Genomic DNA, 72,089 nt, shown 5'->3' with positions numbered 1-72,089 from the left:
TCCCACAGGCTAAATCAACATTTTGGGTATGTTTGGGTTCAGAGCAAATGACACTGCTAGATCCACATGCAAAATGGCAAACAGACCAGCTGAGGCTGGTATACGGATGATCACGGGGGCCAGGGACCAATCAAGGGCTGTGGTTCAGACTAACAGGCAAAATTAGGTTGATGCAGTCATTGGGACAGACCTACAGACTATGCTCGTTGAACTTGCTGGTTGGATAGTGGCACAGAGCCACTGTGCTGAGGGTGAAATGAGGCTGAAGGTGTACTGCATGCTTACTACAGTTGGAACAGATCTTCACACAAACCAATGAACATTTCTGACAGAGAAGAGTATTTTGGTTGACCTCAATGGACATCGGTGTTTCCCCTTAGTTTGTTTATACTTAACACAGGTATAAACTGAAAATCTTTAGGTAAAAATTGTGCGTAACCAAGTTGGGAATGTGCTAGGGTTGAGGTCTGCTTTCCCTATCGAGGCAGGAAATAAATCAGCCCAGGAATTTTTTTACCCCTTGATCCTTGTCCATAAACATTAAGTGAAGTTACTGTTAAAAGTTGACAACAGGAAGACTATTGATTCCACTGTGTTTGTTCCATGTTAAATATTTTCCCAGTAGAACTGGGAGGGATGGAAAGCAATTCAAGCCACTTAAAATAATGAGCTATTTCCTCTCCTTACAGCACTTAAAATAATTGTCTTGGGGGAGGGTGAGGAGTCATTCCTGGCAATAACTGAATGGGTTCTCTTCATTTTATTCCTTTCAAAGATATCAAAGTTTATATGTACTAAATGACTCTTCTACACCTGGCAGCTTTGATAACACTGTTCACTTCCTATAATAAATAGGATCAGCCTTCAGCACTACTTTCATTGACGTTTATCTTGTGACACTGTTTTCTATCAGTGCAAGGCTAGACACAGACCTTATCATGTTTGTGACAGGTCTTGAGCCTGTCTGCATAGCTGCTACTGTAATGAATAAATATCTGCTCCCTTTATTTAATAAGCAGACTAGCTGACATCAAGTAGTGTACAAAGAAAAAAAGGGAGAGGTTGCACAAGGACTGTCTTTAATAAAATGTCAAAAGTGAACCTTTCAATAACAAGTTAAAAAGTAGGACAGCAATCATGACCTCCTTTACATGCACCTACTGACCTCCTGTGCTCTTCCACTGTCTGCCTGGGGAGGATGAGAAACCTTGTGTTTTGAATAATGAATGTGCTATCATTGCTAGGAGAGCCCAGAAGATTTGTGCCAGGTCTGGCTTTGGATTGCTATCATTTCCCTGGGAGACTCTTTATTTGCAAAACTCAGAGCTGGTAGAAGAGATAGTAATATTGTCTCAACAAGAGTACTGTTGTCTTGGTTCAGAAGACAGAACCCATCTGCTATGGTCATGAAGTTTCTGAAGAATGAAGGTTTGTCTTAGTAGCAAGCCATACCAATTAATGCACATTATAAACATTCTGAGGGTGGAAGACCAATAACGAACATAGAGATCTACTGAACCACACTGCATGGAGGCACTATGGAGGAAGAGTTGAGTGGCAGAAGGAAGTAGTATTGCAAATGATCAGCAGTTTTCTGGGGTAGGAGGAGAAGTAATGAAAAGCAAATCAACAACACCTAAATTATGGAGTGCAGAAGATTTTACGTGGATCTTTGTATGATGGAAAACAATCCTAAAAGTATTTAAACAGTCGTAATAGTTGTCTCAGTGTCAAGTGACATTCCCATAGTTTCTCTGTGCTAGGAGTTTCACTGCTTGGAGCTGAATAGTCCATTCATATCAAATGAACTGAAGAGTACCTTCCCTAGAGACTGGTTGATGTAGGCTGGGAATAATATGCCTTAGCTCCTGTTGAGACTGTGTAAGCTCTGGTGATGTAGTTTTGTCCTTTATTACTGTGATTCTTTCTCTTTGAACTGTTTTTTACTTGAATACATGACCAGCTTCTACTGTTTGAAATGCAGTTAACCTGAATATTTTTATTTTTGAAGTCTAGAAATGAGAGTTATGCTGTTGATAAATATATCATTAAGAAGAACAATCTCATTTTCCACTTCTTAATATGACAAATGTGTGGAATACCTTGCATCTATGCTGCTGGAACAAAAAAAAATAGTTATGAGGAATTTGTTCCTTGTGCTTTTGCTGGAACTGAAACTATGCACCTTCACATTATTCAGTTTCATGTGATACAGAAGTTTCAGTATCCTGAATGTTTTCGCAGTGCCAGAGAGCAGTAAGACGTCACAACTGGCTTACAAAGCCACAAAGTCTTCTCTGTCCAGCCATGCTGAACAAAAAGAAATTTGAATGGCTTTGTAAGTCATGTGTTCTTTATGAATCAACCTAATAAAGAGACTCTTACACTACTTTTTGTTTATTGGTTAGATTGGCACAACTGCATGTGCTCTTATTGTGGCTCTTCTTTGCGTTAATGATCTTGTTTCCAACGCTTTCTCTTTTCATCTCTAGCTTCAGGCAGGATTTAACTGTTTTGCTACTATTTCCCAAGTAAACAGACTTTGTTTCAATAATATATGAAAAGATGCTTCCATTCAGGTCTCTAAGGTGGTAAGTAGGATGTGGTTTCCATAGTTTAACCAGTAAGTTGGGCATAACCGGCCTCTGCTTGAACCTAACTCTATTTAGCTGCTTTGGCATCTCTCAACAGTATTAGAACCATCATGGTCCCAGGAGTGGTTTAAAGAGCATATGAGCTCCTTTTAGGAACTCTTGAAGCCCTGAGTAGGTTTATATTGTCTGCAGTTCAGTTCTGTGCCTAGCAGTAGTGGTAGCCTTTTCTTAAAATACAGTCTTTCTTCACTTCTGTCCATCTTGGACAAATATCTGCAAATTAATATGCAAACACCTACCTTTGGTAAAAATGGCTAGTTCTTAAGAAAATTAGCTGGTTCAACTTCTCAGTGATCAACTGTAACTAAGAGGCATAACTTCAGCTGTTTATTCTTAATCCTTTCCAGGGTCAAACCAGAAATCCTAAAGCCACAAAAAGTTTTTTATTTCTATAAAATTATTACAAACTCTAAACTGTTTCATGGTATTAAAACAATGAGATCCCCAAATGTCTGGCTATTTCCAATGGCAAGGCTGAAACCTGGAAAAATATTGGCATCATTAAAGACAATGCAAGCTGCAAAGGGTAATATGATGGGTCTTCTGGGCTGGCTGAGGAGAGTTAGTTGTGGCTCTGACATGACATTTTGACCTGCTGGGCACAGTCCACCTGCAGCAATGTTGGGCCAGTTTATGTGCTTTGATGTCTAGTAAAATGGTAGATTTTCATGACAGCTACTGAAATAAGATAAGGGAAGCTTTGAGGTTTTTCTGTTCTTGTTTAACAGAGGAGAGGTAGAACACATGTGAATACTCAGACAAGAGGTATAAGAAACAACCCAACACTTTTCATCAGGGAGAAGAAAATGGGGTAATGACTACAGGAAAACAAACAAACAAAGAAACCTATCTGACAACTCCATTTTTTGTTTCGATATGTGCCTTAATTTTTCTTCTCAGTAAGTGTCGCTTCTCTTCTAGCACCTTTTTACATTCCAGCTACAGCATGTTTAGTATACCTACAAAGCTCATAGACCTGACTGTTGTTGAAAAGGGTACTTTACCTATGCTCAGCTGGCTTTCTCCACCCTGAACTCCCAAGTCCCTCAATGATATATGTTCCCTCATGCAACATGTTCCCTTGATGAGAAGCAGACCTTTGCTCTAACCCCTTACAACCAGGTGCAGTGAAAAGGCATGTACACCATTAAGCTGGTCACTGACTGCTGGGACTGACCCAGATGTTTGGTTTTGGCAAGTCCAAATGCAGAGTCAGATGCCAGATCTGAAAGCAGAAAACTACTCTCTCCTTCATTGTTACTGAGGCCACAATTCTGACCTTCAGGAAATGAAATTGTACCATGTGCCACAATAGAAAAAATAAAAGGAAAAACAAACAAACAAACAAACAAACAAAAAAGGGGGCAAAAAAAACAAACCAACCAACAACAACAAAAAACAAACAACAAAAAAAACCCACACCAAAACAAAAAAAAACCCAAACAAATAAAACAAACACCACAACACACAAAAAATCCCCACCACAAACAGACAGACAAAGAGACATGGTAGTCAGGTGTAGATTAATGACTGGGAGGCACTGAGTGGAAAGGAAGTGGGCAGACAGAAGACAAGAGTAGGAAAATGTTATTACAGGAAAAGTGAAGGAAATTCTGAAGAAAATGACTTCCGGAGACTGATCTAGAAAGGATCTGGGTTTAAGCAAAGAGAGCTGGAAAATGAAGGGCTTCGTCATCTTACATGATGGTTCTTAATGTTCAGGAGTAATACTGGGGAATACAACACCTGGTTGGGCTGTAAGTGGAAAACCATAAAGAAGGAAAAATGGGATACTGTTGGACTTGGACTGGGACTTGATTGGCAAAAGAAAAATTAGAATTCAGCAGTGAGCTCATGACTAACAGAGCAAGAAGAGTAAGTCTGAAATGGAAAAGCTGAGAAGAGGGAAGGAACTGAAAGATGTGGGTGAGAGACATTATAGTGACTCAGGAAGCAATCGAACAGGAAAAGGTAAGATGTGGGTGAAAACAAAGCCTGTGATCACATAATTAAAGGCAATGTTGAGAGTATACAGCAAGATAGCTTGAGTTAAGCTGCACAGAGTGATATATATTCTTGCAATACCTTCCAGACTTCTGAGTATTTAATTTCTGGGGCCACTACAGGAGTGGATACATACTTTTCACAGGAAGAGGTAATTTTTTTAGCAAGGAAAGAGGTAGAAGTGCTAACTCTTAACTGAAAACTCATGGTGCCTAGTGACTGTGCTTTAATTGCAGAGTTTATAGCAGAAAATATACATTTTCCCCAAAGACATGCAGCAAGATGTAAAGTCACTGAGTTCCAGTGGTTTGGATGTTTTCATCATATGCTACAAAGGTCTGCTACTTTGTCTGCCATGTTAGTCTTGAAGGTGGTAAGAGAAGCTTGAAGGATTCATTTGCAAGAGTATGTTTAATCCTATGATTTACCTTCCCAAGTCTTTACAGAGAAATATTTCTTATATACATAGCAGGAAGAGATGTAATTACACTGTCAACCATGATACTTTAGAAAGAGAAGTTAAATCAAAGCAGCTCTTCTTCACAATATTTTAAAGCACAGGACAGCACATGGCCAAGACTTCACTAGTAAGGCTGCATTTGAGTACATGATGTTGCTGACATACCTCTGACACGGAGGGAATTGTGAAAAAAACTGAGCAGGTAGAAGGGTAGCGTGATCGTACGTGCTCAGGTCAAGTTCTCCAATACCTATTCTGTTTTGTTTCTTTTGGGTTTTAGAGTAAGCAGCAAACAAAAATGTGCATGGTTTCTGAGACTACCCTACTGTACTGCCAGCCAACTCACATGTTCATCTTCTTTGCAAGTCGCTAAGGAAATGCCTGATAAATCTGGTGATTTCCTTGCTTCAATATAGCTTGCTGTAAAGACTGAAAGTAGTCATAAAAACTACACAAAAACTCTTGCTATATGGAAGAGTATTTTGTGCACTTGTGTGGGATACAGTCGATGCTTTCATGAGTATACATGAGGATTATGTGAGGAAAGACCTTGGTGCTCTGGGTCTCACAAAGGTAGCTGAGTTTCCCGTAGCATGGATACTTCTTCCCTTTGTGGACAGAGACGGACAAATCAGATTATGTTTTGGATCAAAGCACCAGAAACTGATATAGTCATGAGCTCTGACAATATTAAGATACTTTATTATTCTACATACAGATAAGCAAGAACTATCAGAATAAGGCTCCTCTGAAATTTTTCTTTCTTATAAGAGATTTATTATGTCCTAAGGTTTTACTATGCAATTTGAAAAGTTTATAACTGAGAGGACAATTTTAATTTACTCTACAGATAGGAATTTGATGCATACAGACATGAAATTATTTTTCTGAAGGCCTCAGAACACCTGAACAATGAACTAAGGTCTCCTGAATACTATTTCAGTATTATTTGACTGTGTGCTACACTCACACACCCAGCTTTTTCCCTGGGATTTTTTTCCCCTCTTCAGGACAAGTGATCCTCAGGTAACATTTTTACACCAGTATGTCACAGACTAAAAATTGTCCCCACAGCTCATGTGTGAGATATCTTTCATCTGATCCACTGTGGACACTGGGTGCTCTTTTCTCAAGTCAGCACACAGGCTGCAATTTTTAACAGAATATAACTACTGGTGCTTGTGTGTATGTCCAACTCTGCCCATGGTAAAAATGAAAATGGTTCCTGCAAAGTCATGGTGTTTGCAAATAGTGTTGCAATAAAATAATAACATTCAATTTCACAGCAAAAACAATCCCTGTACTCAAGGACAGAGGATCACGATGGATGGTTATAAGCTGCTTCAGGCAACAAAGAAGAGGAGGAGAAGTTGAACACATATAGGTTAACTACACTGATTGTGGAAGTCCTATCAAATGCTGCTGGGTCAAGATCAGAGGGGTTGTCTCCAAGGGGGATCTTATAGTGGGCATCTGCTATTGACCTCCAGACCAAGGTGATAAGGAAAACAAAGCAATATTTGGGTCACTTAAGCAAGATTCATGTCAACAGGTCATTCTTATGGGTGACCTCAACTACCCAGAGATTTGCTGGAAGAACAATACAGCAGCTCACGTGTCATACATTAAGTTTCTGGAATGCATAGAGGACTACTTCCTCATGCAAATGTTAGATGTGCCAACCAGGAATGAGGCACTGCTGGACTTTCTACTCACAAACCAAGAAAATCTGTTTTGTAATATCTTGGTTAGTGATAGTATTGACTGCAATGATCATGCTCAGAGCTCAGTAGGGAGGAATTCCATGGGAAGCTTCCATGGAGGATAAAGCAGCTAACAAGTGCTTGAAGTCTTTCAAGAATGCTCTCCTGTAAGCACAGAAACAGTCTATCCCCTTTAAAGGTAAGGTAAGCAGGTGGAGCAAGAGACCCCCTTGGCTTAACTGCAAACTTCTGAGTCTACTCAAAATGAAAAGTGTACCAGAGATGGCAAGGTGGATAAATACCCATCGAGAACTACAAGCACATTACCAGGGTGTGCAGAAATGCAGTTAGAAAACCAAAAGTTCAGCTCAAATTGAAATTGGCCAGATATGTCAAGAACTACAAGAAATAGTTCTTCAGATATGTAAACAACAAGCAGGAACAAAAGGAAAATATTGGCCCAGTGTTAAACAGGAGAGATGAAGTAGTCCCCCAAGTGTGCTGAAAAGGCACACACTCTGAACACTTTCTTCACCTCTGTTTTTATCAGCACTGTTGGGTCCTAGGCCTTGAGAGCAGGTTGATGCAAACACAGACCCACCATCAGTGAAGGAAGAGCTGTTATATTAACTACTATAGGAGCTTGACCCCTACAAATCCAAGGGCCCTGATATTATCCACTGAAAGGTGTTAAGAGAACTGGCTGATGTCATTGCAAGGCTGCTCTCTATAATATTTGAGAAATGTGGACATCACAGAGGACTGGAAGAAGTCCAGTGTCACTCCCACCTACAAGAAGGGTTTAAAGAAGGATCCAGTAAATTATAGGCCCATCAGTCTTACTTCAGTCCCTGGGAAGGTTATGGAATGAATGCCCCCCTCCTGGGGGCTGTCACAAGTCAGATGAAACCTGTGACTGGGAAAAGCCAGCACAGATTCACCAAAGGCAAGTTATGCTCAACAAACCTGATCACATTCTATGGCAAAGTAATCTGCTCGGTTGATGTGGGGTGAGCAGTGGACTTTATCTCCTCGGCTTTCTCCAAGGCTTTCGATACAGTTTCTCACAGCCTCTTCCTAGGGACGCTAACACATTACAGTCTAGACAAATGGTTTCTGCGGTGGGTGAGGAACTGGCTGACAGACCATACCCAGGGGGTGGTGGTAAATGGTTTCTTTTCAAACTGGCAACTTGTCACGAGTGGGGTTACCCAGAGATCAATATTAGGCCCAATGCTGTTTAACTTCTTCATAAGTGATCTGGATGATGGCATCAAGCCTACCCTGATGAAGTTTGCCGAAGACACCAAACTGAGTAGGGAAGCAGACATGTTAGAGAGGAGAGCCACCCTGCAGGATGGCCTGGATAGGCCATAGAACCTTATGAAGTCCAATAAGGACAAGTGTAAGGTCTTCCACCTGGGAAAACATAATCCAGGAGTGCAGCACAGGCTGGGATCTACCAAACTGGGGGGCAGGTTTTGTGGAAAGGGACCTGGAGGTCCTAGTGGACAATAAGCTCAATACAAGAGAACAGTGTGCTGCTGCAGTGAAGAAAGCCAACAAGATGCTGGGCTGCATCAACAAGGGCATCACCAGCAGAGATAAAGAAGTCACTACCACGCTCTACTCACTGCTTGTCAGGCCACACGTGGAATACTGCGTTCAGTTTTGGTCCATGATATGCAAAAAAGATGTGGACAGTCTGTAGATGGTCCAGTGAAGGAACACAAAGATGATCAAAGGACTTGGAAGCCTGTCATAGAAGGAAAGGCTGAGAGAACAGGGCTTGTTCAGCCTTGAGAAAAGAAGACTTAGAGGATACCTCATCACTATGTTCCAGTATTTAAAGGGTGGCTACGAAGAAGATGCAGATTCTGTTTTTACAAGTAGTCACATGGAAAAGAGGAGGGCTAATGGGTACAAGTTACCCCTGGGAAGATTCCAGTTAGATACAAGAGGGAAATTTTTCACAATGAGGACAATCAGCCATTGAAAGACTCTCCCCAGGAAAATGGTGGATTTCCCAGCAATGGACACTTTGAGGATTCAGCTGGACAAGATGCTGTGTCATCTTGTATAGACGGTGCTTTTGCCCAGAAAGGTTGGACCAGTTGATCCTTGAGGTCCCATCCAACCTGGTATTCTATGATTCTGTGATTCTATGATTCCACAATCTAGAAATTCTCCCAAGCAAGTCTTGTATTTCCTCCTGTAACATGTCAAAACAGCAAAAGATGAGCATGATTCATACTATATTGTTATTCTGCCGCTTCCTTATATGGCATATCAGACTGCTTCTAGAAGTTTAGTTTGCTTTCTGCTGTAGATGTGATGTAAGCTAATGCTTGGGCCTGATGTGAGGGGTTTGCACAACTCTAGAGGAAACTGGATGGTTGGAGGGTTTTTGTCTCAGAGAAAAAGGCTTCAATCTAGACTGTTGCATTAACTAGACTTGTTTTGTTTATTTTATTTCTAAAACTCATACACACTATGAAGTTCACAGCAGCTAAAGGACTCTTCTGTCGGTGTGATGGGAACACAGTTCGTTGAAGTAGTTTGTAAACCAGTGGCTCACAAACATCAGGGAATGTGTGGACTGTTTCTTTCTTAGGCTTATTTTGCTAAGGAGACTACTGTCAGTAGATTTAAAGCTATTGTACAGCAACGTATCTCTTTGTAGGAAAATATTATGCAGTATGCAATCATGAAAAAAGGTTAGAACAGTGGACTTGCAGGTTGCTCAGATAGCTGCATGCTCTTGGGTGTTGCCCAGAATTCTACAGTCTCCAATATTGTTTACAGCCTTATATAAATCAGTATAGTTACCACTGTAACTCTGAGAGAGATGCTTACTACAGCATTCAAGGCTTTCATATTAAGCTTAACCCCTAGGTGCAGTTCATTGTTCCATGTATTGTTAAAGTAAAGGCTGGGTTGTATAACTGGTATCTACAGTCTTTGCCAAGTGGTAGTAATAGCTAATGAAATAATGCACGTACATTGGCAAAGCAGTAGAGAAAAATAATAATTTAGATATGCTTATAAGTTTTCTACATGCAATGAATAATGCTTCTGAAGTCAGTACGGTGCATTCGTACAAGTTGCTGTGAACACACTGAAAAACTGTGCCTTCTCTGTATTCCTGCAGTTCTGATTTGCATTCTTGCACAAGCCTGTGAAACAGCAAGTGCAGCAGTCTCACCTCCTTGCTTTAAACAAAGCCAAGAAAATACTAATTTGTGTTCATAAATGTATTTTTCTGCTCTCTTTTCCCAGCTCATGGCAAGGAGCTCAGGAAAGAGGATTAATCACTTTCAGAAGGCATTGCTGAGACAATGTGTCAGAACTGGCAGAAATAAAATACCTTGCTCCCTTTTCCACCCCCATGTTCATCCTGTTGCAATAAGACAAGGAGTAATGGTTTTAAACTAAAAGAGGGTAGATTCAGGCTGGACATGAGGAAGAAAATGTTTATGATGAGGGTGGTTAAACACTGGAACAGGTTACCCAGAGAGGTAGCAGATACCCCATGCCTGGAAACATTCAAGGCAAGACTGGACAGTGCTCTGAGCCCAATTTTGGTTGGTATGACCCAAACTTCTCCTGCTCTGTAAGCACTCACCAGGCTTTATTTTTCAGTAATAGCCACTTTGATGACGATTATTAATGGTTTCTGTTAGTGTACCTGACCTTACTCATTTGCAGTAGTTCTTCAGTTCTAGAGTACCTTCATTCTTCCCAAGGGAACTCCTTAAGAAGTAAGGAGGGCATTATCCTGCCTGAGTAAGAGTCACACAATGTGACACCAAAGCATGACCAATGAATATCCAGCTCAAACCACCTCATCATCCCGTGGGTGTTGGTTTAAATAAAGAAATCATGATTGCTTCCTTGAAGCTTCTGACAAAGCATATGGCATTAGTGAGGTAACTCATTGAAAGCAGGAAAGGCAGGACTCCTGTCTACCACACCTTGTTGTTGTCATGTACCTGGAACTCTTTTAATGCTCCTGCAGCCTTTGAAAACAAGATGAAGGTCCCACTTCTGTAGCCTGTATTTCCAAGGGAAGGTCCACTTAGAGCAATTATTTATGTAAGGCTTATTTACTTCAATGAGAATGTGGGACTCCTTCAAGACCCAGATTACTAAAACCTCATTTCTTACTGTTTATTTGTCAGAGTCACCAGCTCCTTGGCATAAGCAATGCAAAGAATATTTTCTCCTCATTACATATGGTATTGCCTTTTTCCAGCACTTAAGAAGCATAATTTATTATTGGGGATATTTTCTTCATTAAAAAAAAAAAAAAATCTGTTTTATTACATCATGAAAAAGCACTCTTTACAAAACTAGCTGTACTGCAGGAAATTTTTTTGAGTGCTTATTCATCCACAGTCTGGTATAACTCCAGGTTAAATGCTAACCAAACTTTTTTCTTTACTGAAGGAATCTGTCTGACACTGTCAATAGAAAACTTGTATGGATCTAGGTACCTGCTGGCTACTTTCCAATAGATTAATACTATCCAGCATAATACTTTTTAAAGGGGAACTCGTGATGACAACATCTGAGCACTTGGCTCAGTATGGGTAAGCATTTTAGGTCGTCCAAAGGTCCAGATCCGTCTGACTGCCCATACACTTAAGAGGAAACCTTGAATAGTCTCTGGATTGGGATAATATTTTCATCATCATTGACTCAAATTCATCCTGGATAGCACTCTAGCTGAAGAGAGGGCCTGAATATATCTGCCCCTTTGGGTCTGGCTTCAGGGAAATTCCTACATTCCAGGATAATATTACAGCTACTTTTGACCTCTAAGATATGCTAAAGACTTTATTTAATAGAAATTAAAAAGAAATGTATTACAAAGAGATAAACTATTATTAAAATTGATGGTATAAACATCTGAGCCACTGTGTCTTGTCCCTTAACTATAACATCCTTATAAAAAACTTTGCTTCGGTTTTGCCATTCTGTTCAATTTTGAATTCTAGGACTCCTCAATAGGCACAATCTTTTATGGAAGGCAAAAGAAAGCATAAACTGAAAATAAGCTTTTTTCTTCTCAAGCTGCTTCTTGCTTTGTCTACTGATCTTCCTTAACAATCATTCAAGAGCTGAATCTGCAAAGAACTACCATTAAAATAAGGATCCTACCTTACAGGCTAGAAACCAGATACATGGTTAAACTGCATGCCCAGAGTTCATAAAGTCAAGTTGACAACGAGATCCTCAGAAAATGCAGGTGAGTTGCATGCTGGCACTATGGCTTTGTTTACAGTACTTTCACCCTTCTGGACAAAGACAGACAGTTCTTGACCTCATAGATTTAAGATGTCAGAAAAAACTACATAGTGGAATAATTTTGGGATCACCAGTTTACTTTCACAATCTTCAGCATAATATTCACTCTCCAATTTCTTACGTAAAGACAGGGTTTAACATAAGACAAGTCTAAGGCAGTTTTCAGTAGAAGCATCTTTTATTCCTTGACTTTGGTACTCAGCAGGAGATGCAGATGAGATGGTGTGATAACAAAGAGCCTATCCATCAAGAGGCTGAATGGCCTCGTTTCTTGTCTACACAAGCATCCACACTGTGGTGGACTGAACTACCAAAACTTTTGGCTACAGAAGGAGTTCTTACTATATAAATGGCATTACTTATAGATTCAAAGCAAGTAAGTTTCAAAAAGTCTGCATCTCACCCAAAGAGTGGACAGCACGGGGAAGAAGACAACAGGGTAACATGGGAGGACTACAAAGGTGCTGTTCACCACTGTAGAGAGAAAATTTGTGTGGCCAAAGCTCAATTAGAGTTCAAACTGGACAGCACTATACAGGAAAACAGAAAGGTCTTTTAAAAATGTGTTAACAGCAAAAGTAGGACCAGACTTTGGGCCAACACTTTATGAGGTCAGTCACCTCACAAACAAGGATGTAGACAAAGGAGAGACATTTAATGTCTTCTTTGCCTCTGTCTTCAACACCAAAGATGGGCCCTGGGACCCCTGAAACTCTGTGTTGGAAGACTGTGACTGGAGGAATTATAAACTCCCAGCTGCCTCTGGACTCGTTCAAGACTTAATGCTCCAGGTGGGTGTGCATAAATCTATGGGGCCCGATGGGAGTTATTCCAGAGTACTGAAAGACCTGGCCCATGTTATTGTGGTACCTCTCTTAATTATTTTTCAACAGTCTTGGGAGCCTGGAGAGGTCCCAGATGACTGGAGGCTGGCAAATGTTGTCCCAATTTTCAAGAAGCATAAGAGGGAAGACTCTGGTAATTACAGGCCTGTCAATCTCACTTCAGTGCCTTGTAAAATTATGGAGATGATTATTCTGGAAGTTATTGAAAAACACTGGCTAGCACAGGTTCATGAGTGGGAAGTCCTACTTAACTAACTTAATTTCCTTCTTTGACAAGGTCACCCATCTAGTTGCCTAAGGAAAGTGAGTGGAACTGTTTTTTTTTTTTTTATTTTAGCAAAGCTTTTGATACTGTCTCTCAGAGTATCCTTCTGGACAAAATGTCCAGCATACACCTAGACAAGTTCATAATACATTGGGGAGGAACTGGCTGTTGGGCTGGTCTCAAAGAGTTACCATAAATGGGGTGTCATGGTTTAACCTGAACTATCAATATAATCATAATAGTCACACACTCCCCTACCTCCCACTCCCGACTAGGGAGAGAATCGAAAGGGAAGGGAGAAACTCGTGTATTGAGATAAACACAGTTTAATAACATAACAAAATAACACTAACATACTACTACTAATATATATAAAACATAATATAAAATAAAAGGTACTCAGTGCAATTCCTCACAAACTCTGTCTGCACCAAGCAGCCAGTTCACACCTGGTCCTGAACAGGCGATTCTGGAGAGAGAAGAGAGAAAAAGGCAGAAAGGCCCAGAGGTCTCTGCAAATGGCAGGAAGAAACTCACAAACAGCACTCCACTGAAATAGAGCAGAACCAGAACAGGTTTCCACCCCTGGACTCCATCCCATCTACTAGCTGGAAGATCCCAACTCTCCTTAAATATGAAGTATGACGCTAATGGCATGGAATATTCTTATTGATCAGTCTGGACGGCAGTCAAGGTCTGCCCCACCTATGCCCCTCTTCTTAGCTGCCTCACACCTGTGGGCAGAGAGCACTGAAAGTCCTTGGCTCCCAGTCAACAACAATTAAAAACTTTAACTCTGTCCCGAGATGTTATCTTCTTGTTCTCAAACTAAATCCAAACAATGACTGTGCTAGCTACAAAAAGTTTCTATCTGCATGAAAAAAATTAACTCACTTTCAGACAAATCAACACATGGGGTTACATCAGGCTGGTGGTCAGTCACTAGTGGGGTTCCCCAGGACTCAGTTTTAGAGACAGTGCTCTTTAATATTTTTATCGATTATCTGAACACAGGAATCAAATGTACATTAAGCAAGTCTTCCAATGATAGTACACTACGAGGAAGTATGGTCTCGCTTTAGAATAGGGAGGCCTTACAGAGAGATCTGGGTAGACTGGACAGCTGGGCAACCACCAGCCGTATGAAATTTAACAAGAGAAGTGCTGAATTCTTCACCTGCAATGGGGTAATCCTGGTTATACATACAAACTGAGAGATGAGAGTCTGGAGTGCAGCCCCACAGAAAGACATCTGGGTGGCTGGGTTGACAGCAAGTTGAACATGAGCCAATGGTATGCCCTGGCAACCAAAGGAGCCAACAGTGTCCTGGGGTGCATCAAGCACAACATCACTGGTCAGTCAAGGGAGATCATTGTCTCACTCTACACTGCACTGGTGTGGCCTCACTTTGAGTACTGTGTGTGGTTCTAGGCAATTCAATATAAGAAGGATCTCAAACTCTTCCAGTGTGCCCAGAGAAGGGAGACCAAGGTGGTGAAAGGCCTTAAGAGCAAGACTTATGAGGAGCGGCTGAGGTCACTTGCTTTGTTCAGTTTGCACAAGAGAATGCTGAGGGGTGACCTCATCCCGATCAACAACTTCCTTAGAGGGGGCAGCAGATGGGAGGTGCTGATCTCATATCTCTGGTGACTAGTGGACAAGACACAAGGAAACGGAATGAAACCTCATCAGGGGAAGTTCAGACTGGACATTAGGAAAAGGTTCTTCACTGAGAAAGTGGTCAGTCACCAGGGAAGTGGACACAGCACCAAGCCTGTCAAAGCTCAAGAAGCATCTGGACAATGCACTAACAACTGTTTAGTTTTAGGTAGTCCTGTGAGGACCAGGAATTCAGACTCGATGGTCCTCATGGGCTCCTTCCAACTTGAGATACTCTATGAATCTAAAATAGAGGATCTGTACCACAGGACAAAAACATAACTTAGGGACTGTGGTGTACATGTTTCTGTTTATTTAAAGAGAAACCTATGTCCTTGAAATACAGATTAGTCTTCCAAGTCTGGTAACCCTGGAGATTTAACAGGGTGACTTTAGCATAGACATATATTTTCATCTTTGTAATTCAAGAATAAACCCACTGACTTGTATGCTGTTATACTGATGCAAAGCCTGTGGGACATGAGAATCAGGCCATCAGTAAAGCATAAATTCACTAATGCACAGAGTGCATTATTTAGTTTATTTTCTGCATGTTGCTCATTTGGAACAACAGGAATAACTTATTTTCATTATTTTTGGATTATTTACAGTAGGATTTGGAGAATTTATTTATTAATAGGAACACTTTTTTAAAGTAACATGAAACTTTGGATTATTTCTTCTTACCTTTTCATTTTAAAAAGCTTGATAATTCAGGTGACCTGAAATCTTAAAAAATCAATCTTTCAGATATGTTTTCATAAAAATCTCTTCAAAAGAAAGCTTGAATACAGTTGAATCACTAACTTTTTTATAAGCTGCTTATTGTATAAAAAAAGAACCTTCCATTTATAGTTCAATATTGTAGCAACAGTAATAACAATTCAAAATTATACTTAAAAAGATATTCATAATTCACTTAGGAAGAACTTCAACATGATCCTTGCTAATTTACAGAATGGCACAAATCAACATTAATTTGAAGCTATAAAGAAGCTGTTGTCCAAATATCCACAGATTAAAATAGAACCAGAAGACATATTTGGAGGTGGTGGCAGTAAGAAGAGGGATTCTGATTTTGTGTGTCTCACTGGTTTAGGCTTTCTTTTCTGACAAGAATATTGATTTTTTTTCTGTCATCTGAACTAAAGAGTTCAGGCAAATAGAAAAGACATGAATGTCTTTGCATATGTCTCAATAAACCAATTTCCAGATGGTCTGGTTATATTGACTCAATAACAGTCCTGGCCTAAAATCAATGCACCTATAAGCACCTGGGATCTTTGCTTGACTGTACTAAACCCTTCCAAAGTACTCTGATCAATAACTCTTAGGTTTTAAAGCACTGGTGACATTTTTTGACAGAGAACACCCAGTTTGCTGTAACAATATTTTGTTTTCCCAAGCTCACCACACCACTTTTTGTGATTCTAGTTGCTACAAGGACCTGGCACCCTAACAGGTTGGCCTCACTCTCTCTAGCCCCCTGACATGTGCCAGCTGCAGCTCCACACATGGGGCTATTCATACACCAGGTTTTGTGCCTAAAAGGTTTTTTAGTGCCGTGACAGGTGTATGAAGAAACACCCTGGGTAAGGAGCAACAGGATGCTTCCAGCACTGCTATCTTCATAGACAGCACGTGCCTGGCTATCAGAGTTACAGCAACTAGCTCAGCTTGCAAACTCTGCTTTTTAAAGGGGACAAAGGGGGTACAATAATAATGATAATAATAATGAGGCGTGGGCGGGAGGGGAAAGAATGAGGCTGCGTGCAATAAAATGTGTTTGACAAGTGGGAACAACATTCACAGTTAATCCCTGTTAAAAAGTGATCTAGGGTCACAAAGATCTGGAGATTAGTTTCTTTTATTTTCTTTTTTATTTTCCCTTTTTTTAAAAAAAATCGTTTTCCTCTCCTCTCCCTCTCCTCTCCCTCTCCTCTCCCTCTCCTCTCCCTCTCCTCTCCCTCTCCTCTCCCTCTCCTCTCCCTCTCCTCTCCCTCTCCTCTCCCTCTCCTCTCCTCTCTCTCCGTTCCCCGAAAAAAAACAACGCTGTTCCGGAGCCTTTCCCGGGCGGTCCCGGCAGGGTACGGCACGCCCCGCCGGGAGGGGGCGCCCCGCCGCCGTGCCGCGCCTGTTCTCCAGGCATTACGGTAGGAGGGCCGCGCCGCGCCTCTTCCACCTGCCAGCGGGCTTTAAAGTTGCAGCCGGGCGAGACGCGCGATGACTCGGATCCCGGTGCCCGGGGCCGGCCGGCCGCTGCCAGCAACTGCCGGGACACATCGCTGTCCCGCAGCCGGAGCAGGCCCGGTGCGCGCTCCCTCTTTGGCTTAGGGGGAGTTTTTTTTCCGTCGCCCTCGCCTTCCTTGTTTTGGCTTTCTACCCGGTGGCAAAGGAGGGCCGGGGAAGGGCGGGGGGGGCCTGTTTCGCCCAGGAAATCCCCATGCCTGCGGCGGGTCACCTGCGCGGCTCGGTCGCCGGCCCCGGCGCTGCCGTGGATTACCGCGCCTCCGCGCCCCTGCAGCGCCCGGGTGGCCGTGGGTAGTGCCGGCGCGATCGCCGAGGGCCTCTTCAGGGCAAACTATGGAGCCCAGTGCCCCGCCAGACCTGCGGGACGTCGAGCAAAAGCTGGGGCGCAAAGTGCCCGAGAGCCTTGCAGGGCCGTTGCGCGGGGAGGAGCTGCTGGGACGCCCCGTCGCCGCGCCCGCCCGCGGCCCCACCGCAGCCCTCGGTCCCCGCCGCCGCCGCGCCGCCGTACTGACCAGGCTGGAGACGAAACTTCACCTCCTGAAGCAGGAGATGGTGAGTAGGCGGGCGCCAGCCGAGCGGCCCTTTGGCAGCTGTTGGGGCGTTCGCAGTACGCCCCCGCACCACCGCCTCCTTCCCGGCGGCACCGGCTCTCCGCGGGGAGCGCTCCCCGCAAGGTGGGACGAGGGCGGCTTTCCCCCAGCCCCGCGACCCAGCCCCGCTGTAGGAAAGTGGTGCTGCCCGCTCCCGGGAGCAGTCGCCGCTTCGCATCCCTCCGGTCCGGCCACGCCGCCTCTGCCGGGGTGGCAGCAGCGCGGCCGCAGCCGCTGCCGCTGCTCAGGTGAGGAGGCGGTTGTTCAGCTGAACGCCGTGGGGGACGTGTAACTTGTCTCTTTTTCTCGGAGTTCTCCAATGGCTCGCTGTTGGCTTCTGTTGCTCTGTCAGCTGTCGTTAGAAGTACTGAAAGCTGGTGTATCAATAAACTAAATAATGCACAGATCTCTCTCGTAAATCCATTTTCTGCATCACACCTGTTTCCTGCTGATGACTGATACCTAAAGAGACACTGGGTGGTTTTGGGCTGAAAATTTGGCCTGGTATTCAGTGACTCAGTTTCTGGACATTGGTCTTCAGAGACTTACTTAGTTCCAAACAGACTGTGCAGAAGGTACACAGTAATTCTTGAACAAACAACTATTTATAATTTGACTGAGAGGTGGGGGTTTTGCCAGTGGTCTGTGTTGGGATGGTGCTGTATTTAGTTCAGAACTTCTAACTTGTTTACTGTCTTAATGCAGGTGCGTGTCCTACACTGTATGTCACCATCTCAAATTTTTTGATGATGCCATAAAACCGGCTTAATTCTTTTAAGGCAAACTAAAAACACACTTTGCAAGTAAGCAACTAGTGAAAACTCAGCAGATATGATCTGACAGTGCACAGCACCTCAGATGCACAAGCATACTTGGCTTCCATTTTTTTTAGAGTGTAATTGTTATGGAGGTCCCAAAAGACTCTATTTTGTAACAGTTCTTTCTATAGCTCTTGCCACTAAGCTTGTTTGGAAACAGTATGGAATCTGATCTTGTTGGCATAAGAATTGTGCTGGCAATTTGTTGAGATGACTTTATGCTACTATTTTGGAACTCAACCATTTATAGCAAACAATGCAATCTCATCCTATGCAAACAAGTATAATGCCATACCATCAGCCCCTGTGCAACCTTATGTATATGGAAGCAAAAGGTGAGTGTGTTCATAAGAGTTTTTACAGATTAAGCTTCCTAGGGGAAAAAAGGAAATCAAGAATGCATATTCTGAGAGTTAATATCCAATATTATGACCTTAATCTTAAGACAATTTATAAATCACAGTTGCTATCATATGGCTTCATGTGGTTTAAGAAATGCTCACTGTCAAGGTTTAACAAAACCAGGACACTCACAAAACAAACTATCAAAATATTTTAGCGCAATGATCGCTGTGAATTTCAGTTTTAACACTAAGTTCCACACTGTCAGCATATCTCGTGTTTATTTTTGAATTTTAAGCTTGCACAAGGATTGTAGAGTGACCTGCAGGTAGCTTATAATGTAAAACTGTTAGGGATGTCTGACTGCAAAGGAAACATGAGTTCTTGTTCTTCTTCAATCAGAGCTCTTGGCATGACTGTCTAGATGTATCATGGCAGGTAGGCCTGTTAAGAGGGGGAGGGGGGAAAGGAGTGACTTGCCCTCATCACCTTTTCCTGTCTAGTTGGTCTCTTCACTTACTTTACACTTGCAAGTTTCATGTCGCAATCTTCAGTTTGCATTTTCTTCTTCCTGCCACCCAGTTTCCTTATTTTTTCCTCCTTCACCTCAGCATGAATGTGTTTTAGTCCCAACATCCTTGACCTCTCCTATACTTTGTCACTTGAATGACTGACTGACTTTCACATCTGAACTCATTACTCATGCTAAGAGGAGTTCTGTTACACAGCTCTTCCCATTTGACTTCTAGTCTGTGTGTGGCTATTAAACCACCAATATAATGACTATTTGTAAAATGTGAAGTACTGGTACCCTGTCTCTATCTTTTTCATGCTGTCAGCTGTGTTCTGTAATCCAGAGCATGAAGCTGAACCATCTTCATGAGATTTTACTCCCTTTAGTGATTTAAGGATTTTCTTCTGTCCTTGAAGTTTCTTCAGGTTCTTAATCTGTCACTTTCCCCTCTACATCTTTCTTTGTGACGTTGTACAGATCTGATCAATTTAAGAACATTATCAGGTAAAGATCATGCTGTTTCTTTCTCCTGTTTGTCCATATCATTCCTAAAACAGAGACAAAACTTTATCTAGCTTCTTATTTCACACCTCTTTAGTGTAGTATTATTTGGCTTTGCTGCAAGGCCTAAAAGGCCTTGAACATATAGAAAAGTAGTTTATAGCTTCTGGAACAGTAAACAGATGCAAAAATGGAAAACATTAAAGGTGTAGAAGACCAAGTATCATCCATCAAGCTATCTTCTAGATGCGCTATGATGACAGCTTCTGCAGTCCACTCACTGAACTCTGGATGGACACAACCGTGCTTTTTTTGCTTGCTTACTTCAGACTTAAGACAAACCTTTTGTCAGGTTTGCAAAACAAAGTTATTCAGGCTCTTCTTTCCTAGTCACATATAAAAAAGACGACATTGTTTACTGTGCTGACATCTTGATCTTTGATGCTGAGCAGTACTGTCACATTATCTTGTATTGTTTTTGTTAATGAAGATGTTTTAGACAGATGTGGCTACTTTTTGTTTCATTTTCTTTTTGTTTGTAGTTGTTTGTTTGTTTTTTAAACTTGGCTTTATAAAAATTGTGCAATTATGCAGCTCGACTTCTTCCCTTTCCCACACCTATTGTTTGTCACAATGACTGTGAGTGTGCTGACAAATTTGAACTACATCTGACAAACAAAGCGATTTTATAGGTACTTAGAATGTTTTGACTTATCATTCCATTTAAATCATGGTGATCTTGACTGTGCTAAAGATATCTTTTACTGCTAACTATGTTTTCTCATTGCTTTCCAGCCCCGATCAACTATAAAATACCTCTGTGTTTCCCCCGACATCCTATTGTTTATCCCCTGACAATAAAAACCAAGGAAATCATACCTGAACCTGCTTGCAATGCTTGCGAGTAGCCATGAAGCCTTAGCTCAGGCTGTGTATAAACCTTCCAGCGACCAGAGTAAATTTAAATGTACAAGAGTTTAAGTAGGTGAAAGTATTTGGTCAGTTAAAACTGGAGGGCCATCTCTTTTCCTGTCAATGCATTCTTTGTCCTTCCAAAGAAGCTGATCTTCCGTTCTTCCATTTATCTTGTATGAGAAGTCAGTGCTTACTGTGTTTCAGAACAAAGTAGTGATGTCTGTTGGCCTGGATACTTCTGAGCAAGTATGAGAGAGAGAAAGGGCAGAAGTCTCTCTCATAGATTTGCCATGTCCTTGAGCAAGAAGAGCATGAATGAAATGGTGAAAGTGATTACCTCTCCTGTGTCATCTGCTGCAGGGGAATGTTAAGAGATAAGAATAATATCGTGCTGGTTTTGGCTGTGAGTTAGAGCAGCTGACAGATTGGTGGTGTCTCTGTGGGGCAACCGTACATCTGCTAGCTATAGGCCTTGAGGCTTGCATCTTGCTTCCTCAGTTGGTTTTGCTGTTCACAGTGGATGGTTCTTTTCCCCTCAAGCCTGATTTTGCTGGTAGTCAATGGAATCACACGCAAAAAACCATGGAGTATTTTTCTTGAAATGTGGGTGTGGCAGAATGCAACCCCCCTCTCTCCCCCAGTTTGGAAGGAGTAGGCACATCTCCCTCTTTCTCTGCTACTTGAGGCTAACAGCTTCTTTTGTGTGGCCCAGAGCACACTAGCCAGGCCCATTAAGAGAAGGGAGTGCCGAGCCGCTGGCACCCACAGGCATTGTGGGGGATGTTTAGAAGGCTTCAGGGGCACCCACAGTCAGTGTGAGGGGTGCAGAGAAGCTTCTAGAGTGCCTCCAGTCAGGTCTGATCAGATAAAAAAAAACAGGATTCTCGTCGGCGACTCCGCCCATTGTGCGGGTCCCTCGGAGCACGAGCTTGGCCACTGCCGCCGGGAGCCACGGGCCTCCCCCGCTCCCCGGGATGGAGACTCCGCTTGCCTTGCCGCCACGTGTGTAAGTAAAACTTCTCGCAGGATTGCGAGTACATTTATACTTTTCGTGCACATTTGCACATGTATTTTCCGTGCACATTTGCACGGGTACTTTAAATTAATCCTCGCACAATCGCGAGTGTATTTTCCTCCCGTGCTTTCACATAAGCACGTGTAGGATTCCGGGCACACTAGCACGTGTTAGTAAATTATTTCCTCGCACAATTGCGAGTGTATTATAAATTTACTCTCGCGGAATCGCGAGTGTGCACTTCCCGTACTCACTACGAGTGCGCGTATCTCTTTTAAAAAAATAATCCTGCACCGTGTTTGGCAAGTGTGTGCTTCTCCGGGACCCAGGGCCGGCTCCGGCATTGTTTTGGTGCAGCCACGTGCATGCACACTGTGGACCGCCTGTTGTATTAGTTGCTGCCCCTTCAAATTATTTCCTCAACTGATATCCGAACCTGTATTTAAGTCACTTGTGGAGTGCTAAAACCCTGTTTCTCACTGGTTTAATAAAAGTTGTTTTGGACTCTGTTGTCCCTTAAATTAACCTCGGGGTGCCTCCGTGTAATATTTCATGACAGTGGGACTGTTCAGCCAGGCTGCTGTCACTTTCTTTTCCTTCAGTTTTCCCCACTAAGGCCATGATGGAGACTCTACTGGGTCCTGAAAACTTTTGATGCATAAGGCCATCACGTAATAGGAGAAGCAAGATGCAGTTGCCAGCATGGGTCAAAACACTGTGCTCTGGTCAGCCTGGAATGTGATGAGTACCTCCTACTAGCCTATGTGCCTTTGATTCGGTATGAAATTTGTCACAATGTTAATGTTAAACTCTTTCCTCCTGTGGTATTTTAGGTGGAACCTTCTCTTGGAGGATTAATAATAACCCTTTATAGCTACAGCCCTGCTTCTGGTGTATCATGCTCCTGAACTCACCGTTCAATATGTATGACTTCAACAGCTACACACTGCGAAAAATAAAATCAGTGAGGTTTGTTCTGCAGCACAAAATGATCCTGCTTCAAAAGCCTCATTTTCCCTTCACAAGTTCTGGGTTTACTCAAAGGGAGATTTTCTTTAACCCTTGAATAAAAAGAGTGTGTTGGTGGGTTTTTTTTTGCTTGGTTGGGGTATTTTGTTTGTTTTCTTTTCATTCTGAAGTTTCCCAAATCAACTTTTTATTGCCTGTTTGAGAGCTTAAAAAAATTAAACAGACTATAGTCTACATTGCATGCAATAAAAAATAACATGATTTACATAAAAATATTTCAGGCAGAAAAGATAAAGTGGGTCTTGGAAGTGAGGCATAAATGGCAGTGCTGGGAGATTTAGATGAGATTTCTTCCCAGTGAATGCTGTTGAGTATCAAATATTGTTAATGAGTCTGAAGGCCAAACAGGTTATTCTGAGTGCAACAGATTTTAGGGTGAAGGAATAAAGAAATGGAAATAATTCTATTGCCAAGAAGCTGAGCACATCAGATTTACACTACAGCCATTTGAGAGAGAGGCATATTGCTGTGCTCCTTCATTGATGTTTTTCCCCCTTTGGTCTCTGAGTTTACTATAACTCTTTGAAATGCTGATTAATATGGAGCTCTGACAAAATGAAGCAGAACTAGAAGTAGTTTTTGCTGATTGGAATTATGCCATATATTATCTTTACAATTCCAGTGCTTCTCTTTTTTATATCTTTTTGTTTGTTTCTTTCTTTCTTTCAATTTGTCCTTAGCCTGTGAATGAAGGTGCTGGTTGGAGGACAGAGCTGCTGTAACTCTGTTCTACCAGCTCTTAAGGGTGTGAACAACTTGTATTTACTTCGATTTATAAGATCCGCAGTTGTGGGGGGTCTGCCTTTATTGGTTTCTTTAAAAGACCTTTTTAAGAGTCAACAACTGTGACTTGAAACTTCTCTTTAACACATGCTGTAGGTACAGGCTGCTACATTCGCTGTTTTGTATGATAACATCAATTGACTTAATTGCAGCCAGGATCTGGTTCAGTGTGTCTAGTCAGCAGTGCAAAGCTGTGTATCAGATTCTGGTTTTATATTTGATTAATTGGAATTTTTGCTTAAAAACTTGCTTGAAGATAAAATCTTAAATGTAAAATTGCTAGTGGTTAAGCCTCAAGCCTGTGTAGGAGTGTTTGATTAACTTTCATTTCTTAGTGAGCAGTTATTCAGTGAATCCCTGAAGTGAGGCTCTTCTTGGAAGGAGAAGGAAGCCATACAGAAATACAAATGAACTTATTTCACCTAGTCCTCTGGAAGTTCACTGAAAAAGTTGGTAATTTTGGACATTACTAACAAGTTCTCTCCTTCATGTCCTCCAATTTGCATGATGTAGTAGAGGAGTTTGTAATTTTTACATGTACTGCAGATTGGGTAGTGGTATCGGGATACTCAGGTTAAAAGGGATTTGTAGGTAGATCATCAGGGAAAATAAGCTAATCTAGCAAGAAAAAAATACAACCTGATTATAGTACTAGAACTTTGCCAAGTTTTCCATCTTTTCATATTGTCTTTGGAAGGACAAGGTGAGCAAGGTTATTTAAATTAATGCATATTTAAACATAACTTTTGACTGGCGAATCTCACCCAGTGCCTGGCAAAAGAATTTGAATTGCGGAACATCTCCATGTTGTACTCAGTGCTTACGGCTGTTCTCATTCAGCTATAGCAGCCACTGAGGGGTTTAAGTGCCCAGGAAGTACAGATGAATATGTGCTTACATTATTAGCTGCTGCTTCACTAAGAGTCTGCGAAACGTTGCTGATACCTTACCTAGCAGCATCAGTGTGAAATACTTGAGTACTCAAGTCTCATGTATGAATCGTCACAGCAGTGTTGAAGATACTTCAGTTCAGGCTTCCAGTTAGACTGCCCGTGTACAGATGAGACTTTTCCCAGCCCTTATTTCAAAGAATATATGTTATCATTTAATTATGTTTCTTTCTTGATTACTTTGTTTCAAGGGCAGAGAAGATTTTGGGTTTGAAGTTGCTTTTTAAAGTCTGATTGCTTACAATTTGTAATGAAAAGACATGAAGACTAAACCCCTTCTGCATAAAGCTCTACAGTTTAAGTGACATAAGCTTTTAGCAAAAAGATTACAAACTTTTTGATGAAATTAGCAGAACAGCATGATTTTCATAGAATAGCCTCCACTAAGATCATCTGGTTCAGCCTTTCATGGGAAATGGAGACTGGATGAAATTATTGAGCATCATTTCCAATTGTGTCTTGAAAACCTCCATTGATGCAGACTCCACCATGTCCCTAGGGAGGTTGTTCTAGTGATCCATTGTCCTCACTGTGAAAAACGTATTTATTTTATCAACATGAAACCTCTCCTGGTGCAACTTGTTTGTTGTTGTTTTTTTGGGTTTTTTTTTGCATTTGTTTTGTTTCATTTTGTGGGTTTTTTTTTTTTGTTGTTTTGTTTTTGGTTGGTTGGTTGGTTTGTTGTTTGTTTTTTGGTTTTTTTTTTTTTTTTGTGAATGCAAACCTTCTGTACTGGAGATATATAGGAAAGTGATGACTTTATAAGCTGTGATGACTCAGGAAAAGCTTGACCAAATATTGCTCTAAAATAACTGCAACAAAAGTGGATTTTTGCAGGCTTGTCAGAAAACTATTACATTATTTACAATGCCAAAAAACTGTTAATTGCAGCTGTTAAAAGCAGGTAAGAAGGGGGCAAGAGAAACCTGAATTTTTACTGAAGTGTGAGGATGTCCATCAACACAGCAAATCTGAAGAGCAAGTTTTGGCTGATCAGTTTACTGAATGCTTAAGACAGGGGAAAAACCCCAAAGAAACAAACAAACAAAAAAACACACAAGAAAAACAAACAAACAAAAAAACACCAAACAAACAAAAAACCACACAAACCTCTGTAAGACTTGGACATGTCTGGTTTTCTTGTAAGGAAAGTCCGGATATATTTTGGTCACTTAAGCTGTTCTGTCTTGCTGTCCTGTGGCCTTGTATGTACTGTAGTTGTATTTAAGTACAGTTTTGAAATACCATCCTTGTCATTGGATAATTTCAGTTAATGCCGAAAGGGAATCATAGTACTAAGAATTTTAAACCTGTGAATCTTGGGCTTTTCAGCCACTTAAGAAAAACAGTAACATTTTGTGGCACACAGGATAAGTTGTTCAAGGACTAGAGAGAAAACTGGATAGGAGTGATTGCTACGGAGTCTGAGAAGAAGGTTGAAATATTTGTTCTGAAATATATGGCTACACTAAAAGCCAAGGAGGAGATTAATAATTAAAATAATGTTGATACTTTAATGAAGAAGATAAAACAATCCTACACATCTGTGTTTTGCAATTAAGTATGTAACTGTGAGGGGCTCTTCCTTTATCAGCTGAATGGCTACAAACCAAATCTAGCTGGGAAACCTGCTATGCCTGCACTCACCATAGTAATGCTGCTTATGAAGTAGTAAGCCTTGCCTTGAGGGAAGGGTGCTTTCTGAGCTTGGTTTTAGTCTGTACAATGATACACAGAGCCATATGAGTACACAAATGGTCTTGATATCCCTAGAGCCAAGTATGCTCTTATTTTGAGTCTCTAGCAAGCTGTAGATGTGCTAGGAGTGAAACCTAGAATGACAGGGCCAATATTTTTGCATGTGTTCATTGAAACAGTTGCATTGTAATCCATATGGTATTGCTATTTGTTTTCCGGTAGTAAATAGGTGCCTCACCAGGATACTTAATTTAGTAGTTGAATTTACAGCTCTGTAGTGGCTTCTGTCAAATTAAAACATCACTAAGGATTATGCCTGGAACAAGCTTCAAGAGGTGTTTATCTGTGTTAGGAAGGTTTTCATGATACCACCAGGAAGGAACCCTAGTCTGGAGAGTGACCAAAATACATATAGAGGGTCTGTAAGCTGTCTTGTGTTACAGGAAGATATAAACAACACAGCTCTAGTGTTTTTTCAAATATAGAAGCATATTTGGATGGTCAGTATTTCAGAAATGTCCTGTGTTGCAGCAGTGAGTCCCTCTGGCTGCCTACCAGCCAATGAGCATGTGGAATAAAATGTCTTTAAAGATTCTTCCCCTTGAAGTTGCTCCAGAGGTCATCTCCCTCCTTCCGTAAGAGGAGATAGAGAGAGGACACTTGAGAGTATACGTATTTCAGGTGTGAAAGTTAGCTACTCTGTTTTGTCAAAATGTACAACCTCTCCCAGAACTTCCATAAACATGGAGAAGTCCAATACTGGTGCAGCCAGCTCTCAGCAATCTAATCCTTCTCCTAACTCCCCATCAGCCTGGCCTTTCTTAATACTTAACGTTTTGTCAAGGGAATAGTATGGCACATTTGTTAATTAACAAGAAATAGAAACTGGCTAAGCTGCTAGGATAAGTTATCTGAATGTCTCATTTGCTGTGCTGTAAAATAAACTCCCTGCAGTACCGTATTGCCCTGCTGGGTACAGTGCCACATGAAGTGAAAACATTTACTGCCTGTAAAGCAATGCTAAATTGCTATTTAACTACTGGGAGTTTCAGATTTTATAAACGCCTTACCAGCTTAATTTGTAATTTTGTTCACTGTTGTTAGATACCAGCTGCATTCATGACTAAAATGCTTCCAGGAGAGTCATTGTACTGCAGTGCTGCTTTGACCATGAAACCTACCTCTATCTAGAAACAGAAGGAAGCACCCATCCAGGAATTAGAATGTAACAAATGTGTTGAGTGTTTCCAAACTTGCACATTTTTACCCCAAGGCAGGAGCAAAGGTAGAAGAGCTCTGTTGCTGTACATTTTTCTGAGTATAATTTTTTCTGTCTTCCTAAAGAATTTCTACTGGTTTAAATGGTTGCACTGCTTTTTAAAACTCAGATATGTGCTTATGAGATGTAGCAAACATTGGACATGACTCTCTTAATACTGTTTGCTGAAAAGATATCCATATGTTGTGGGAACGTTGTACCTGAAATATTTCAGTCCCAAGTGGTGACCTGTGGCAGGTTCCTAGTGTTACAGGGTTTCTAGAAGAAAACTGTAAATCCTGCAACAGTAGAGAAAGCCTCTTCGCAAGAGAAGAGTAGTACTACTAGCATGCCAAAGCAACAGTAATTTTCTTCAACTTCAAATACCTATGGAATTGAGGTACTCCTTCGTTAGTGCCTGGCCACTAGTTGCTGTGACTGGAGCAGTGGAGTAGAGGCAGAATTGCTGCTTTTCCCATAGGCAGATGAAGTAATTCTTACTGTCCACCAATTCATATAGCTGGTTATGCTTTCATCAAGTGCAGAGGAGCAGTCCTGCCTTTTCAGAGGAAAAAGAGGTGCAACCTAAACAGCAGTATGATGTTTAAGCTTTTGTCATTTATCTCCTTAATTTTTATTAATTTTTAGTCTGTTGAAATCTAGTGACAAAATTACTTCAGAAGAGACCTAGCCAGCCCTTTTCAAATATAACCATACTTCTATAGTCCAGCTTGGTTGTGTCCCAGATTTCCTTGTTTAGTTCTCTCACTTCCCAGGTCACTCCTGAGTATTGGTAAATGCTATATTTGTCTTTTCTTAGCCATCTAGTTCAAGTCTCGCACCTTATTTCTGCTCCCCAAGTAGCTTAGTAGTTAGTAGTTCCTCAGTAGAAGGAGAAATGGGAAATGTAACAAATGACTTGGATTCCTTCTTACTCATATACCTCTGGTAACTTCGTTGATAATTATGATTAATATTCTTTGGTGAACTAGGATCAAGCCGTAGCGCCCCAGCAGCCTGCTATGTGGAAATCTTTGCTAAGAGCAAGTTTAGGTATTAAAAGAGGAATATGACATGACCTCAAGTTATGTAGGAGAAACTGAGGTCTGCACCATACGATGTGAATAATTGTTATTGATCAGAGGAGGACCAAATAAAATGGAAAGACTGGTACCTGAAGTGCCTGGTTTTGCCCTGAAGGTTATAGTTTGTGACTGATAACTTCTGCTGCCTTCTCATGAGATGTCCTTGGATAGAAGCATAGGATTTCTGTTTATTTGGTTTTTAATATATGTTTTCACTTTGTTACTTGGATAATCATGCCTTGTGACTTCCAGAACGTATTACTGCAGTGTGTTCTGTAGGAAGGAGCCAAAGGGCCTCTTGGCTTTTTGAGCCAAAATGGATCAAAAGCTGCAGTAGGATGCTTGGCTAGTTTTGTTGGCCAAATTCAGCATTCCAGCTTGCTAAAAATGGTACTAGCCTCTTGTTTGCTTTCTAGCTTTTTAACCTGGAGATTCCAGACGCAGGTTGGCTGCTAGCTGCCTGATAGATTCTTAGTGCATGAAGAAGAGCTAAACTATCTATGGGTATCTGGGAGTTTGGAAGGCTATTTATGATTGAAAGACTCAAAATAGGCAACTTCGCTTCATTTTAACTGAAAGATCTCAAATTTGCTAGTACATTCAAATGGGCACAAATCTAGTGTATGAACCATATTTTAGCATGATGGTGTTTACAGCAATGGGAAGACTTGGATGAAATTTGTAGTTTAAAAGAAAGAAGCAAGGCTGAATCTGAAAGACATGCAACTTCAAATAGTGCACAGATTAAACGTGAGGGGGAAAAAAGCTTATTTGATTAAATGTTGACTCATTTTTATTCAATAAGTTTGAAAAACTTTAGCTCTGAAACATGATGTTCATAAACTTCATAGATAAAAAAAGACAGAGATCAGCATATCACTTTTCTAACTCTATTAAAGCAGTACTGAGGGAACATGTGATCACTTACAAGGCTGTCTGTAAGTTCCTTCTTAGTCAGATAAACGCTCAGTAAACAGGATGGGAGTTTGCTGCCAGTAAATATTTGGTTGTTAGATTAAAAATATGCTTTTAACAGGATCGTCTTCAGGGCCACAAAATTATTACAAACAGAATTCCTTTTTGAATTCTGGGGAGATTCAGACTAAGATTTGATTTTTTTTTTTTTTTTAATCTTATGTGTCTCTCCAGGAGTATTATGAAAGCAGACTTGAATTTCAAGAAAGTTCAGTTAAGCAGTAATATTGTTGTGTCTGAGTTCTGACTTAATTAAAAAGTTGGAGTTTTTTGTTGATTTTTTGTTTGTTTGTTTTAAAAATCATAATGAAGTGAGGATCACTGTTGTCTCAGTAAAAGCAACATTTTCAGACTTCAGATATACCTCTAAGCAAAGCCCAAGATCTTATTTCACTTTTTAGTCCTGCACTTCTAAGCATGCTTACACAGCACCAGCAATAATACTAATTAATTTTAAAGTCATGAGGAAGTTCACAGTGCTCATTAACCCAACCTAATTCAGAACCCAACCTTATCCAGTTTTTGCACTATATTTTTAAAAGCATGTTTTGGTCAAGACAGGTATAAATAAGGCAGAGCGTGAAATCCAATGAACAAAGAAATCTAGATATGCTATTGAGTCACAGTGGTGTCGCATGTTGGTGGGGACAACACATACAGTCCTGTGTTGTGGCTGGTGTCAAGAACACATTACAATGATGCTGTGATCGTACATCGGCTGTAATGCTTTCTGACACCCACTGCCAATTGTTACTGCTGCATGTTGACCTGAATTTTTGCAGTGGTATTATCTTGTCTGTCAACATATGTGGGACCATTGTATGGATTTTTCTGGACATTTTCACCTCTGTCATACTAGATATATTTCTAAGGTCAGTTTAGGCTTTTATGACAGCACTACGGTGATATTTGGAAACTTTCAGTAAAAACTTCCCATAGTAGTAGAAGCTTTCTGCTCTTAAACCCCTACGTTTTGGCACTGCTCCCTTTCATATTCATTCAACTAGGCTTTCAAATAACCAGGATCTTCTTGGAGTGTTTCTCTCTCTGAATTCTGTGGTGCTTCCATATTTAAAAAGCTGATTTAACATTTATTTTACTTGGGCAAGAGGTGAGGAAATAGGGACTTAACTAGCTAACCCTTATTTTTTTCCTGCTACCTGCTCTGTTATATAGCATGTTTCTCTCTGATAATAATCATCATATCTACTTTGTAGGAATTTAAATTGTTTCTTTTTTTTCACAATGAAATAAAAAGATGGCCAACAAGTAAAACAAAAAAAAAAGGATGTCCCCCCCTGAGAATTTTGTGTTACACTTAAGTATACAAGGTACCTCAAATAGTATAATGTAAAAAAAAGTGTACTCTACAGAGTGAATGATTCATCCAGATAACTGAGATTTTACTAGGCATTAATGCAAATGCCAGGCTGCACACAGATACTCCAAAGAAAAGGATCATGCACAATTCAAGGACATGGAAAAAGGCTTTGAGATCTACTTTTTTATTACGGAGATAATGTAATTAAACTATTGCACAACTTGGTGGGATGTATTTATCTGTCAAGTCTGAAGGGGATCAATTAGTATGTATAAAATTAACATATTAAAATAGGGTGTTGTATGAGAAATGTAAATCATCAATACTGCAATTTCCCATACCAGATGATAACCATATTATCATAATATTTGGTTCATGTATTTGCAAGAAATGTCTTTGAAATCCGTTCATTAGATTATTTGCACTCATTGCTTACTGAGCTAACTTGTTTGCTCATGAAGTTGTTTGGGCTCCTGATTATTCTGGTGGTGGCTCAGAGCTGACTTGCCCACTTCCTCGCTTTAGCTGATGGGTGTTTGGTAAGCTCTGCTTATAGAAGGAGAATCCTCCTTATCTGGTGTCGAATCAAACTCTCTTTCTCCTTCCTAGTTAAAAAATACTGTTCACAAGCTATGTTATGTTGTTGCTAAATTTTACAGAAGTACCTGTAGAAGTACTTATCCTAAGCATTTGGTGGAGGATTGTACTAGAACTGCAGCAGGTTGAAACAAGATCATGACTAGGCTAGAGATTCTTTTTAGCCTAGCAAGATCTAGGGTGCGGACAGAAACTGAAGACTTAATGACTGCTCACTTTGTGAACGGCTGGGACTTCAGTGATTGAAATGTATGCTGCCTAGAAATCTACTATGAGGGTTTTAACAATGTTTGAGTCTTCAGGAGAAACAAGAGTTTAAATAATCTCTTTTGTAAAAGAAAGCAAAAAGTAAGTGATTAAGACTGCTTCTCTAAATTTTCACAAAGTTTTCATTGTGACTCGTTATGGAAGTGCAGCTGGAAAGAGTCAAGGTAACTTGCTCAATTTGCAGAAATAAACTAGGTCAGCAAATTACAACTACAAAGCAGCAATGGGTCACATAAATTTAGCTTTTGCATACGTAGCTTCTCCCTTGTTTGAAAATTACCGCAAGCCTAAAACACATGACGAAGAAATGGGAAAAATGTTCCAGCAACACATAACACAAGTCCATGCTGAAAGAAACCAGGTGTGCAAAAAGCTGTTGATCTAAATGTATCAGTGTTGACCAAAATTTAATTTACCTAGATCGGTGTGGGGTAAATCACAGTCAGACACACACGGCATGATGACACTAGAGAACGTACCTCGACTCACTGACAGTCTCAGGTCTGCCAGAGTTTGGTCACCACCTTTATTGTTTATGCAGATGAAGAAATTGAAGAAGTGAAAGAGCTCACATACGTTGTGCTGTAGATTGGGTTAGCTTGAATTATTGTAGTACCTGATTTAATCCAAGCCAGTTGACTTTGCAGTGGAGTAGATGTGGAGCAGATGTGGAGCATTCTCACGAGCGGTCAAGAGTTCCGCCTTTGCATACATGATCCCTTCCGGCTAAGAACAGTAAACCTGTGTTCTTGTGCTCTGTCACATAAAAGCTCTCCGTTTTTTTGACAGGTGATGCTGATGATTGCATTCAAATTCAGAAGTCAGTGTAGGCATTCTGCTTTTTTGTCTTGCTTCTGAAATACCATTGCCTAAAGTAGCTTATTTATACAAAGAAACCAGTGCAAACATCCTTCATCAGTGGGACAGTTTTGAAGTGGGCAAGAGGTTTAAAGTCATACACATGCATGTTTACTAATTAAAGTAGGATGGAGTTCATGCAGAGCCTATTAATCATCCTGTGTGTTTAAGGAGCAGACGTTTTGTACCTCTCATTTGTGGATTTAGTTTAGATATACTAAATGGGGGAGGGGGGATGGGGTGAGGGGGAAGGCTTTTCTTTTAGTCACTGGTATTGAGAAGCTATTGTACTATCATTCTGAGCTTGCTAACGTTCAAGTGACATCCTCCATGCTTTATAGTGGTTGCTTAATAAACAAATCCTGTGTGTGTGACCACACTCATCCTGTTGTAAACATGTTAACTCAGTGACTCCAATTAAATAATGCTTGCATTCACTTATTTTGAATTTTGGAGTTTGAATAGGTTGCTTATGGTCTTTTTAGCTTGTTATGTATATTCTCTCACAGAATTACTTGATAAGGTTTTATTTTTGAGTTATGCATCCTTTTATATCTGCTTGCTAAATTCGTATCTTCATAAGACTCAACATTGCCAGCCAGTGTTTATTTTATTTTTCACAGTCTCACCTTTCTCTTTGGGAGTTAATTTTCTTAGTTACTTTACAAATTGTTATTCAGTGTTTGCAATAGCAAAAATAACACCAGGACAAAATGGAATAAGTTTGGCTTTTGCGAAGAGACTTCTCAGAGTTCAAACCAAATTATTTTTTGGACGTTAATTGTTAGATTTTTAATTTTTTTTGTTACACCTCAAATGAATCAATAGAATTCATTTTTCCATGGGAAAAAAAGGGAGGGGGAGGTAGGAGTAGCTGGGTAACCATGAAGCTGTTCATCCCGAATGACACAGGAAATAGAAGAAATTGAAAGTGGAAAGCTGTCTCTGACACACCCTAGAAGAAGGAGAACAGCAGTAGCATTAATACTCCTAAACCATAGTGGTTATGCACACCAGTTTGGCATGGAAAGATTCTACTGTTTTGAATTTCTGTTTGTAAAATGGGCAGTAGAGATGCGTATTGGCAGTGTTAAACAACAGATGGAATAGGCTCCACTGCCCATTTAATCTAACATTTTCATGTCTGAGTTTTCTCTGCAAGTTCTCTCACAGCTTTCAGTGGGGTACTTAATTTTGCTACTGTTTCCATCCAGCTTCCATTTATTGTGGAATATCTGTCCATAATTATACTGCTTTGGAAACACAGATTCCATACTAGATGAGTGTTCGACTCCTGCCCAAGAAACTGCGCAGAGCAGAATTTCTGAGCTGGATGACTTAAATAGTTCCTTGAGTCCATTAACCTGTAAATTTAAGATTTTATGTCTTGCAGTGACTTCTTTCACTGTGCTCTGGCTCAGAGATTTGTCTTGAAGGAAATATCTTGTTTTTCAGGCTCAGTGATTTCCTTTCCTTTTACTAGTGGGCTCTTTACAGAACACAACATAAAGGTGTTGAGGAAAAAGTGAAACTTATATCTTTTAAATAAGCTTAGGAGTATCTTTTCTTCAGACCACATTTTAGGGCTACCATTAATATCCCTGCAGACTTCCTGTAGTTAAAAGAAGGAGCAGCGGCAGCATGTGAACCCTGGAATCTAGAAGAAAGTAATCTGCAGAAAGGAACTAGGGTTGCAGACAGCTTTGACAGATTGAAAGGATATATTGAACAGAATTTTTAACTTTGTCATTTTTGGAGAGGAAGGGGACTGTCTGTGTTTGGATCCAGCTGGAAGCTATGTCTGCAGAGCATGCGGCAGGGATACACGAGTCCATTCTGCCTGTAGTCTGAGTGCAAGTTTTAAGGAAACACTGTATGTATAAAAATTACATGAGTATTTTTATATATCTGTATATACATATATCAACACATATGTCCATAAGTTTGTGTATATATATTATTTTTAATAAATTATGACAATGTTGGGCACATGTTATTATGGAAGAACATAAGCAAGGCTAGTGGTGCCAGGAAGAAATATCTTGTTAGAACATCTGGTATTGTTCTAACAACACTAGGAGGCAAAGAGGCAGAGAGGCACAGACAGGTGTTTAGGCCAGTTATCCCTTCCAGACTGAAGATCTGGTTGTGTCTGAATGCTAATCTGTTCTGTCCACCAGACTGTGTTACTTGAAAGACGCTCACTGTCACCTTAATTTCGTTATTTCCTCTTGCCATGACTAGCTGTTTAATGCTAAACATTTTTGATCCTTCCTGGGGATCGGCACTACTGTGATTATACAAAGTAAGCAAAAAGATTTGAAAGCTAGCCTGTAACTAGGATTTCTTTTTTTGCTCCCTTGTCACAATTCCTCTGTACACCAGAAGTTTGTGCTGAGGACTGATACATACTCACACACACCTTACTTATGGTGATGCTGTGCTCTACCTTCAAAAAGTAGCTGTAAAAAGCTGTTCTGAAATACCTGTATTAACTATGATACACTGTTTAGATTACTTCTGAAATGCATTGTTACTGTGCATAAAGAATGGAGCTGTCAAACATGATGAGATCTTGTTGTGTTTAGTTCCTTTAGTTGAACCATATTGGAACTGACTTGTTTACTCCAGCAGTGACATGCATTGGAACTATGTGAGTATGTACTAATGGGATTGGGCCAAAGCTGGTAAGAGGCAAGAAATGTTCAAAATGACATTCTTGTGTTATCTAGGAGATGACAAAGTAAGCCATCTTAAAGAAAGATGACACTTGGTGGACTACTTTTAAATGTTTGCTTTAGGAAAAGCACACTCTTGATACGGGAGACTTGGGCTCAGTGCTGTAGCTTGGAGGAGGACTCGAGTATGCAGGAATGCAAAGAATTACAGCCAGTAAGGCTGTTCCACAGAAATGCTGAAGCTGTGAGTATGTTTGGAGCAAAAAATTATTTCCTGTGAACTGAATCCGAAATATATGAGATGCCTTCTTTATCTAAAAGGGACTGTTTCATTAGAAGCATATTGGTGCTAACTCTGTTAAACATTTCCTTAATCAGCCTTTTGGGAAATTAGCTGTCTCCAAGCTTGCTTATGTTCAGCAAGTTGCCAAAGTCTGTAGTTGCATTTGAGAAGCTGGGTAATTTGCTGCTTTCATGACAGCCTAGTTGCTGAGCAAATGTTTTATAATGATTTATGGGTAGGAGTAAAGGAACTGGTGAGAGCAGGTGAGCTACGAAATGATCAATCTCTTTTCAGAATCTCACATCTGAAACAATGATAGATGAGCAGTATTGTTATAACTGTGAATTGTAAAGTTATTTTGCACAGTACCAGGTTTGCTATGTTAAACTGTGTGATATTGGACTGAGGGTAATTCAGAAGGCATTCTGGGGACTGAGGAAGGAGACTGAGAATACATATGAGAGTTACATAGACAGTATGTTACTAGTGAAGTTTGAGATATCTTTGTGTTGGGTTCACCCTGACCAGTAACTAGGCACCCACCAGATGCTCACTCACTTCCGTCTAACCCTCCAGTAGTATGGGGGAGAGAACCAGAAGAACAAAAGTGATAAAAACTCATGGTTTTTATTAAAGACAGTTTAATAAGTGAAGAAAGAAAAAATAAAAAAATTAGGTACAAATTCAGTCACTCAGCATCTTCCAGCAGTAGATCAATGCTCAGCCAGTCCCCAGGCAACAGCTACACTGGAAAGACCAAACCCATGGGTTTTATTGCTAAGCACAGCATTATATAGCAGGAAGTATCGCTTTGGTCAGTTCTGGACGACTGTCCCAGCTCTGTTCTCTCCGAAGGTCTTTCCCAGTTCCAGGCTACTCACCAAAGGTTGAGACTGAAAAACAGAGAAGGCCTTGATGCCATGTAATCACTGTTCAGCAACAGCTGGAGCACTGGTATGGTAACATTGTTTTAGTCACAGATATGGAACACAGCACCATACTGACTGCCATGAAGCATCACAGCCAGAGTCAGTATGGTTTTCTAGAGGATCTAACAGAATAAAAATATATTAAAATAGCTTTTGAACAACTGTACCAGGTCATTGTAATTTAGCATATTGAGAAGATAGAATCTGAGTATGGATTGTCCAGATTGTACTCTTGGCAAAACAAGATGCAGTCTTTACTTCCTGAGTATATTGATTCCGTTCCAGCCCATTGTGGATGAACAATACAGGTGCTTTATTTCTGTATAATAATTGTGGACTTGGAGAATAGCATTAAATGTCTATTGTCTGGCATAGCAGATCTTGTTTGCTTCCTTATTTCTCAATTGAATTAAGATGCTCCAATTTTTGATATACTGTATTGTCTTTTTTAGAATTAATAATCTGAAAGTTTTTAGTGCCCTATGGAAGAAAAGCATGTAATATCCGTGTATATATCTGACATTATGGCATATATATTTCTGTAGGGAAGGACACTCAAATGATATACAAGGGAAAGTATTTTCCAATGCATGTATTAAAGTAGTGATATATCTGCATGTAGTATACTTGATTAGTACAATTAAAGGATGTAAGAATTTGTGATAAAATGTGACACATATTGCATGCTAGGCATGGTATCCCATTTGAGTAAATCTGAAATGACTGGTGGATTTTTTTCTGGTGGTTTTAAGTTTCCAGCCCTGTGTTGACACTGTGGCAAAAGTTCATCTAGGTAGAGGTCTTACTCTGCAAGTGATGAGACTAGAAGTATGTCAGTTGTGATGTTAAACATTTAGTGGTGTTGAGGTGCTGTTGGAAAAGGCTGGAGAGTTGATTTGGTCACAAACTAGCATTATCTTCTCACAGTATGGATGGAAGTAGCTTCTGGCTCTCCACACTCGATAAAATGGTCAAATCTGGAATCAATCTTCAATTTGCCAGACTGCCTTTTCAGTATTTTTACTTGGTTCATGTGATGAATAGGAGGTCACACAGACTTTTTTTTTTTTTTTTTTCCCAATACCTGTGATGTTTCAGATGAAAAGAAGCAGCAATTAAAACCCTTAGGCCTTAACTTTATGTGTCATCTCATTGTGGAAATTTGATTAAAACAATGGCTTATAAGGTTTGTCTGTTAAATAAAGCATGAAGTCAGTTAAATAAAGCATGAGGTCAGTTAAATAAATCTGTGAAATGTAACATGGTAATATTCTACTGTGCTTTACCATTAAGACTTCTGTTTGTATACATCAACCACCACAGCTACATTGGAAAGTAGGACTTTGTGCTTAATTTGCATTTTTTATTTAATTATGTTTTGCATATTCTTGCTCTTTTGGCTAATCTATAATAAATTATTGACTGAACTCATCACCTTAATCTAATATGGGTTTAAATAATTTGAAATTTACAGTTTCAATAAGTTCAATATTTCAGCTCTCAGACTTTTATACAGTGGCTTGTAACATAAACTCAGGTGGAGTGTGAATAGAAGTTAAAAATCCACAGGCCTTTTTCCAAATGTTGCATATCTGGAAATTTTAGATTACCCAGGTAGCCATAATAAGGATAATTTGGGGTGAATGCATAGCTACCTGAACTGCTAATTAGCTTAGAGTAATTGTAAATGGAATTGGATTTGTGTCTTGCTTCTCTGAATAATGAAAAGCTATCCCCAAGAGCTGTCATAGCAGCTGTGTTCCTTCTCTAAATAGCATTATACTAGTGTGTGTGCAAGCCTTGTCATTGATTAGCATTCCTGTTAGGAATGCTGTCAGGCTCCCACTTGAATTTCATTGAAAATATAAGTATAGAAATACTTTTTTTTTTTTTTAACTAATTATTTAAATAGATTTGTCTGTTATGTGACAGGTGGGTTTTTTTTCCTGTGTGTTTTTTTTTATTTTTTAACCCATTAATTGCCTCCAGCCTGCTATTTAGAGTTTGATTTTGAAGAAAATGAGTCATTTTTTTAAATCACTTTTGCCTTGCAGGTTAATCTCCGGGCCACTGATGTGAAGCTTATGCGCCAGCTACTCATCATCAATGAAAGTATTGAATCAATCAAGTGGATGATTGAAGAGAAGGCCATTGCCAGCAGAGGTAGCAGTTTGAGTGGCAGCCTGTGCAGCTTGCTGGAAAGTCAGGAGACATCCTTCCACGGCAGCTGTAACAGTTTACAAGACTGTAGTGATGGACTGGATGGAATATCAGTGGGGAGTTATTTGGACACCTTAGTGGATGATGTCCCTGGTCACCAAACACCTTCAGATATGGACCAGTTCAGCGATTCTTCTATTATGGAGGACCCACAACCTCTGCATAAGCATCCCAAAATTGATTCTGATGAGTACTACTGTTTTGGTTAATAAAACTGAATTCCAGTAGGACACTAAGGCACTCGTACTTACCATTTTTCTTTGCTACTTTATTTCATGTGCAAAAACCTCCAAACTTCTCTTGGAAGGAAAACATAACATGTACTTTGTTTCCAATGACTTTTTTGTTGCTTCTAATACATTTCTCCTCAGTGGGCTGGGCTCTTCTCCTCCTCACCTTTTTCTTAATTTATTGTCACAATTTTTCTTTCTTTTTGTTTCCATGTTTTGCAATACTGTATTTACAGGTCTTTAAAAGTGGTGAAGGAAAAGCTTTATCTTTAAAATGAGACATCAGGGAACGAGAGCAACAATTTTGTATTTGTTGTCAATAAAATATCTTCTGATAAATACATGGTGTGGTAAATTTTCTTGACTGCAAGGTCTTTTTTGGCCTTTCCAAAGACACTGTTCTTATGAAGCCTTAAATCTGAATCTTGAAAATACCTCTGCAAAATAATTTTCCTTTTGTAAGCAGTGATATTTGATTCTGTTAAGCTGTCCTTACATGGAATATAAAGTATCCTAAACTTTTCTGTGTGTGTTTTTTTTCTTCTTGAATGTTCTCATCCTTCTTGTCTAAATACAATTTTAAAGTCTGGGCTTCATTGGTGTCTTGCCATGATGCATTCCAATAGTGGTAGCTTTGCATGAGTATATTTTATTTTTGTTCTTTGTACCTTTCATTCTAACCAAACCTGCTGTTTTATAGGCACAGCCTATATCTGTAGAAAAATGAAAGAGGCATCCCACATTAAAAATAACCAATTCTAATAGTTCAGATACTAAGCCAAAATTCCTCAGTAAAGTTATTTTTAAAATGTAATTTAAAATCTTGACAGTTTCTACCTTGCAATTTTGAGGGATTTAGAAGGCACTGGTGACACATTTTACAGGAGCCAGCATGCTAGAAGGCATGTCCTATTTTGCTTTTGTATGCGCACCCTCATACTTAACAAATTTACTTTGTTTTTATGAAATGTTATTACTAAGAGAAATGTTATTACTATTGCCCTACTGTCTTTTTGTTTCCTATTCTTATGAATAAAATAAGAGTTTGCTTTCACCTTTTTGTGCCTACTGGTGCAGTTGAGAGGTACAGCTAGTCATTCATATTGGAAGCATATGAGAAGAAAGGAACAAATTACTGTGTGGAAGGTCTCCGGCCATGCTTTTGTGCAGATTAGGAGGCAGATTCTTCTTTTAATTGCTATAGAATTGTAAAGAGACAAGTTTTTATCCTTCTACAGTAAAGAAAAAATAAAGGAAACAATTGAACTGAACACTTTAAAAGATTAATGAATACATATTTCCAGCTTACAGATTGTAAAAAAGGTATTCATACTTACACATCCTCTAGAAGTGACCTGTCTGTCATGTCTGTATTCCTATTGCCAGTAAAGCAAGAAATTCTCTCACCAAAGAAACTGATGTTTGCCAATTATAGTACAGGCTCCCTGTTTAAAATATCTTTCAAACATACTGAGCGAGTAAAGCTGGTACATGCAGCAGTTGACATATATTGGTTTGGTTAATTTTGTGGTAAAGTAGTAGCCCAATAAGGTTCTGCTCTTCTAAGCCATGCTTCTATGGACCTGTCTTGTCCAGCCCTGATCAACATCAAATGTGGAGAAAAGTAAAAACTGGAGAAGTTGAAAGTGGCAATTTAGGCTTTGTGGTTAGCTCCATAACTTTTCAATACAGTAGATGTATTTGTCCCTCAAAATTGGAAACAAAAAAAAAAAATCTATATATTTTGCTTCAGACTTAATGATTTATTCAAATAGAATAAGAGTGAAGAAATGTGTGGTTACCGAGAATGAGGCTTCTCAGTCAAACTTCTGTGATCAACCAGGGTATTGCAGATAGCTTGAAGGAAAACTGAGGCAAGCCCTCAACTGACAATGCTGTGCTGACTTAACATTTTTAGTTTGGGTTTTTTTTTTTTAATTCCTTCTCCATCTTGTGACTGCTTGAAATAGTTTGCAAAAACAAGCAAACAAACAACTTGAAAAAAAATAGATCTTGGTGTACCATTTAATCTAATATCCACTGTGAATTCAAAATAGGTTTTATTACTTTAAATAATTTGAATCTAAGGAACAGAACTAATTCCCTGTTGTAAAACTGTGACTCTCCTGAAAGTTTTTCTACCTTTATTGCTTGGCATGGAAGTTAAACATCAGGATGTATACTGCCTCTGAATGTAATGAATGTGCAATATATACAGCCTTTTCTTCTCCAACTAAGATTTTAGGCAGTAGGCCAATATGCACATACAATTTTTCTACTATGAAGGAAATTCAAAAATATTCTTAACATACCTTCTCAAATATCCCCTAGAGTTATATTGAAATTGCTTCAAGGAAAATACAGGCTGTATCTGTCACCTACCCACTCACAGCTGTAATACTGGAAAAAGAGTAATTACATCAGTGATAGATTTATCATATTATGATTAAAAAGTTAATTTAAATGGAAAAGAAATCTGACCATAAAAAAAAAAAGCCCACTACTACAAGTGGTGAAATAAAAACTGCATGTGATTAGAAGCTTTCAGTCCTGTATATCTCTTGACTGAAAGTGAGGAAAGAGTACACATGACAAAACAGAGATGCCAGGAGACTCTTAGAAGGAAACAGAAGTTTCCAGGTGGTGTGTTTCTCATATCTAAGAACATGAACACTTTGGGGTTTATTTTTGAAGCATAAAAACTTCAAAGATTTGGGTTTGACTTAGACTCCTTAATTACTGTAATAGGACTTCATAGCCAAAAGATAATAACTTCCTTTGACTTCCTGCTTAATACAGACGATGAAATTTGATTATCTCCAAAAATTAATTCAATAACTTAATATTGGACTATAACTTCAGTATTTAGACAATGGAAAAAGTTCAATGTTCCTTAAAAAAAATATTTCCTTTGGGTAATTAATTTTCCTTTTAAACAGTTTACATATTTCTTCCAGCTTCCTCTTGACTCAGTCAAGTTGGTCTTGCAAAATCTTTGTCCAGTAAAAAGGGCTCCAGATGCCCTCTTGTAGCATTTTGCAGAGCTAGGTTCTTTTTTCCCTTGGGTTTCCCTGTAGTTGTTTTTCAGATTTATAGACCTGAAAAGCAATATATAGTATAGAGCAGAGTACTTGAAAGAACTTTATGAAGCTACACCTGTTTCAAATAAATAAAAGCAACAATTTTGTTTAAAAAAGGGGGGAGCTGGGAATGGCAAATATAATTCACTTATTCTCTATCATTTTCTATCATCTTGGCTCTTCTATCACTTAGCTTTCTTCCAAGCATGACAAACAATTTCAAGACAATTTCTGAAGTCCCAGACAATGAGCAACACCCAGTCCATTCTTATTTCCATGCTGCTGAAGTTTTGACTTTGAAAGACATTACACTATGTAAACTGTGTAATTCAGAGACAATAAAGGACAGTCAGAAGACACAGATTCAGTATGCTTTCTGTTTTAAAATAAATGTTTCCATGATATGAACCAGCTAGTAAAGGGATGCACTGTGGTTCACAAACTATTGAAGGAGACACAAACAAACAAACCTCTCAAACTTTCACAACTGAACACAGTGGTGCTTTAAAGATTCTGCCAAGACAGTCTAGCTGTGAAGTTTTGTTACACTTTCAAAAGAGCAATTAAAATTCTTTGAAATATCCTTGCCAGCTGCCAGGCCTTGTATTGATCTCAAGGTTGCATGACTGTGTCTTCACAAATGTTATGAGAGGATGAAGAACCAAGCAGGAGATCTTGGATCCATGAGTAGGCCAGAAATGTTGTACTAGGACATTGAAGACAGAACAGCATCTCTGCCCTTGGAAAGTGTGCTACCATTATCCTGCAAATTGCAACAGGATGATTAAAAAGGTGAAAATCTGCTCTATCTTTTTAAAATGAGTCCTGAGTTTTGAAGGGAGTCATAAAATAGGAGAAGTCCTGACAAAATGTTTGGAAGTTCGAAGTTTCAAGAATCCTTCTCTGCATTTCTCTTTGAAAAAGAGAACTGGTCAGTCAAAGTGCGTAAAGTGTACTCTGTCTGGTTACACCATGCCACTGCTTCTCATACAACCCTATATAACCCACTGTGAAACTGTGGATGTTTTGTTTAGTACTCTTAAGCAGCTACTAAGCTGTCTGGAAAGCCTGTGATAGTATTTTTCTTGTTGGCAAGAATTCTTCTGAACCAAGCCTAAAAGATGTGTCTTTGATAGAAAGAATTAACATATACCAAATAAACATGAGATCAGTAGAAAGCATCCATCACCTTACAGCAAAGGAGGCTTTGTTTCTACTTTAAATGTGCTCTGTTACAGCAAGTTTGTCTTTGTCAGAATAGCTATGGATTTACTATATTAACAGTATAAGAGCATCCTGCCCTGAAACAAATAGGAGCTTTTCCCTTACATAAATTAAAGAGATTAATACTGCCTGCAATTGATCTTTTCATTGGTCAGAGATTGAATTTCTCTAGTAAGTATATCTACAGTGAAAATAATACTTCCCCTCCCCCCCCCATCATTGTCTATGCTATGGCGTACCACTAATAGGACAAACAGTCCTGATTAAGACTTTTTAAAATTATGCCCTTCTAGCAAACATGACTGGTCTTCAGGACTGACATTCACCTATATTCTTGCTTGGTTTTGGTGGTTTGGTCCCCAAAAAACTGTTTGAAAAAATATGTCTTTTAGTGACCGTTAGGAGACCGCATGATACAAATGTCTGAGAAGAAATATCAGTAATGTGATTTCTTTTTCTTTTCTTTTTTTTGTTCTTAAAAATTGGCTCCAGAAAGTATGTTAGTAGTCCAGTGCAAATTTTTTTACCCCATATTTGTCTGACATCCATGTAGAGAGAATGCAGCAGATTGAGCCAAAAGCTCTGAAATCACACTTTCACCTGTGGACCACAGAGGCTCGGTGCAAACTTGTCAGAACTGCTGGGATCAAAATTTTATAGCTAACAGCTATAACTTTATTGAAACCCTTTCATATGATCACTGTAGTGATCATCTTTTGCAAACCTGTGAGAACACTAAAAGCTTTTTAATTCAGAAAGAATACTGCTTTGATTTTGTGAAAGAAAATGGTATTGTTAGAATAGTATAACTTTGGATCTATGAATTATGAACTCAAAAGACAAAGTACACAATTAAATTAAAAGTTGTTTGTGTTAGGTCTATCTTGTAGTAGACTGTTTCCCTTCAATGTTGTTGGAGACAGTGTTTCTCTTCAACGTTCATTATACCACTTGAAAATAAAAAGCAGTTTATTATTTTTTTTCAGATGGCATTATGTGAAGTTTTGTCACAGCTGTTCAAAGTTGTAAGAGAAAACAATTGTAGTCCCTTATTTAAAAGAATGCACTAAAATACTGAGTTAAAAAATAGATTCTAAGCTTTAGAAATTGTCATTCTAATCTATTTACTGTTGGGCAATATGGCTATTGCTACTGATTTCATTGTAAAGAGAAAAAACTCATTTTTGACTCTCAAGTTCTTTTTTGTTTGCATTTCGAGTCAAATTCCAAGAACCAACAATACAGAAAAGGAACAACAAATGTTATATGTGAGAGTAGAAAATTACTTGGTTAATTCTTTGTCTAAGTTTCACTGCCAGGAATGTTCCCATCATCTTACCAGATGAGTGTCTAAACAATAGTGTATGACTTATCAGGCAAATCAGAATTAAGCAATGAAGCATAAAGCAGTACTTGTGATAAAGTGATTGTGCTGCCTTTTTAGGAAAAAAAAAAAAAAAAAAAAAAATCTAGGAAGGGAAGGAAGAAAGACAATGACAGAGTAGTTATCAATGTACCCAGTCCTGTGTGCAGCCAAATGATAGGGGATCTCAATATGCTGACAGATCTGACCCAGAAGGCAGCCTGAATGTTTTTCACATAGAAAACAAATCTGAATTCCTCCTCTGCATTTTCCACAGCAAACCATTTTGTGAACTCCACCTAAAAGTGTTTGTTAAACTAAGGAAAAAAAAAAAAAAAAGCCAAGTGTTTGGGAGTCTGGCTTCCCTAAGAAATACTGATTAATACTGATTTCCTGGGAAGTGCTCAAATGTTTGAAGACAAAGTGCTACAGTTGTCCTAAATTAGTACGTGAGTATGAAAACAAAACAAGAAACAAACAAAAACATTTAAAAGGAGTATTTGGTATTTCTTTTTCAGCTATCAATTTTTGGAGAGCCATATCTTACTCATAGTTGATACCAATTTTTCTAAAAAGCAGGTTTTTTCCTGTGAACATGAGAGGACTCTCCCAATATTTTTATATTTGCAAGCAAATTGTTTAGATAAAGTTATCAACTGTCCAACTGATATCACAGTTGATCAAATTAGGGAGAACCTATTCACCTTTTGTGTATCTCTAAGAATTTTGATTGCTCAGAAGACCATCTCTTTCCCTTAGGAACACAGTGCCCTTTGTTTTCTGACAACTGGCTACCACACAATTTGCACAGTCAAGTAATCCTAAAAATATTTTGATGATGGGGGAGGAGAAGGGTAATTAAAATGCTCCTCGCTTTTTTCACAGAGAGGCTGTGTTTGGAGCAGTGACATAATCCTTAGGACAAATATGGCTTTCATTGTGCCACTCCACCTCCCCGTTGCCTGAAGTAATGTAAATATTTGCTTCAGTTCATGAAGCTACCCAAAGTCATTGCTGGGTCACTTTCTGGTATTCGACGTGCTGATATCAGCACAGAGATGTCCAAAATGAGTCAGAGTGGTGTATGGGAAGCCACCAACTTGTTTTAGACTTTACACAGAAGAGATTGCTTCTTCAGAACACCATCATCACAAAAGGTAGAGTTGAGAAAGGCTTTTAGATTTTTTTTTTCTTTTAATTAATGTAAGCCTAGGGATTTCAGTCTTATCATTTCACTTGTCATACTGTAGCTTAAATTACTTTGGCAACTAAGAAAGCTGAAGGGTGAGTTTCAGGTTGTAACAGGAAAACTGTGATTTATTGATGACCCTTTATGCAGGACCATAAGTAAAAGAGAAAGATATCACCAAAAATGTTATGAAAATACTATAATGGTACTTTTTCATCTGAAACTAGTTCAAATTCAGAATAAACCCCCAGATTTGCTGAAGGGCAGTACATTTTTTCTTGTGAGACAACATAAGATGTTCAGGGAGTGTAGTTTCTTAGTGAACTGGGACACACAGATGAGCAAGTGAGTGACTATGGAGAGAATAATTTGAATAAACAGAGTAGACCACTGATCCTAGTGAAGTATGCGCTAACAATGCTTCTGGAAGACAATTAAAATATAAATGTATTTCCAGAGTTGAGCCTTACAAAGTACAGGGAATTTGATAAAGTATTTGTGGAGACTTCTTTATGGCTAAAGGTTTGGTGGCTGTAGAGTTTGGGGTTTGGGTTAATTTTGTTTGTTTGTTTGTTTTTGGTATTTATTCTGTGTGGTTTTTGATTTGGTTGTTCGGTTTGGTTTTTTGTTTTTTCTTTTGTTGTTGTTGAAAGGTAAAGAAAAAACCTTACACTCCTGCCAATCTATGGTTTAGGAAATCAAATACCTTCACTTTTTTTGTCTGTATTTTCAAGTGCTTGGCTACCAGAGCCAGTACGAGTAGCTCCTCAAAAAGTTTCAGATTAGAAACACATTCACTGAAGGACAATACTGTGACTGGACTTCTCATTAAAATGATGGCATTTCTGTACTTTAAATAAACATGCATGAAATAATTTTTTATATATTGAATTTCCTCAGGAGAAAATTATATCAAAGCATATTTACTGAAAAAGTCATTCTTGTACCAAGGTTTCCTTATGTTTCTGTACAATGTGAATTCTTTAATTTTTGTAGTTCTCTTTTCCATAATACAAAAAAATCCATCATACAGTAACTTATGGAGCTTTTTTCCCCTTCCCTCTGTAATTTGGGACAACAAAATTCTAGTAAGGCTGTCAAGGTCTTTTAGTTCATAAAGATGTATGAAGTATTTAGAAAGACAGAGACATTTACTGTTTGTTTGTTTGTTTGTTTTTCTCAAGGAGTTCAAAAATTGTATAGGACTTACAGGGCAACATCCATGTCTTCAGATCCTTTACCATGGCAATTAGTGCAATAAAAAGCACACATTTAGTTTACTCTACATTTCTAAGTGGATGTTAATCTTGGTATTATGACAGGAATATTTAAAGCCTGAATTGCCAGTTTTGCCATGTCATCAGGCTGATGAGCCATTGACAATCTAAACATGATATATGCCATAGTTTAAGATCAAGTGGCATGTGATCTAGCCTGGGAAACACTTTCAGTGAGGCATCCTAGGAATGGCTTATTCGTGCTACCAATCCCAGGTTGATTCGTATGCTTTTATACAGACGCATATTAATGAGATATGACCTGGGGTGGTAACTGAAATGTACAGTACACAGAAGACTGTACCATTACAGTCTGTCATGAACAATGTGCAATTCATTCAATTTATTAACGCTCTGTTTCCCCTGCAGGCAAATCATTTCACCAGTGTGTGATAATAAAGGGCTTCAGTCAGACATTTTTGACAAATTTGACATGTTATTGGACAGAAGCCATGTTCTCAGATATAAACTCACAACTTGCTTTGGTGGGTTTTCTCAGAACCAGGCCTGGAAAAGGAACACACATTTCCATCAGTGCCAGATTACTTGATGCAAAACTTCAGAGGCTGTTGGCATGCATATAATTTCTGAGAGAACTGTTTAGTGAGAAAGATTAGGAGTCAGAGAGAGGGGGGAAAGGATTGTAACACAGCCAATGACAAAAGATGCTTGTGTCGTGTCAGTTTCAGACAGTGGCTGAGAACCGAGAGCACAGAGCAGGGTCAGTCATGAAAGACAGGAACCAGCAAAAGACTTGCGTCTGATTTTTCCAATCAATCTTCTTTCCACCATTGTAGATCTCACATTTAGGTACACTTGTAGGCCAATTACAAGCCATCATTCTTTTTCACTGGCTGTTTCTACACAATTAGGGCATGATTTCATGAGCCCCTTAAAATGCTACAACTTGCTTCCTTTTCTATCTCTTGTCCCAAACTGCTTTCCTCTTTCACCTTGGGAAGGGCCTGGAAGAAACCCTAACCTGTATCTTTTAACACTCGGGAAGAAATCCTGGCAAAAAGAACAGACCACTACCCAACCCACTATCTCTTCTCAGAACTTCACTGAGGATTTGCCAGCTGTTGGTTTGTGTTAACCAGTACAATAAACAGAGCTTTATTAGTCAAAAAGTAGTGGTGAAGGGACAAAGTTTACATGTTCTGTAATTTGTTAATACAGTCACAGTCTGTATTCTTTTTATGTTTCTGCAGCTTGTAGTCACCCAATACAAAGCAGGACTTTATTGTGTCCAAATATCACAATATCAGGTAAGAAAGACTAGGCTTTGCCAGGAGGAAAATAATACAAAATTTAAAAAGGAAGAAGAATTATATATGGTTTTGATCTGGAGCACTAAGGTACAAAGGTTTGACACTTTTCCCTGATAATGAGTGAAGTTCAAAGTACAGTTTGGAATAAAGCCCAGAGTACCTGAAGTCACATAACTTTACCAAGAACTACCTTTTCCTGTTGATAAATTACTGTTCTCTGCTGGAGGTACCTCATTTTCTAACATGGCTTCTGACTTCATCCTCTAAGGTGGAAAAGTAGTGTACTGCGTAATCTTCCTGTTTTCTGAATATTTTATCCTTCATGTGTAGAATATATATATAAATGAACATAACTAAGTTATAGTCATTTCTTGGACAGTTAGTTTCATTCAGAAATTACACAGGTTTTTGTTCTATGTACAGATTCATTGTCCTTTTGGTGTTTAAAATTACTTTAAATGTATTACTCATTTTTTGAAGCATCTTTTTTTCATAACATTAATGCATGGACATTTGTTTCTCTCTTTTATTGCTCTATTGGAACTCAAATAAGAATAGGACCATATTCCCTTTCAGCTCAAATTTCTTCTCAGCTGAGGATGCTGATCATTGACAGTGAAAGGGGACTTCCTTTCAAACTTCTGGAATAATGCTGTTGGGATATTTTTGGCCTTTTCAAAAACAAATAACATGAATAACATTTTGCAAATCTTGCAAATCAGTCAGCACTTGTTCTTTAATTTCATTTTAGAAGTGCTTCCTGGGGGAAGGATTTGCTACAGTAATAAACTCACTTATTAAGATTCAAATATGAGAAAATTAAGTCCAGGAAAATATGGGCTCTCTTGATACACAAGGCAAAGTGGAAAGAGGTTACTCTATATCCCAGCATAATCTTCTCAAAGAACAAGGCAAAGTACTATTTTATCTGTTTTACCTACTTGCCCCTAGCTATCCTGGCAGCTCAGTGGGGTGGAGAAATGTACCTTTCATGGGAAAGCTCTGACAGACTTTCCAAACAAACATTACAAAGCTGATTCATAGCTGGCCTCTGGCAAACCAGTTTCCTACTGCCTTTGTGCAAGCATAAGAAAGATACTTAAGTATGTGGTTAACTTCAAGTAAGTGAGTAATCTCATTGACTTTGATGGGACTATTCATGTCCTTAAATGCCTGGCTGAATCAGGAACTAAATTTTCGTGGTTATCCTTTCAGCCTGCAGAGCCGACTGTGCAGACACTGAATCTTCCCAAATGAAACTTTGCCAGTTTTCACTTGGTATCCACAGTTCATTGTTTTCACTACCTCTACAACGCCTCTGTAACCAACATGTTACTGGAAGATAGTTCCTTCTTAATCTTTAAAGAGGTCATCATGTAGCTATATTATCTGATAATGGGGTCATCAAAATTGTGACCATACCAGGGTTCCGTCAAAAGGTAGGGGTTTATTAGGCAGAGTATGAGTCAGTTCTGTCTTTTAAGAGCCAGTACTTGTTTTAAGGGGTGTGATAATTTAGGCCAACTTTTGAGGCAGTCTTTCTGAAAAAAATGGAAAATACGTAGTGGGCCAGGAGTAGGGGAAAATTCTAATAATTCAGCCATAACTAAATTGGTACTACTCTATGTCATGGCACCTGCTTAAGATGTTTAAAATTTCTAATTTCTTTGTAAGCTTGCCAGATATGTTCAAATTAGCCCATTAAAAAAAAAAAAAAAAAGAGCTATCAATGGCTTTATTTTTCTTTTTTTCTTTTTTTTTTTTTTTAAGGGTAAAGGAAACTTTCATCATACTGAATAAAGACTGCACTTCTCACTCTTTCACTGAAAATCAGTCCTGCACATTGCTAGTTTGTACTCCTGCAAATTGCATGCTAAAATACTGTAGTGTTGTGCCTGAAAACATTACATGTGTTATTAAAACTCAGAAAAGACCAGAAGAAGGAAGGATAAATCTATGTGTATTTCTCTAACTCCTCTAGATACTGTTGCTATGTCCCTGTTATATTTTTCACTGATATCCTCATTCCATGAACTGTCAGGTGGCAATAACTTAAGTTGGACTGTAGGCAAAGGCTTTTTTTTTTTTTTTCATTTTGCTAATGCTTCTTTTACTGCTGGAGTTCCAATGTTGTCGATCTCCACAAAATAAGCAATGAAAGCCTCTTATTTTTTATTGTGTCCTAAGAAGCCATGCGAGAAAGACCTAAAGAACCTATGAAGTAGTGAGACTATCACAGACAAAAGGCAAGAAATGCAGCAGAAGGTATCCTTCATTAGGGATATACAAGAGAAGCAGTATCACTTTGGAGGACAATTTGTGTCTTGTGATCAAGAAGTTCAGACATGTTATTGAACTTTTCATACAGTATCTCTGGACCTTGATATGGATGAACAAAAGGAGATTCCTTTTTTCTCTTAAAAAGAGAAGAAAAAGTTAAATGTGTCCTAGCTATCCTTGTGTTTCCTTACAGACTCTCTAAGCAGAAAATCTGTAGACTTGGTAGTTCTAGGGACAAGGAAGTAGAAATGTATAGAAATAGCTGGCATTTTAAATGAAATCATAACAATAAGGTCTTAGCATGAGCTACATCCTTCAAAAATACTTGAGGACTAACACTTCTTCTGTCAACAGCTACACACTTGCTCAGATGTATTTATCCAAATACTCCCAGGGACTTTGACAGAAGGACTTCTGTGTGACAATAAGCAGCATACAGTAGACCAAAGCTTAGTCCCACATAGTGTGAGCAGTGCAATTTATCAGTTTATATCTCTTATACAATCTTCTCCTCATGTGTGTGTTGTGACCTCTGAAAATCATAGACCTGGTAGGGGAAATCAAACCTTAATCTGAGAGCATAAGCACCTACCTGGTATAAATCCAGAAGGTGGTGGTAGACTTGAAACTGCCAGTCTTCTTACAAAATCATAGAATCATAGAATGTCCTAAGTTGGAAGGGAGCCACAAGGGCCATCAAGTCCAACTCCTGTCCCTGCATATGACAACCCTACAGTTCACACCATGTGTCTGGTGTGTCTGGTCATTGTCCAGTCTCTCCTTGAACACTGACAGGCTTGGGGCTGTGACACCTCCCTGGTGAGCCTGTTCCAGTGCTCCACCACCCTCTGGGTGAAGAACCTTTTCCTAATGACCAGCCTAAACTTCCCCTGGCACATCTTCCTGCCATTCCTTCAGGTTCTGTTGTTAGTCACCAGAGAGAAGAGATTGGCTCCTACCCTTCCTCCTCCCCTTGTGAGGAAGCTGTAGCCACCATGAAGCCTCCCCTCAGTCTCCTTTTCTACAAGCTGAACAAACCAAGTGACTTTACCCAAACCTTGATTTTACAGATCAAATCCACTTCTGTTATGCATTGGTTGTTTTATTTTAAATGGAAAACTATCTTGCAAGGAGAGTTCCTGCTATTTGATCCTCATTTATTTAAAATAATTTAAAATAAGATGATTAATGCTTACCAGAATCTGCATCTATTTTGTTTTTAGTGGGAATACAAAATTGTTTAACAAATGCTTATTTGATTCACTGTGAACCTCAAGGACATTGAGAAGAATGGTTGGCTGGATCACATTTAGTGGATTATACAAAACAGTATGCAAGAACCAGGAAACTTGTGTAATCGGCTGTGGAATTAAATAAGTATTGACTAGTACATAAGGAATCAATGGCTGTTGAAAAAATAATGATTATAGTAGATTGCATCCTGAGGGTGTAAGCTTACTAGCACATATGAGTGTTTGAGGTTTTGAAGCTTTGTTATGTTTAGTCACTGGAACCCAACAATAGAAAAAAAACCTTGGAAATATTATCTGATCTGATTGTTGCTTTCACTGGGAGGGAGAAGCAGTACAAGGACAGTTATTCTTGTCAAAATATGATAATATCTTTGTGGCAAAAAGTATGGGTGGCATAAATTCTTTCAGCATTATCTAAATGTTTACAAGGGCTTGATGTATTCTGTCAGGAGCTGGAATGTCTGTAATTGCATTAGGACAAAAACATCAATTTATACTCACTTCAGTGTGAAAAGCTATGTAGTACTATGGCTCTGGGGGATTCTATGCTGATTACACAGGAAATGCTTCCAGATCATTGTGGAACAACACTGAAATATTTTGGGCTGGAGTGTCGCAGAAGTGTTGGACTAAATCATAAACAGTATCAGCACAGATAGACAAAACACAATTTTCTTGTCCAAAAACAGTGAAAACAAAACTATCATACCCTCCTCTTAAAACCTGACATAGCAGTGCCTTTGACATTTTTGTATTGCTTTTTGGAGATATTTCCATGTGTGAGGTTCATATTTGTGTTTTCCGTATGGGAACTATATAGCCTGTTGTTTTCAAAAGATTATGCAGCTACAGTCAATTATTTTTCAATGTGAATCTTTTATACCACAGAATCATAGAATGGTTGGGGTGGGAAGGGACCTCTGGAGTTCATCTAATCCAACCCACCTGCTAAAGCAGGTACACCTAGAGCAGATTGTACAAGAATGTGTCCAGGTGGGTTTTTAATGTCTCCAGGGAAGGAGACTCCACAATCTCTCTGAGCAGCCTGTTCCAGTGCTCTGTCGTCCTCAAAATAAAGAAGTTTTTCCTCATGTTTAGATGGAACCTCCTATGCGTCAGTCTGTGCCTCTTGCCCCTTAATCTTATCACTGGGCACCACTGAAAGGAGTGTGGTCCCATCCTCTTAACACCCACTCTTGAGATATTTGCAAGCATTGATAAGATCTCCTTTCAGCCTTCTCTTCTCTAGGCTGAACACATCTGTCAACAGAAGTAGATTAATATTGATGTTCTTCCCAAGACTATGAGATGCAGTTTAACTATTTCTATTGAAATCAGTGAGACTTTACCTTTTACTTGAATAGGTTTTCCTAAACTAAAGGTCAAGACCTTAAAACTGGATTGTTTCAAACTCAACAAATAAATCCATATCTTGGAACACGAGGAAGTGGTTCCATTTCCCAAAGCACTGAGCAGCAACGTGCAACTACATACTCATCACAGTTGCACTTTCTACTTAACAGAAAGTATTGCCAACATCTTAGCAGAAATGTACCAACATTTTAAATTCAGTGTCTGCAAATGTGTTGCAAGTGCACATATGAGGTGTGCTTAGGGAAGTAATGAAATTCTATAAAGAAGGCCAAAATACCTGTTCTTACCAGTTAGCTTGAATATTTTGGTTCTGTTGTGTTCATTAGGAGTCCTACTGATATGACTCTGGCTACTTATTTGACTTTGGCTAGCAACATGACTCATGCCCAGATCAAGGATCTTTCCTCTAAGAAACTAATTTTACCAGCCCAAAGTCCCTAGTGGTGAAGCTAAGTTCAGAATGCCCATTATCTTCATATTAATCAATTAACCGTACACATGATTGAACATCTTCATTAATGATTTAAGTCCATCAAATTCAAAATTGACTTGGACTTTATGAACATCAGTTAAGCTGTGGATATGATTTGGATCAATAGATCTGCACAGGAATTATTTACAGCCTAGATGTGTTCTACGGTAGAGATGTATTTTTGTTTCCTAGCTTGTTGTATAGTCGTTTGTGCTGAGAAATGCCAACTTTGCCACATTAAAACTATTTATAAATCCATCCCTAATTCAGTTAATGGTTTAGATTGAATTGAAAGGAAATTTATTTTGGAGATCTCAAGAAAGTTCATTTTGACTTTCTGCAAACACAATGTTTCAAGTTTCCCAGCAGCCCTTATAAAGGGCACCAAAGCCCAATCATCTGAATAAAATGGAAGTCCTTCCAACGGCGTTTTCCTTCTTGAAGCCCATTATTCAGCCTACCAATAAGATATGAAAATCTGTTTTTTCAGTTCCTTTGCTTCAAATATTTCCCTGTTGAGTGACATGACTTATAGGATAAATCAATCACCTGTAAAATTATACCTATGAGCTTTGGTCCAGCTGTCAATAAGTATATATGTATTTTGTACAAAGAGAAATGCAATTAGAACCTCCTTCAAGCTTCATAAAATGTTTAATTTGACCTAATTTTTTTTTCCCTTTCTATATTTGGCATCTATACTAACACATCCATTTTTGAGAGAGATTTGAAGTACAATGAAAGAGGTCATCTGGAAAACAACACAGAAGGTTTTTTTCAAGCATATGGACATCAAGAAAGTAGATGTAGAGCAAGATCTTCTATGCATCCTATTTATCTTCTTCCTTGATGATAAAAGTGCTGAAGTGTTTGAAGAATGTAGTCATATCCCCGCCTAGTAACTATTTAGCTAAACAAAGGTATTTATTTCATTTGAGCTTTCCTTATAACCTACAACCACATGTTTATTTCTGTTGCTTTCTCTGAACTGCTTCCAGCTTGCTGAATTTTTTTGGCATGGAGGTGCTTGTAACCATAAAGCAGTATCTGTGGTGTGGTCTCCTTTACACTGCACAGACTAGAGCTATCCTCCCTAGTCCACAGTATTGTGCCCCTACATGTACAGATCAAATTTACACTGAATTTTTTTTGTTACTGCATTCCTTTGCAAGCTCCCTTGTAATTTGCTATCTGTTTTCACCCTGAGGGATTTTGGCTGAATCCCTTGGCAACTAAATATCTGTGTTTCAGATTATTTTTCCCCTGCATGTCATAGCCTTCCTTTTTTTCCCCTATTGGACTTCAATTTCTTATTTCCTACTGGTTTCTAACCTTTCTCATTTATTTTCTGTCTCTAGTATTCTTCTTTTACCACACCAAAACTTGTAATATGTAAATATCATTTGCATTCCATTTCTCATTCTTTTTAGATCATCAATGAACAAGTTAAATAAGACAAAATTAAACTAAATTAAATTAAAGGCAGACCTCTTCTGTGTCCACAACTTCCTCTCTGTTAGTGGGCATTTTGCCATTTAAAGCATTATTTTTTATTAACACTTTTACTATAACCCCTAACAAAGCCTGAATATGTGTTATCAGACATTTTTTTTCCCAACTTCTTTCCTGTGCTAGCTGATAAAATGAGAATTCAGATTAGTAAAATGACTTTGGAACTTACAGGCATAACTGTGTCAATGCACTCTACCCTGAGAACTTATAAGTACATATTATTTTTGCATATGAGAACCTCAGAATTCCAAATTTAATTGACATATCATTATTACTGTGCTAATGCAAATGCTGGACCAGCGCACAAAAGACTGAAGGTATGACTAACAGGAAATGTAGGTTTACCATGGTTGGACCCTAACCATTACATCATGTTAATGAACTGGGAGTCCTTGTCCTAAGTAACTCTCATAGAAATTTAAATATTTGGAGAAAATGGATAATATTATTTCATTAATATAAAGTAATGATACAGTTGAAAAAGATGTCTTGGAAAAGAGGAAAGGAAAGGAAAGGAAAGGAAAGGAAAGGAAAGGAAAGGAAAGGAAAGGAAAGGAAAGGAAAGGAAAGGAAAGGAAAGGAAAGGAAAGGAAAGGAAAGGAAAGGAAAGGAAAGGAAAGGAAAGGAAAGGAAAGGAAAGGAAAGGAAAGGAAAGGAAAGGAAAGGAAAGGAAAGGAAAGGAAAGGAAAGGAAAGGAAAGGAAAGGAAAGGAAAGGAAAGGAAAGGAAAGGAAAGGAAAGGAAAAGGAAGGGAAAGGGAAAGAAAAGAAAAGAGAAGAGGAAAGAGAAGGGAAGGGAAGGGAAGGGAAGGGAAGGGAAGGGAAGGGAAGGGAAGGGAAGGGAAGGGAAGGGAAGGGAAGGGAAGGGAAGGGAAGGGAAGGGAAGGGAAGGGAAGGGAAGGGAAGGGAAGGGAAGGGAAGGGAAGGGAAGGGAAGGGAAGGGAAGGGAAGGGAAGAGAAAGAGAGAAGAGAAGAGAAGAGAAGAGAAGAGAAGAGAAGAGAAGAGAAGAGAAGAGAAGAGAAGAGAAGAGAAGAGAAGAGAAGAGAAGAGAAGAGAAGAGAAGAGAAGAAGAAAGAAAAGAAAAGAAAAGAAAAGAAAAGAAAAGAAAAGAAAAGAAAAGAAAAGAAAAGAAAAGAAAAGAAAAGAAAAGAAAAGAAAAGAAAAGAAAAGAAAAGAAAAGAAAAGAAAAGAAAAGAAAAGAAAAGAAAAGAAAAGAAAAGAAAAGAAAAGAAAAGAAAAGAAAAGAAGAAAAATATAGAGCTTTGGTAATTTGAAGCAGTACCTCTAAAAACTGTAGTTATCAAGCCTTTCCTTAACTGCTACCATGAAATTTGGTCCAAGGTGCCGTGTATATTGCAAAAACTTACAACATGTCATAAAGGCCTTGAGGAAAGTGAACACTTCTTTCTTTGAAAGAGGTTACTCATAGGCAGTTAGATGTTATTGTGTTATTATCACACACATGGTACATGTATGTACATGTATGTACATTGCTGAAGGTATTTCACACCTTCATGTTTAGTGAAAAAGTCTGAGGTCTTCCTCATGGAGCAACAAATTGCTGTATATTATTTTATCCTATTATTTCACGTGTTCTTTTTTATAAGAGATACTTTAGAAATTTCACTCCCAAGACAGTCTGAAAGCAGATTTTTTTCAAAATTCACCAATCCTGCAAGATGTTATGGAGACATAGAGACATCACAAGTTTCTGGAATCTTGCTTTGCTCCTTTGCCAAATCCCACTGGTTTGGGCTGCAACTGTGGCACACAGCGAGAAACAAGGTGACTTTGTAGTCTACTCCAGAAAACAGGTAAATGAAGCCCTGTTGTTTGCTCAGCAAGAATTCACAGAACCAAACATTTAATCTTAAAAAAAAAAAATGAGTATTTTCCAACAGAACTCTTCAAGAGAAAATGTTTGATCAGACCTAATAATAAATAACGTTTAAATATACTTTTGTGCATTTGATTCTAAAATGAGCCAGAGTGCAGGAAGTTCAGTCACCATATAGAAAATCCCAAGAGATGTAGACTTTGATTAAGGAATTCTGCAGCGAAAGATTCATATCTGTTTCTCTCTAAACCAGAAATATATAATTCAATGTGATTTTACTGAGTTCTTCACTGTTCTTGAGAAATGGTTTTCATGCAGTACTGCAGTCATAGTTTTTAGGATATCTGCTATAGAATCTAAACATAATGATTATTTTGTCAATGTGTGTTAGACAGTGATTTTTAAATCATTATAACCAGGCTCAAACACACCTCTGTTAATCAAAATGGGAACCATTACCATCAACATATTTTTGCCAACAAAGAATAAGTTTGTTTAATTCTGTAGCATAAAGATCCATGCTTTGGGATTTGGTGAACTCTTGGAAAGCATTCTCTGCATTCCACTGGTTGTGGAAGCATTTTCCTTGTAAAAAGTTGTCAAGATGCTTGAAGAAACAGTGGTTGCTTGGTGAGAGATCAGGTGAATACTGTGGATGATGCAGAACTTCCTAGCTCAATTCTTTCAACTTTTGAAGTGTTGGTTGTGTGACATGCGGTTGGGTATTGTCATGGAGAAGAATTTAGCCCTTTCTGTTGACTACTGTCAGCTCCAGGCATTGCAGTTTTTGATGCACCTCATTGATTTGCTGAGGAGACTTCTCAGATGTAATGGTTTCACCAGGATTTAGAAAGCTGGAGTGGATCAGAGCAGCAGTAGACCACCAAACCGTGACCATGACCTTTTTTTTGTGCAAGTTTGGATTTGAGAAGTGCTTTGGAGGTTCTTCTCAGTCCAGCCACTGAGCTGGTCGTCACCAGTTGTTATGTAAAATCCACTTTTCATCTCATGTCACAATCTGTTCAATAAATGGTTCATTGTTGTTGCATAGAATAAGAAAAGACAGCACTTCAAAATGATGAATTTTTTTATTTTCAGTGAGATCATGAGTTACCCACTTATTGAGCTTTTTCACCTTTCCAATTTGCTTCAAATGCTGAACAACCATAGAATAGTCGACACTGAGTTCTTCGGCAACTTCTCATGTAGTTTTAAGAGAATCAGCTTCAACAATTGCTGTCAGTTGGTTGTTGTCATCTTCCAATGGCTGGCAACCACAGTCCTCAACTTGAAGGCTCTCGTGTACATTGCGAAACTTCTTGACCCACCACTGCACTATATGTTCACTAGCATATCCTTGGCCAAATGTGTTGTTGATCTTATGAGTTTTCTCTGCTGCTTGATGACCCATTTTGAATTCAAATAAGAAAATCGCTTGAATGTGCTTTTTGTCTAACATCATTTCCATAGTCCAAAATAAATATAAAATTAACAGCAAGTAACAAGTCATTAGCAAAAATCCTAAAACAAGACAAGTGCATTAAAATTATATATAACATAACCACAATTATTTAATAATTTATTCCAATATTCCAGCAAATTTCAACAATGCAAGACTCACAATTCCTTTTGCACCGACCTAATATAAAATTAGAGAAGGTCTACTGAGGTGGTCTGAGTTCTGAATAATGGACTATATAGGGTAAAATTTAAGACCTTTCTACTGTGGAAGATTTAAGATATCAATCCATCAAACAATCCAACAGGATGTTAGCCCATGACTTGATCTAATTTTCAAAGGATCTACATAGAAGAGATTTATAGATTTTAGCAGAAAGAAAAAAAAAAAAAAAAAGAGAGATCAAGAGAAAAAAGCTGGTGGACGTGAATGCAAACTGAAAAGAAAGCACTATATTAACAGTGGAGTGCTTTCTGTGCCACCTGAATTTATTAAATCAATACAAGCTGTCTTTTCAAAAGACACACAGTAATTCAAAAAGAAATTATGGTTTTAGTGCAAGACTACTAGTGTGATGCAGTTGCTCAGAAATTAATTCATCCTACCTGGACTAGCAAAGTTTCAGATTGTACTTCAGAGCTCAGCCTGTTCCACTGCCTGTGGTTGAGACTCAGGAAACAGAATGGCACAGGCCAGAAGTCCTGGACAGTGCTGTTTCTGATGTCTACAAGCTGGCACTGAATGTATGACATAGACATAGGGCACTTTTCTTCTGACATGTTACTTAATAGGCATATCCTGATTTTAGAAGGAGAGACCAATCAAGCTATATGAAATTATTATAGGTACTAAGACATCCAACAGACTTTGCTGTCTTGAAGTGGAGATAACCTTAAGAATTAGGTCTCAAGTCATTCAAGTTTGTTTTCACCAAAGTAGAGATAATGGAGGTGAAATTGTGGAAAAGCTGCTCTGAACTTTGAAAACCATGATTTATGCAGTAGCAGCAGCATTATAACCCGGGGTTTGTGTCCTTCTCAAACTGCTATTCATTTCTCCAGCAATGGATGGCTCTTGTTATGTCTTAACCTTTTGAACAGCCTTTGGATCCTGAGCTGCTTCCAGGAGGATTTATCATCTGTTCTTCCTTCACAGTTAAGACATAAGACAACCCTCCATTGTTATACAAAAATAGTTGTTACATTACCTGTTAGAGATTTTCTGTTTATCAGTAGAGAGGTACATGTCTCGAGTGTTAGAAAGACTAAGATGCTACTCTGTAAAAGCTTTCTTCAGCTCCTGCTGGTTTTGGCTTTTTGTACGAATACAGATCATTCAGACAACTAATCTTGATAAATCAATTCCACATATAATTTATATATATATGTATCTGTTTCCAGATGGTCTTTCTAAGTCTTTCTGAATGAAATAAAAATATTCTGAAAGACACTATTGCATAGCCAAGGCATATATATACATATATATATGTGTGTATATATATATACACACATATATATAGTCATTATATCTCCTCCTTTATGAAGTATTTATTATCTAAAAGTTTGTGTACTTAATCCTCTTTTCATATGTTGAAATTAGAAGATTTTTTCTTTGTAGCAGTTTGGACTAGAAGAGAGTTAAATGTTCTAATAAGTAAGACTTACTGAATTGCTGTTAAAGTGCTGGATTTTAAGTCCATAGATAATTTTAATTATATAGTGGACAGTGAATAAATTAATAACATATATAGTGAATTAATACTGTATTTATATTTGACTCTGGCTTCATATGTGCTTGGTTTATTATTGCCAATCAGCACTAAGGATATTAAAAAATAATATATTGTAATACATAGTTCCCTGTTCATTTGATCCTTGTTAATGGATGCTTGCTTGTGAATTGCTTTGATACATGCAGTTATTCAAGTCAGTAGACCAAATCTTCACCTGCAAGCAAGAAGAACATAGAGAACAGAAAGGAAGGACTGCCAGATAACAGTGGTCTCATGAGGCTGCTATCACAGCTGCTTATCGGGAAACATTAAGAAGACCTTTCCTCCAATTAATAAAGTATAATTATCAAAAGTTAGTATCCTAGTGGCTGGTGAAGGAGCTAAACAAGCCAGGTGCATTTCAGTCCAAGGTCACAGACAGGTTTTTTTCAGTCTTATGGAAGTACTGATTTTAAGCATCGTTACTTTAGACAGGGAACAGACATAAAGGTACTTAAAGCATTACTGTTTCTTTTTTCAAGGTTTATCTTTTCTATCTGTTGGTCTTAACTGGTTTGATGTCACATTTACTTTGTCTTTCTCTTTATTAAAAAAAAAAAAAAAGTGTCTTATGTAGAGCAGGATGATAAACAATACGGAAATAACTCTTCATTTTAGCAGCTCCTTTGGCTTCCACAGTGACAAATGTTTCTGTTTCCTGCCAATGCATTGGCAAGGAACAACAAAAATTTTACTGTCAATTTGTTCCAAGTTTAATCAACATATAATCAGATAAAGAATATTCTTAGAGGACATCTTATGGAAGCCATTCATCTTAACTCAGTAGAGAATCAAAAGTTATTTACTGATACAGAAGCTTTTCTTTGATAGCCATCTAAAAAAGGAGCAAGGGCAACTTCATTTCTTGTACCATTTATCAGTTGTTTGTCTACAATGCTTTCTTCAACAATAGCTTTAGAAAAGAAGAAAGGAAGTGGCCACACTCTCATAAACAGTTTCTTCCCTGGTCTGTGTTCTACTGAGAGCAACAGGTACAGTTTTTAGATTATTTTTACAAATATGCATGGTGGTTTCATTTCATGCTAGCTCAAAAGTAAGAACAAAGCCTCATCTTAATGAATGATTATACAAATTTAGGTCTTTCTTCACTTTCTTTCAACATTTAAATTATCCATGCATGTTAACTCTGTCACCATAAAAAACCCTGGGGAGCAAACTACTGGAGACATCTAGATATGGTGAACATCATACTCATACCTGTGTTTCAGTCCACCTTATGTTTTTCGTGGTACACATGTAGGTGACATGAGAATTTTAAAGTCAACCTTAGTTTCAGATAATGCTAAATCTCTCATCCTTCACCACCTCAAAATAAGAAAAAAGAAACAAGACCCTGCAAGTATCCTGGATCCCATGTGCATTGCAATAAAAACAGAACCATGAATAAGAGTAATTTTAGAAGACAACTTTTCATTTCCTGAAGAAATGGAAGCCTTCCCTGGTGGAACTTAAAATTATAAATAAATTTGTTCTGAATCTTTCTTAGAAACAATATCTGGGTTTTTCAGAATGTACAAAATATGACCCAATGGCCTGAACATTACAACTTTCATCCCTGAATTGGTCCACTTCAGTTAAGGAGTTACCAGCAATTTGTGAAACTGGACAGGGTTATCAGAGTGTTGCGATTTTCATTAGCAGGGAATAGTCATATAAATCTTAGTTGTTGGTATAGGATTGGGGATATTAAAATATATAATAAATGGTATCTAACCTTATTACTTGTTCATTGCTCCACTTTTTCGTTGCACCATATTGTTCTATTCATCCTTACTGTATTTGTGAATCACTAAGGCTTTTTAATGTAGAGAGTATTATGTTGTGAACTGGTATAACTCTGGTTAAAAGGATTAATGCTCATACTCAGATGACATTTAAACACACTTCCGTTTACAGTATTTATGTAATAAAGGCAATTTAGACTTCATAGATATTTTACTGATTTTTTTTGTTTTTTATCTGCAAGAAGCAGAACAAATCTGAAAACATTATTATTTAAAAATTCACAAAACACACCACCAGAATGGTCACTGTGTTTTTATCTGCCTCAATGCAAACTACAGCAGCCCTGAACAGAAACAGGACTGTTTATACCCTGAGAAAGAGTGCTTAGGAATGTTTAATAGAGAGAATATCAAAGACAGAACATACAGCTGAGTGTCCTGCCCTCCCTTACCTCACTTTCTTCCTTCTTGCTTCCTCCACTGCTACCCAGAACCCCTCAACCACTTATACTGGTTTGCTGTAGCTATTAAAATCAAGAGAGAAATTACATACCATCATGCTTTGAGGTTACTTTATTACAGCTTGAAACAAAATCTTGAGTGCCCACTTGTGTGTTAATCCTCACTTCCGAAACTCATACATGATAACTTGAAGAGCGCAGATTTGTTCTCCCTGAGTAGCTGTCAGTAACTATTTTCTCTCTTCTGGTTTATACATCTCTTTGTGCCTAAAATTTTTAGGGATTAGCATAAGCCTGGAGTAGCAAGTAGTTTTAATTAAAAATAGATTGAGTAGACCAATGAACTGTAACACAACATACTTGTGAACTAAGAGTGATACTGAACATAAATAATGTTGTTTCCTGCACAACTTTTAAACTGGAATGGGTTTGCTGTTATCACTGATCTTTCATTTTAGAGCACATGGAATGCATCTATATTATATTTTACATTTTATATTTCATTCCTAAAACTCAAAAGGTCTTGATCATCCCCTGGAAGGCTGGATATTTGAATCTTCATATGTCACCCATCTGTCATCTGTAAAATCATATTTATTTCTCCAGCCCTGTGAAATGCCAAATAAGATATAAATTTCTAAAGTTGCACAAGGATAAGTCTATTGTATAAAAACTAAAGCATAATGTATTGCTACTTATTCAAAGAATTTTACAATGTTAGAAATTCTAGTCATGGTAGATCTTTGAATCAAGTTCTTGAAATACTAAAAATTACAAGACTAACAAGATTCTTTAAGTGATAAAAACAGCCACAGGTCTCTTCTGCTTCCTACACATATCTGTACACATCACATTTCATAAGACCATCATGTAATGGCATGATGAAAGACTTTAAAAATAAGTAAGTATTATTCATCCATCTCAAGGCAAGACGGGGTTGTTTTCCTGATAACCAAGCTTTTATATAACCTTTTTTTCTTACCAGTTTCTGCTGTTTGCAGTTTCTTAAATTGTGAATCCTGGGTCACTAGACTCAGATGAGTCAGTGATAACATGAGGACATGGCCTCACAGTTCTCCTCTACAGAATAAATAAGAATACCTTGACCTGTACTTTAGCAATCCATCTGAGTCAAATGGTCTGTGATTAAAAGCAAAATCACAGATTACATTTCAGCTGTGATAAATAACCCTTGTTTAGGAGAGGGATGCTTCTTGGAAATGTAATTTCAGTCTCCAGGAATCATTGCTAGGCTGTTTTTTTTTCTGTAAAAGATGTTTATTTACTTATTGTAGCAATACAGTTTTAAGAATTCAGACTTGCAAGCACCAAGTTGTTTTCCTATCTGTTTTTTACTTTTGTAACCAGTGAAGTTTGGTCTTCGTCAAATGTCACTTCCATCTTTTCTCTATCTAAAATTAGCAATAGTATGTACAGGGACAATTTTACTGCTTTTCATAATGAAAGTCTCTGTCTTTAGCACAGGAGACCCTGTTACCAGTTAGCTACATTTTCTGTAGAACATCAAGTAATATAAGTTACTGCAGTTCTGAGGTAACAGAACTTGGCACAGCACTTTCCAGATTTTCTCTCATCTGGACAGTCATTAGTGATCACTGAGTATCAAATTAAGTAACTCATTAAAATCACTGATGAATGGCATATTTATTTAAAAATATGGTGCACCTTACATTTCCTTGTAACGTAGCCCTCACCTGCTGGTTTAGATACTATAAAATTTACTCTGATGAACTAGATGTAGAAGTGAAGAATGTAATCATGATTCTGAAAGTAATAGGTAAGAAGAGAGATAGAAGAAAAACTCACCAAACCAACTAAAAATTGATGCGTGCCCTAACTACCAATGTTATAAAGCACTAGCTGTGTTTCAGACATAGTTTTACTGCTTTCTAGTCCTGCCAAGAATCTTTACCTTATATGCACACTGTGTTTTCTCTCTTTTAATAACTACAGTACTTGTAGAAGGCAAACTACCCTTTATCTGTACACTCCAGCAGAACATCTACATTTAAAATACTCCAGAATTACATTTCTTTCCTCAGTATCTTGTGAACCTCCATGTGATGCTTGCTGTTGCCACTGCTAATGTCCCCATATCAGCCTACCCAGGAACCCTCTGGACAAGAATGACTGAAATATTCCCTTCAGAATCAAATATATATTCAGGAAAAAAAAAAAAAGTCTAAGCTCCTATTAAAACTGTTATTTCTTTCAGAACACATTATTACACACATAGGGACAGATCTGTACCTAAACATGACAAAAGTTTTAGTTTTCATGCTACAATTCAAACTGATTCTTTAACCTTCACAAACATTGTTCAGAATTAAAAGTAATGTTTTTCAACCTTTTCTATTTATTTGGATTTCTTCAGAGTAGGCCATAATGATTTCAAGAGCCAGTAGCAAAGATTATAAGGTTCTCATGTTTGTAGGCTCTCTTAGAAGATACTGGTGTCATTACACAGGAAAAACAGATGGATTACTGCTGGCACGTTAGTACACTGGCACATAGTTGTACCTTTAATAATATGAAAGAAAGGTAATTTTTTAACAAGTAGATTTATTTACAGGCCCCCAGCCAGAGTTTGAGAGGCACGTTAGAATGCATTTCTAAGATATTTCAGTTAAATTAAGGACCACATTAAGATCAAGGTAAACTTGTACAACTTCTCGAAGCTAGGCTACACATTTTTAAAAAATGTCATTATCCACTTAGATACATCTTTGAATATTTAAACACTGGGTAGGCATGGCCTTTAATTACTGAGTAATAATTGGACAGAAAGAGTAAAACACCCAAAGTTTCCTTTAATTTTGAAGCTATTTTAAGATTTATACATAAAAAAGCCCTCCTCTAAGACAAAGTTTTGCATCATGCCTGAGTAGCTTCCGTATGCAACCTCATGAAGCCCATCTTCCTAACACTGCACCATGAAGTGTTCCAAAAACAGTGACTTGAAGGAGCTCTCACATGCACTTCTTGCATATTTTCTTCCCCTTTTTTCTCCCTTTTCAGTAGCCTCACAGCCACACACTATTCCACAAAACACGCAGTAATGTAAATTATATTCAAAAGGACTGAGCAAGTGTTAGCAAGGTAAATCTTCACCACATGACTCTTTAAGGATTTCTTCAAAGTATTACTATGTTTAGCTGTTTGGGCATGCACCAGCTTCATGGCTTGAAAGGTAACAGGAAAAAAACTCATGTCATTAGGATAAATGTGTTGTTTCCTTCTTCATACTCTGCTTTTAGGTACCTAACACTCACAGTTCACTGTGGGAAACTGGAAGTCTGAATAGCACATGGCCTTGGTACTTTTTTCCATTGAATCACATGGACTGAAACTCCTCTCTGTATAAACACTGAAATACCAGAAATGCCACTGCTGAAGAAGCTTATCCATCCTGAGTTTTACAGTGTCTGTCTGACTGGTTTGTCAAAGACATTTCCAGATAGAAGGAAAACAGAACAATTTTGATGCTAGGTTTCTCAAAACAGCAGTCAAAGCAGTAGGGACGTGTGTGAAATAAATCAGACCCTTTTCACTTTTTTCCCTTTTCCAATTTGTTGGCACATTTATGTCTCCTGAACAGACTAAGTTTCAGATTTGTCAGTTTGCATGAAAGGAGAATGTGGAATTTTCCACATAGAAGGACGTTTTTGCAGTCTGCAAATTATGTGTATGTGACATAGTTAGTTTCTCCATCGCTGTGACTTCAAGAGAAGCCTGAATTTTATGAGGTTTTTTTATAATGTAGCATTTGACAGAGATCTCTATTTCCCTAATGGCTGAAAATATGGAAAAGAGAGTAAAACTTCCAAGACAGTTCAGAACCTAGTCTAAATTTGTGAATCTCTAGTGTCTGAGAAAGGGGGAAATAAAGGAGTAAGCCAAAGCAAACTTCCATTTTTGTCACTCGAGGTTGTCTGTCTAAAAAAATAAGCTTAGTCTGTGATTGCACACAGCAGGGTATTTTCTTATTGCACTGAGCTGAAACTAGGCTGAAAGGATTGTCTGAGGCTCATAGAACAATCAAATACCCTTCAATTTAAGAAACGAGGAAGAAGGAGCTGAAATGCCATGGCTTCAGAGGCCTGACTGTGATGTTGTGGGAAAGCTCATCCATTGTGACCTCATACTTTGTATACAGTGTGAAAAAACAACCTTCTTGTTTTGTGATCCTTTCTAATTTCCACAAGTAATATCCATTAATAAGTAGTATTTTATTAATATTCACATATAGAAATGTTTTCTCTGACTCTATTCTTATGTACTTCTCTATTCTGGGCTGAAGAAATGCAGACATTGTTAAATGGACTTTTAATTATTATAGTTAAAATTATAGCTACATATACTATTCATCTACTTAGTGTTCACTGTTCAGTGGCACAAAGCTAATCACTGAGGTCAGGGTAAAAGTGACTTAAAAGGGATAAAAATGGTGATGTGGCTGAGTCCTGTTTGGGGTGATTAGAATATTCAACTGTCACAGCTGGAAAACTAAAGGCAAAAAAACCAAGTTTTGCATCTGTTATGAAAAAGCTTTTTTTTAATACTCTTAAAAAAAAAAAAAAAAAAAAAAAAAAAAAGTGGAGCATTCATTGAAAGTAGTAGAACCAGAATCTAGGACGCAGCAATTACTGTGCTAAAAGAGCACTGATGTGGATGAAATGCTTTGCCTCCATGTCAGCCAGTAGTAAAAGAACAAACATAGAAAAAAATGTCTGGGTAGAAGCAAGATCTGAATAAACTCTGTAAAGTTTCTACACAATAAACATCTTTGAAGAAATCTTGATTGTCTGCTCACAAAAGCAATTAATTTTGATGCTGCTTAACCTAGATATTTCCATTTTATATTATGCATTCTCCTTGTAGAAAGAAACATTAATGTTGGATAAAGGGTTGCAGATCCCAGTGAACCAGAGATTTCTATGATTTTAAAAAATGTTTCTGTGAAAAAATTTCCATTCATCTGGAGCCCTTTCTCAGCCACAGAACCACCAAGTCCAAGTGCACTAACCCAATATTAGCATTCAAGGCTGTCTTGGTCTAATAAAAGGATCTTAAGCAGTAAAAAAATCTGTCTTAATACATGATCCTGTTAAGATGCCTTTGATTTTATTGTTAAGAATGAACACAAAGAGGTTATGATATGAGATATTTACAGAATATTTACAGGCTGAAGCCATCACTTATGAAATCAGGCACCACCTGTTTAGCAAATGATAATAGATATTACAGAATCACAGAATGGTTAGGGTTGGAAGGGGCCTCTGGCGATCATCTAGTCCAACCCACCTGCTAAAGCAGGTTCACCCAGAGCAGATCACACAGGAATGTGTCCAGGAAGGTTTTGAATGTCTCCAGAGAACGAGACTCTACAGCCTCGCTGGGCAGCCTGTTCCAGTGCTGTGTCAACCTCAAAGTAAAGAAGTTTCTCCTCATACTCAGATGGAACCTCCTATGTTTCAGTCTGGTTTAATGTATTTATTTTGTGGTATAAGATATTGTATTCAATTCCATCAACTGCAGTGATTTCTGCACATACTCACAAAAACTTTTTTGTGTATTTACCTAAACTTGTGACTACTTTTTTAATGGAACACTTCAGAGCTTTATTTTTCACCAAGTTCATCACAGATCAGATTCTTTTAACATTTTGCCTTGTTATAGAGTTTTCCATGACAATGTCTGCAAACACTGATGTCCTTCTACAATAGATTTGACCTTTTACATAATCTGTATTTTGACTGTTGATGCTTTCCAGTTCAGTGTGCATCACTGTAGCTATAAACAGAACAGAAAGGATGTATAGCAGAGCAACAGAGCAAATAGCTACATGGAATATATAATCAAAACAAGAGATGTTATTTGAAAGTATCTTGTGTTAAGTACTGTAGGGGCACCAGAAGAGGACAGGCTTAATATTTTGCTTCAGCTTCATAAGTACCGTAGCTGAATCTAGGCTGTGCATGCACTTGTGTATCTGCACTACACAGGTAAAAGACAATTTTCTGCCAATACACTTTGAAGATTTCAGCCAGCAAATTGCAAAAGTGTAGGAGAGATTTTCAGCCCAACAGTATGTGTGCCTTTTTTGCTCAGAGATTTTATACTTTGGTAGGTGACTACACCTTCTTGCACAAAATCAGTATACCATGCAGTTGTGAAGCTGCGAAGTATCTGCAGTTTTTTACAGTCCCTGAGGTATCTACATGACACTGGAGGAAATGACAGGCAGTATCAAATCTGGGAAAAATATTTGTTCTGCTTAAAGAAACTCAAGTAAGTTTTAGAGTTAGTCTCTGCCTTATTAACTTGCCCACAAGCTGCTGATAAATAAATCATTTTAGTTTTTGGCATACTGGAAAGATCATAACAAGGTAAGATCAACCTATCAGTTTTATTTGTGGATAGGTGTTTTATATTTGGGGTTAGGAGAGGGAGGATGAAGATGTGACAGGGCTGAAAGCATTCAGACTTTTGAACAATTACCAGTCCCTTGAAAAATATGATAAAATATGAAGCTAGCTGGGCATCCTGCTGGACATACTTGTTAAATGAGCACAAGCTGTTTTACATTAGTATGTGAAGAGATTAGGGCTTTCAGTGGACTCCAATAATTGCTTTCACTAACTTTTTATGCTGATATTTACAACTGTCATTAGTAGACATACCACAGATCAATTTTTACTGGCGAGTCTATTAAGAATACTTTTGTTTTGTTTTCTCGGTCATTTACCTTTAGCAAAGATGGCTAATGAAATAATCTTTCTTTCTGACCACAGAAATATACTTTCTGTGATTAGATATTCATCAGAATCACTAGCTTCCTTGTTTCTGTTTGTTTTTACCAAGGCCCTGAAAAATATTTTTGATTACATTTTAGAAGTTCTGCTAACAGAGTTTCCAGCCAAATTCATAATGACTTCAAAAATGTTTCTGGCATCCAAGAATAAAAAAAAAAAAAGTAAGCAATCAAATACATGAAACCTAGAAAAACCTTTTTACTTGTAACATGAGGACATCTGATTTCAAAGATTAAAAAAAAAAAATATCCTGTTATAATAACTTTTCTTATAACCATCAAATTGAAACAAGCCAGCAAGAGGTTGAATCTGGCCATATTCTTTTTTAAGTAGCTTTATTCTTTGTATAACATGCATGCAAGTTTGTGTTTTCTCTCTTCTTAAATGCAAAGGGATGGAAGACATAGACATGTTTCTGTTTTAGAATCCCAGACAGTTAGAGTAAGAACACCTTTAAATTCTGCCTGTATTAACATTGTTGATATTTAATTTTTCCTCTCCCCTCCCCTCCTCTCCTCTCCTCTCCCCTCCTCTCCTCTCCTCTCCTCTCCTCTCCTCTCCTCTCCTCTCCTCTCCTCTCCTCTCCTCTCCTCTCCTCTCCTCTCCTCTCCTCTCCTCTCCTCTCCTCTCCTCTCCTCTCCTCTCCTCTCCTCTCCTCTCCTCTCCTCTCCTCTCCTCTCCTCTCCTCTCCTCTCCTCTCCTCTCCTTCTCTCCTCTCATCTTTTTTTTTGTGGATAATATGCGAAAGGCTGAGGCATTTCATAGTAAGACTGCAGAAAATATCACTGAAAACTAAATGAGTTTTTGTTCTGGCCACAAAAATGCAAAATTGAAACTATTGCGATTTTGAGACACACTCTCATCTGGTTTCACTTTATCAATGTCACATACACTTATACAGAACCACAGCACAGCATTAGCAGCATGTACATCGAATTATCTCTGATAGCTATCCTTAACAGCCCAAACCAAGCAAAGTATAAGAGTGTCAAAGCTATGTAAAGTGCAATTTGGCCAGAGAAAAGCTCCTGAATATAAGTGAGGTTTTTTGTAGTTTTGGGGCAGAAAATATTATAAATTTAAATATTTTGTTTCTCCTTTCATTTTCTTAGTCATAACTGTGTGGAATGTAATTGTCTCTAAGCACCAGGTTTGGCTAGGAAGATGTGTAGAGAAAAACCTGAAGGCTGAGGGGGGATTAAAAAAGCAGTTATCTAAATTTTCTGGAAACTAAAGGGTAGCCTAAGCCATAGATTTTGATCTGTAACTACTTTTCTGTTCCTTTTATTCTTCACTTAAGTATGATACATACAAACAAAACTGTCTACTTTGCTTTCTAATGAGTTTTGCCAGTACTCCTCTTTACTCTTACCATTCAGCCTGCTAGCATCTCTTTGATAATGAAGTATCTGGAACCTAAATTAACATCATTGTTCATCGAGATATTTATGACCACATTTAACAGTGCATAATATCTATGCTGATCATGCTGGAGAATGAGAAAAAACAAGATCTATTTTTTAAATTTAATCTGCTTTATATGTGTATGACACAGGTGTATGCTAGTTTTGTTTGTTTGGTAGGTACACTAGGAAAATGCATTGGATATCTATGTCACACTGCAGTTTTGCAGTTTTATCATTTAACCTCTTATAAGGAATTCTGCCTTTAGGATCTTCGGAGTCATACATATTATTTAGCTTACAATTTTCATGTTCCATGCCAAAGTATGAAACTTTTACAGAAATGCATAGAGTAGTCAGAGTTCTGTATGAGCAGAATAATTATTCTGTTCCTCAGGTGTCAGTATTTATGTGTTGTGTAGTGTTCTTTATGCTAGAACCCTGGGCAGTAGTGACACAACCTTGCTGTCTGGTTTGGTCTCATTTATTTAGATTACAGTTTGATGAAATAGAAAAGCTAATGTTAGCATTTATCATTGTTTTACAGCTGTCTTGGAGCTCTATTTATTAGAGCTCTTGGAGGTAAAGTGGAAAGTTTGTGCATGATCAATAAACACTTAAGCAATGGTAGTTTATATTCTTTTCTTTTACCCCAACAGTTCATTTGACATCTGAAGGTGATCTGTTGTAGAAGATCCTGATTAATAGTATCACCGTTCCCTTGTAAATATGCAGCTCAGTATAGAATGAAATGCTTGGAAAAATAAGATAATGAGCTATATCTTCCTTCATAGTTGATTTTATTTGAAGCAGCCAAATTCCTCTTTGCCTTTTACTTAAAGAACATAGATGGATAGATAAAGAGATGGACAGATAAATATATATATATATATATAGAGAGAGAGAGAGAGAGAGATAGAGAGATGACAGACAAACAGATAGACAGATAGGTACATGTGTATAATATATTAAATATTCATTACACATGGTTATATATATGCATATACAGATACAGTGGGACTGTGTTCTCATGTCCCCTTTCCTCTCAGCTGCTCACTACATTCCTCAGGAAGGCTGACAGTAGGAAATAGTATGGAGTTACAGACATGCTAAATTTCCTCCAAAGCCAGTGCTGGAAGAAACTTAAAGGGATTTAATACAGAAACTGATGATGTTCATTTGTTAAAGGTTTGAATTGTAGGTTCATTTGAAAATGGAACTCTGACACTTAGAACAATAGGTGTCTTTTAAAGTATGTTTTCAGTGGTTCATAGTT

General features: G+C 38.3%; 1 protein-coding gene across 1 annotated transcript; it reads left to right on the top strand.

Annotated features, from left to right (window-relative positions):
* The first annotated feature begins 17,151 nt into the window (after positions 1 to 17,151).
* Positions 17,152 to 39,793, top strand: LURAP1L (leucine rich adaptor protein 1 like). The gene is made up of 2 exons (XM_082074874.1): positions 17,152 to 17,703; positions 38,612 to 39,793. Exons 1-2 carry the CDS (start codon positions 17,485 to 17,487, stop codon positions 38,984 to 38,986), a joined length of 594 nt encoding a protein of 197 aa, XP_081931000.1. The 5' UTR covers positions 17,152 to 17,484; the 3' UTR covers positions 38,987 to 39,793.
* Positions 39,794 to 72,089: the final 32,296 nt, after the last annotated feature.

The sequence above is a fragment of the Streptopelia decaocto genome, assembly GCF_964273445.1.
Source record: "Streptopelia decaocto genome assembly, chromosome: Z".
Lineage (NCBI taxonomy): Eukaryota > Metazoa > Chordata > Aves > Columbiformes > Columbidae > Streptopelia > Streptopelia decaocto.
Note: the sequence above shows the minus strand (reverse complement) of the source record. Positions and strands in the feature narration are given on the sequence as shown.

What these genes read in the sequence shown, in the direction of transcription:
- LURAP1L (XM_082074874.1), top strand. Translation starts at nt 17,485, where the DNA reads ATGGAGCCCAGTGCCCCGCCAGACCTGCGGGACGTCGAGCAAAAGCTG. An exon ending in ACCTCCTGAAGCAGGAGATG is followed by an intron (nt 17,704 to 38,611) that starts GTGAGTAGGCGG and finishes TTTGCCTTGCAG; the next exon opens with GTTAATCTCCGGGCCACTGA.